Genomic DNA, 72089 nt, shown 5'->3' with positions numbered 1-72089 from the left:
AGGAAACAACTTTTGCGTTCAAAGCGCGAGTTCGTCCATAGTTGGGACCATAGATATCTCTTTTCTCAGATAGCTGGAACTCATGTGTGTTGAGCCTCTCAAGTATGTCAGATGGATCGAGAGTCTTGAAGTCAGGGCATTCTTGAATCATTAGGGCCAGGGTGTCAAATGAGTTGTCGAGCAATCTCAGAAGCATCTTGACGATTTCGTGCTTGGTGATCTCAGTGGCGATGAGTGCATGAAGCTCATTTGTGATATCAGTGAGGCGATCAAATGTGAGCTGGACATTCTCATTGTCATTTCTCTTGAAGTGGTTGAAGAGATTGCGAAGAACACTAATCCTTGAATCTCTCTGGGTTGAGACGCCTTTGTTGACCTTGGAGAGCCAGTCCCAGACTAGCTTCGCAGTTTCCAGAGCACTCACACGACCATACTGTCCTTTGGTCAGATGACCACATATGATGGTCTTGGCAGTCGAGTCCGGTTGAATGAACCTCTTGACATCAGCAGCAGTGACACCTTCACCGACCTTGGGAACATCGTTCTTGACGACATACCATAGGTCAACGTCAATGGCTTCAAGATGCATACGCATCTTATTCTTCCAGTAGCGGTAATCAGTGACATCGAAGACAGGGCACGCAGCGGAGACTTTGATTATCCCTGCAGTCGACATAGCTAAACTCCAGGTGGTTAAACCGAATCACACAGAACAAGGGAGCATCTTGCTCTAATACCAATTGAAAGTGCAAGTTATCGACTAGAGGGGGGTGAATAGGTGATTTTTATGAAAGTCTTCAAAACACAGGGGCTTTGAAGACAAACAGTAGCAATGAACCTATTGATATGCAGCGGAAGGTAGACTACACTAGGCAAGCCATAGTCAAGTAAGCAATGAAGTGAAAGCATGAAGACTATCAGCAGCTAGGTAGTAAGGATCATGATGGAAAATAGTATGAAGCCAAACAACAACAGTGTTCACACGGTGAAGACAATCAGATCATACAGGGAGGCAATGACTTCACAAAGACAAACAGTAAGTAAAGAGAGGTAAAGGATAGAACCAGTTGCTTGGAGGGGACAAGGATTTGTTGGACCAGTTCCAGTTGCTGTGACAACTGTATGTCTGGTTAGGGAGGCTGAGATTCAACTCAGAAGACCGTGTCTTCACCTTATTCCCCTTGAGCTAAGGACACTTAGTCCTCGCCCAATTACTCCGGTAAGTCTTTAAGGTAGACTTCCAAACCTTCACAGTCTTCGTTCACCGGCAATCCACAATGACTCTTGGATGCTCAGAATGCGACGCCTAACCGGCTGGAGGATTCACAGTCCTCAAGTGTAACAAGTCTTCAGATCACAGAAGACTTCAATGATGCCTAACACTCATTGGCTCTGGGTGCTTTGGGCTTTGTCCTCGCAAGGATTTCTCTCTCAAATGCTTCGGAAGTGGGTTGCTCTCAAACGACAAAAGTCGTGCACAAACTCTGAGCAGCCACCAATTTATGGTGTAGGGGGTGGGCTATTTATAGCCAGGCGGCAACCCAACCTGATTTGTCCAAAATGACCCTGGGTCACTAAGGAACTTACACGTGTCCAACAATCAGATTTCAAACACACACGGTAGCTTGACTTGGACTGCAAATAAAGCTGACTCATCCAACTCTGGATAAGATTTGCTCTCATTGTCTTCGCTCGAAGACATAGGATTTGGTTGAGCATCACATTAGTCACTCTGACTTTGTTCACTTGGACCCCACTTAACAGTACGGTGGTTCCTATGACTCAACAAAGAAGAAAAGGAAACTACGAAACAACTATGTCTTCGCACTCCATAGTCTTCACACGATGTCTTCTCATGTCATAGTCTTCAATGTGAATATCTTCACAGACCACCATTCTCTTCAATGTCTTCACACATTTTTAGGGGTCATCTCTGGTAGGTAAACTAAATCAATATGGGACTACTACCTGTGTTATCCTACAATTCTCACAAACACATTAGTCCCTCAACCAAGTTTGTTGTCAATACTCCAAAACCAACTAGGGGTGGCACTAGATGCACTTACACGCCGTATGCGCTATTCGTTGGCTGGTGTGTGCATGGAAGGTTCCCGCGCCCCACATGCAAGGGAGCTCTTTAGTTTCGTTGGCTATAGGCGGGTCGCAAGTTTTCTTGCTTCAACTTGCATAGACAGTTCCTGGATCCTCGCCATAAGTTCAGGAAAGACAAGAAGAACTTCATCAAAGGTAGAGTTGTCAAAAACTCTACACCACCTGCGTTGACAGGCCAAGAGACCCTGGATCAGTTAAACACTCTCGAACTAGATCCAGAGCGTCCAGGGTATTTTAAGGGGTATAATTTAGGACACGCCTGGACTCACAAGACATGCTTGTGGGATCTGCCTTACTTCAAAGACCTCCTTTGCCCACACAACATCTCTGTCATGCACACTGAAAAGAATATCACCGAGGCCCTTTTTGGTACACTGTTCGGCATAGAGGGGAAGTAAAAGGATAATACTAAGGCTAGAGTTGATCAGGAGGCATTATGTGATAGACCGTTACAAAACATGCAAGAACTTAAAGGAAAGCAAAACTGGACGAAGCCAAAGGCATGGTTCAATCTTGGAAGGCCAGCTATGAGGAAAATTATCTTGTGGGTGAAAATGCAGTTGATGTTCCCCGATGGGTATGTAGCGAATCTAAAGAGGGGAGCGAGTCTTGAAAAATTGAAAAAATTTGGTCTCAAGAGTGGTCTCAAGAGTCTTGATTGGCACATATGGATTGAGCGGGTAATGCCGGTGATGTTGCGTGGCTTTAGCCCTGAGGATGAATGGCTAGTACTGGCAGAGTTGAGCAATTTATGAACTTCTATTCTATGGTGAAAACCCACCGAACGTCGTAGTCTTCAAATGTTATTGGTTCCAACCGAAGGAGACTAGAAGGAGTCATGAACATATAGGGATAGTCGAAATCAAACAAAGCACCCATTTTAGATGTTCCCGATGTCTATATTACGGCTCAACAGGCAACCCAAGTTTTCTATCTACCGTGGGCCTGCCAAACTGATCCAAATCTGAATGGTTGGGATGTCATTTATGAAGTGCAGCCACGTGTTAGACCACCTCCACTCAATGAAGAGGATTATGAACCTCACATTAACACAGACACATATGAAGGTGAATTCTTCAAAGAAACACGTATTTCCAAAAAACGCTTCAAGAAACGCTCTACTTCACCCCAGAACATTGAAGTAGACGGCGACAGTGAATTCAACTTCACCCCTGAGCCGGAACAAGAAGAGGTTACTGTTGTGGATGACCTGTCAATGCTTGACCGATTACATAAAGGTGGCCTTCTACATGTTGATGTTGCTGAACCCGATGAGCACGTCATTCATGATAGTGATGAATGCATTTATTGATCTCAGAGCATATATAGACGATAAAGATTATTATTAGTTCATGTCAGGTATTCAATATTATTATATATATATATTGTTAGTTCATGTTAGGTATTCAATTTTTTATGTTGTACTTGATGAAGATACACTTAAGTTATATACATATTATTATTCATGTCGGTATTAAAAAAATATGTTGTACTAATTTCGTTTACTCTTTGTCATGGCACGTGGTGGGGTGGTACTTTCATTCCACCTGTACCTCTCCGGAGAGCGTTGTACGAGGGTACGGCTTCAACGGTGGGCGCTTCTTCATCGGCGTCATTGTCCACCGGGAGAGGAGGTCAAGGAGGGAGGAAGAAAGGAGATCGGGGAGGACGTGGCCGTGGGAGAGGTAGGCAGGCTCCTACGCCTTCCTCGCCGCCATCCCTAGCTAATTCACCCGAGCATAGGACTGCTAGGGTGGACACGTCTGAGGAGGAGGCTACGAGGACTCCGGTCCACAAGCCTTGGGTCGACGGGCCTTCGTCCCGCGAGACTCCAGACCAGGGTACGTCCCAGGAGAAGTCCGGATGGGGTACCTAGCCGGATCCGCCTGAGGGGCCGAGTGGCCATGCTGATGGTGGCGGGGATCCAGCTGATAGCGAGGATGAGGTGGTTGAGGGGGCCACCGTCTACCAGTGTGGTTGTACACGGCTCCCGCCCCTGCCAGTGACCCGTGAGCAGAGGTGGTTGATTTTCCCTAATGGGGAGAGGTAACTGCATTTACTCTTTTTGTACCTTTCGCCTTCATGTTTCTTCAAATATCTAATGTGTTGGCCTTGTCATACTGCAGGGGTTGGGACCATGCTCCGGAGGTCCGCAGGCCCAACACCGTCCTTGGTGTGATTTGCCGGCAAAACTTCTCGGGGTTTGTCACGTTGCCCAGTGAGTGTTAGCTTCCACAGCTAGGATTGAGCTGGGAGCACTACTTGGCTGCCCCGGCCCCACCGGAGGAGATGATCTACGGTGTCTTGTGCCACACGAGGGCGAACATGGTGATCAGAAAGTTCTGGGTAATTTCTCCTTTACACAATTAAAAATCTTCAAATAGCTAGTTGTTGTACTAATCAATGTTGTCTCGTTTGATTGCAGACCTTCTACAGGTGTGAGGAGGGATACGAGGAGGCCGCGGCAAAGATTATTGATACCGAGTGCAAGCGCCTACTACAAAACTTCTATCACGAGGCTTGGGTGCAGGCTGTTCGAGACTACTACACCTCGCGTGGTATTAAGAAGACCAAGTCGGAGTGCCACGAAAAGTTTCTGAAGAAGGAGCAGTACATGATGGATAATTACCTATTCTTAAGGCCTTGTACGTAGTTTCCTTGATTTGATTTGTAGGTGTAGCGCTCAAGTTTCTCTTTACTAACTTAGGTGCCCCCGATATGGTGTGCGGATCAGATGGATTGTTGGGAGGTGTTGGTGGATGAGTGGTGCTTAGACCAATGGCTAGCCCTCCACAACAATGCAAAGGACTGTCGTGCCCAAATGGAAGGTGTGCCACACCATCAAGGCAGCGCCAACTTATATCAGCACGGGCGGAACTGGGTATGTGTTTGCTTCATGATTCATGCAATTCATTCTTCATGCTAGCATGAGCCCTTTAATTACTAATTTACTTTGTTCCTCTCTTTCAGGCGCGACACAATAAGGTGGAGGTGCCAAAGGTGTACGACCTCTATGCCATGGCCCATACTGCCTCGTACAAGAAGGTCAAGGCATTCTCTGAGTCTGACCTTGATCATCCAGAGAACTTCACCAACATCTGTTCACACAACAAGCTCATGAAGTACAGAGATGAGGCGAAGGCGAGGAAAGGGGGGACTTTAACCCGAGCTAAGGTCCCATTGATCCAGAGCTGGTGATGATATCTGGTGGTGGGAGGTCCCATGGCTCGATAGCCATTGGAGATGGACTTATCAGTTGTCCTCGCACTCTCCCGGAGATCAAGGCGTGCCAATCGAGCTCCGCTCCTGAGATAAGGCCTCGTCAATGGCCTTATGAGCTTGCCTTCGAGGTTAGTTATACCGACTCAGCTTTTTTCCTCCACTACATTGTGTGTGCGACCATAAATGATTACAATGCTAATGAGGAGTGGTGTTGTAGGCTGCTCTTCAGAGAGAGAGAGAGAGAGAGAGAGAGAGAGAGAGAGATAGAGAGAGAACCCATGCGCTTCTGGCGGAGAGGGACCGACAGGCGGCGGAGAAGGAGCAGGAGTTGGAGGAGAGGACTGCTAGGATGTTGGAGGAGAGGAGAGGGCACGGAATGACATGCAGAACCGGGCCATCTACAAGCTCCTTGTGGTAAGTTTCTTCTGCATATTAGCCAAATCATGCACTTAATGTTTGTTTCATTACTAACTAGTATGACTAACTCGTCAAACCAAATGTGCAGTTCGTGTGCAAGAAGACCGATCAGACCCCTCCGTCGATGCCAGTCATTGCTCTGGGGACCACGATGAGTTTCATTTGAATGCTCATTAGTTACTAGTCTTAACATTTGAGTGTCATCATGCTAATGAGACATTGCAAATGATCTTTGGTGCAGCGTAACTCCAGACAAGCATCGCATGATCCTTCTCTAGGTGGTACCGGCACGAGCAACCCCGGGGCTTCACCTCCGTGATGAGGGTAAGTTTTCTCTAGTGTTTTGCTTAACAAATGCATAATGACCTAGACTTAGCTTTATTTCCTCCAATATGCTTACCATAATGACCTAGACTTAGCTTATTTTCCTCTAAAGTGACATAATAATTTTACTTAGCTCCAAAATGATCCATTTTACCTAAGTTAGCTCCAAAATGACCTAAGTTAGCTCTATGTTAGCTATAATATGCTAAGTTAGCTCTAATATGCTTAGTTACCTAGGTTAGCTCCATAATGACCTATACTTAGCTTACTTATGTCAAAAATGGCATAATATGCTTAGTTAACTCAAAAATGGCATAATTACCTAGGTTAGCTCAATAATGACCTATACTTAGTTTATTTAGTTCATTTATGATATAAGTAGCTTACTTAGCTCATAAATGGCATGATAACCTTGGTAAGCTCATAAATGTCATATAGTTAGCTTACTTACGTCAAAATGGCATGATTACCTAGGTTAGCTCCAAAATGATCCATTTTACCTAAGTTAGCTCCAAAATGATCCATTTTACCTAGGTTAGCTCCAAAATGATCAATTTTACCTTTTTTTAGCTCCAAAATGATCCATTTTACCTAAGTTACCTCCAAAATGATCCATTTTACCTAAGTTAGCTCATAAATGATCCATTTTACCTAAGTTAGCTCATAAATGATCCATTTTTACCTAAGTTAGCTCCAAAATGACCTAAGTTAGCTCTAATATGCTTAGTTACCTAGGTTAGCTCAATAATGGCCTATACTTACCTTACTTATATCAAAAATGGTATAATATGCTTAGTTAACTCAAAAATGGCATGATTACCTAGGTTAGCTCCAAAATGATCCATTTTACCTAGGTTAGCTCCAAAATGATCCATTTTACCTAGGTTAGCTCCACAATGATCCATTTTACCAAGGTTAGCTCATAAATGATCCATTTTACTAAGTTAGCTCATAAATGATCCATTTTACCTAAGTTAGCTCATAAATGATCCATTTTAACTAAGTTAGCTCATAAATGATCCATTTTACCTAAGTTAGCTCATAAGTGTCATTTTTACCTAAGTTAACTCATAAATGTCATATACTTCTTCTTCTTCTAGTCTTCTTCTTCTAACTTTCTTGTTTCCCATTTTGCATATTTCATTCACTTCACGGAAGCTTGCATTGATGGAGTGCTTGTTTTCCCTTTCTTTTTTTCTTTTGTATCAATGAACAATGTGGAACTTGCTATATAGATGAACAATGTGAAACTATTGTAATATGTATGGGTGGAACTATGTGTTGGATATGTATGTATGATGAAACTTATGTGTTGGATATGTCATATGTCTGTTGTGAAATTTCCCTGTGAATAATTGCCCTGTGAATATATATATAGACACACACACACACACACACACACATAAACACTATTCAGATCACGGGATCAGAATAATATTCTGATCACAACATTAATGCGTCTGACCTTCCTCGAGTACAAGTTTGAACTTCAGCTAAAAAGTGTCCAAATGGGGCTTGCGATATACCGTTGGAAAGCTATGGACACCAGTATCATGACCCAAGTTGAATTTTTGGCAAAATATAAGCGGTTTAAGAGCAGTTTTCAAAACCGTTTTCCTTCACACACAAAACGTGAATCGTATTTTCGATCGCATTTCTAAACCGTTTATTGGAATGATGCAAATAATATGGCGTTGGAAAGCTGTTGCAAAACCGTTCTTTCCACATGTTGAAAGTTTTCTCCAATTCCTTATGGTTAAAGAGTAATTTGGAAAATTGTAAAATTTCGCAAATCGAACAGCCTAGTTCGTATTTTCAATGGCATTTCTAAACGGCTAATCCAATTGAGGCAAATGATATGGCGTTGGAAAGCTTATGAAAATGCGCTACTTTTTCATGTTGAAAGTTTATTCTAATTTTGAACGGTTTAAAAGAAATTTAGAAAACAATACAAGTTCTAGCGAATTTGTAATTTCGAGCTAATTTTTTAACCGTATGCCTGAATGCAGCAAATAATATGGCGCTGGAAAGCTTGAGGAAATGTGAAACTTTTTTTATCTATTATTTCTCCCAATTCCTTATGGTTTTAAGTCAAATTTTAAAATGGCTAAAAACATAGTTTCGCCATAATTTCTACCAACTTTATCGGAATGGGGCAAATAATATACCGTTGAAAAGCTAAGGAAAATGCGAAACTTTTTCATGGTGATGGTTTCCTCTAATTCATAGCCGTTTTCAAGTAATTTCGAAAATGGCTGGATCATTCATTCTGCCTTTATCCTGAAACAGATTCTTCGAAAATGCACCGCGTGAAGAACCTGAACTTCTCGGCATGTCTACTTGAACTTCACTCTGTTTTTCACGTGTTTTTTTTTTGCCCGTAGCTCTCCATCCACTCATCGGAACACTCACCGGAATTGAGCAAGTGATATACTGGTGGAAAGCTGCTGTGAACACGCAACTTTCCCGTGTTGATCTTTTTTTCATACCAGCGACGATTTTAATAGTTTTTCATCTGAAATTCATCCACTGCATTAGTTGAACTTCCTACTGTTTTCAGTTGAACTTCTATGACGTATGTTCATTTGTAACTTTTCTCATCCATTCGTCAGTGTTACATAAACGATATTCCTTTTATACAAACCTCTCTCACAATAAATTTTTTAACTTTCTCTGACGAAGGACTTGAACTTATAACAACAAAACTTTTAGCCTTTGCCTTTTTTATTCTTTTTAATACAAAATGCACACCGTGTAGTACGTGAACTTCTAGCAGTTATAAATCTGAACTTCTTTCGATTACGTGAAAATATCTGAGTTTTTTATATAATATTAATTTGATTTTCTTAATCTTTTTTTATGAACTTCATGTTATATTATTTTTGAACTTCTTGTTTCCAAATCTTTAATAACGAGGAAACTCTGAGTTTTCTATAATCATCGAACTTCTCCATCTTTTTAATATGGACTTCCTGGTTTTTCTTCTTAATCTTTTTTATGAAATTTTGAAGCGCTCTATTTTTAAAAGTTGAACTTCTTATTATTGAATTTTTGAACTTCTTATTTGCATTCTTTAACAACGAGGAAAATCTGAGTTTTCTATAATCATCGAACTTCTCCATCTTTTTAAATTGGAATTCCTGGTTTTATTTTTTCTTAGTTTTTTTATGAAATTTTTGAAATGTTCTATTTTTAAAAAGTTGAACTTCTTGTTATTTTATTTTTGAACTTCTCGTCTCCATTCTTTAATAACGAGGAAAATCTGAGTTTTCTGTAATCATCGAACTTCTCCATCTTTTTAATATGGACTTCCTGGTTTTATTTTTGTCTTAATCTATTTTATGAAAATTTTGAAACGCTCTATTTTTAAGAAGTTGAACTTCTTGTTATTTTATTTTTGAACTTCTTATTTCCATTCTTTAATAACGAGGAAATTCTGAGCCGAAACTTCTTTCTGGATTGAGAGAATTATTTTAAAATGCAAAAAAATAATTCTTTTTTGTGTTTTCGAACATGGAAATACAAAGTGAACCTCTCTCACAAGAATTTCTAAACTACCCCGGACAGAGCACTTGAACTTCTTTCAACAAACCTTTTAAGCTTTTATTTTTCTACACTTTTATTCTCACCTGAAATGAATTCTTCGCAGTACTTGAACTTCTCATTGTTTTCACTATGAACTTTTGTCACATTTTTTTGTGTACATTGAATTATGCGTTATTGAAGCTCGGACGCCATTTTTTGCCATTTTAAAACATGTAATTGGAGGTCTGATGTCCCGCAATATAAATTCTGAACCGTGCACAGAGGTGCACGTGAACTTCTTGCAACAAATCTGAGCACATTTTCCGCATGTAAATTTTGCATACAAATATTTATTTTTGAACTTCTATTTTTTGTATGTAAGAACTTTTGATTTATTTCAAAAATAATGGAAAAGCATACCCATAGCACAAGCACACCGAACACACGCACACACGACCATCTTATAAAATCCTAGTCTTTAATAACATACAAAAAACATAAAAAATGGTTTTATTTATTTTAGTAACAGAAAAAATCATAGTCTTTTAATAACATCAAGCCGCTCAGTGTTTTAGATTTGAACTTCAAGGGGTTTTTAAAAGGGAGGAAGTCCCTTTTTTATAATTTTGTGTTGAAATGCTTCATTTTTTTAGTTTGGCCTTCTTTATTTTGTAATAAACATTGGACTTTTTCGCCTTTTAAATTTGAACCTCTAGGTTTTCTAGAAATGGGAAACTCCCTTTTTTTAATATAAATTTTGGAATGATCAACTTTTTAAATTTGAACTTCTAGATTTTTTAAGAAATAGGGAAAATTCTTTTTTAAAATATTTATTCGACTGCTCCGGCTTTTTATTTGAACTTCTCTTTTTTTTCTTTAGTACCTGAAAATACGAGTTTTTCTAGCAAATACCAAACCGCTTTGGTTATTCAATTCGAATTTCTAGGTTTTTTAGAAATGTTGAAAATCCTTTTTATATGAATTTGTCACTGCTTCGTTTTTATTTTGAACATCTAATTTTTTTTTCTTTAGTAGCGGTTACAAATCTGAGTTTTTAGTAATCATTGAACTGCTATGTTAATTTAATCTGAACTTTTCAAAAAAATTAGAAACGGGAAAATTCATTTCTGTTATAAATATTGAACTGGTCTGTTTTTTAAATTTGAACTTCTTGTTTTTTTGCTTTTGTATAGGAAAATAATTTGATTTTTTCATAAATTTTGAATTAATCCTTTCATTGGAAAAAAATCGTGACATGAATGCCCCTGAACTTTTTTTTATGGCAAACCACCCCATGTTTGGTTTTCGAACATTTTCATTTGTATTTTCTAAACTTCCTGATCTTTTAGTCTCTAAAATCCCAAACTTGCGTAAACTATTTTTTATAGTTTTTCAAAGCATACTTCTATTTATTTAGTGAGCGAGCTTCTAAATTTTGAAAAGTGAGTGTCTATTTTTTAAATGCACCGAGAGATGGACAAATATAAAAGTTGTAAGCTTTTTAGATAGGCAAACAACCTTTTTGTGAATATGTATTAAGACCACACACACACACTGGAGGACCTTTGCAACACACACACACACACACACACACACACACACACTGGAGGACACACGAATGCTCAACAAAATAAAAAAAACTGAGTGCACACATGTGAGCTCGCAATACACATGCAAACGCATGAGCACACACACAGGAGACATCACAGTCCGGACGCACGCACCAGACACACTAGTCTTATTAGTAATTATACTTCACAGTGCTCTTTCTTGATTTTGACTTTCATGGAACTCTTCTTTTGAACTTCTGATTCTGAATATCTTCATATAATCACGAGGGCAACAGGTTTGACTGTATAAACATTCAATTATCTGCACTCAACTCTGAAGTATACTGCTGTAGTTCTAGAGCAACCTCTGCCATTCAGTTATCTGAACTCTAGCTAAAGTTGTTCAACTTCGTGCCAAATTGCAGACGAGCACTTACGTGTAGCAGTAGTAGGGGGGCGAAGCTTCATGACATGGGCTAAGTGGGGATGACGACGGCAGGTCTTGCAGCCTGCAGCAGCCACAAAAAACGGAGCATGTACACAAACTCATGGATAGTAAAGGCTTCTGCATTTTTGCGCAAACTTTTTCTTGGTACACACCAATAAAATATTCCATGCTCAACGTCCAAGCGCATGAGCATTATGCACTTTACGAGATTATGGTTTAGTACTAACTAGCACAGCCAGGAGCAACTTTAATCCTTCAAGAAGAAAAGAGCAACTTTACGTAGTCAGCAACCTAGTTACCTGAACTTCTGAAGAACAAAAACAAGAACGATGTAGAGTTAGATTTTCAGAGTGGCAAGTTCCTCCAAATTGTCAAACAAGAATCACTTGTGAAGATAGATGGGTAGTCGCCTTAGTACAAACATGCAGAAGCGGTGGCATCTCAACAAGCAAGGCAACAGAGGGAGAGGAGCAACAGGGAACGCCACACAATTGTGATCGATGCTGCTGCGGCTGCACCATTTGCATTGCCTGAACTTCTCTGTGTGCACACTCGTATGCAAACGTATGAAGGTACTGCATTCTGCTTCTAGCTTGGCTTCTGTTAACACCGCATGTGGCTGTCATGTGCACGCGGGCACCACACACGCTCCGCCCGTGAACCGGACACAAGCACACATGCGCCGTTGGACTGCACAGGCTCACCGGCCGAACTTCACAGGCTGGATGGAGCTCGTTCTTCCTTCCAGCGGAGTCGCGCCCAGCGCGGCGAGCAAAACCATGCCTCAGGCCAGCTCTGTTGGTCACCAACCAGCAGGATGATACCACGGGCCAAATATGAACTATGTGTACGCGTTGCCGAACTGCAGCCTCCCCGGCTCGTGCGTGCCACTGAGCAACCTCGTTCATGGACCGAGGAGAAGCTACCGGAGCTACTGCCCCATTCTTTAAGATCCAAGGAGAACTGAGGAGGAGGAGTATAGAGGACGTGGAGGGATCTCATAGTTAACCTCACCGGCGGGCGCGGTAGGGACGGGGGTCGAGGATGGCTACGGGGTGGTGCGCGGTGGCCTCGGGCGGCAACGGGAGGCGCGTCCTGACTCGGGGAGGCGGCGGGAGGAGCATGGGGCCCAGGTGGGCCACGGCGGGAGGCGCGCCAGAGCCACGGGCGGGGCGCTGTGGCCTCGGGCGGCATCGACAGGCGCGTCAGCAGCAAGAAAGGGACTGCGTGGGGAGGCGGCCATGGACTGCGTGCCAGGTTGATGGTGCTCGAGGATCCCCGGCGGCGGCGGCGATTGGGACGCGGAGGAGCGTGCGGCCATGGCGGAAGTGCGGCAGCAGGTTCTCGGTGGCGTGGGCGGCGCCCAGCGACCCCTTGCTGGGGGGGTGGGGGGGCGGCGGCGCCTTGGGTAGGTCGGCCGGCGGGAGGGGGCGCAGCGAGGGTGGCGGCGCTCGGGGGAGGGGATCGAGGGAGGTCGGGGTGGGGACTGCGGCAGCGAGTGGGTGGGGTGGTTTTTTCTGTAATAGGTCCGGTGGGGTTATCGGGAGTTCGGGAACAACTCGTGGGACTGAGATCCGGTGACTTGCTGTGGGCGAGTCATCCGTGAACAGTACAGTGCCTTGCTCCCCTTTCTACACCGTCAGATCAAAAATCTATGGATAGATCTGTATGAACAGCAAAACAGCAGGCGAATTCCTGTAGCGCATGCACTGTAGCCGGATTCCTGTAGCATAATCCCTGTAGCATATCCTGTAGCTCATACACTGTACCTTTCAGCTGTTCACACGAATCTGTTCATAGATTTTTGATCAGACGGTGTGGAGAGGGGAGCAAGGCACCGTACTGTTCACCTGTGACTCGCTCACGGCAAGTCACCGGATCTCAGTCCCAACTCGTGGCTCCTATATATATATGGCGCGTCGTGATCCAAATAGGATTAGAATAGTGTCACCCTATATATATATTTGCTGCGAAAATGCTTGAATATAAGAAAAAAAAAGAAGAAAAAGGCAATGCAACCTTTTTGCCGTCTGCCACAGAAGGCAAAGAGGCCACGTGGTAGCAACCTGTGCAACCTGGGAGCTGATCCATTTGGTTACTTTGCCGTCTGTGGCGGACGGCAAAGGCTGGAGGGTTTCTGTCTGTGGCAAACGACAAAGGCTGGGGTACTTTGCCGTCTGTGGAAGACGGCAAAGGCTGGGGGGGTTTGCCATCTGTGGCAGATGGCAAAGGCTAGGGAGGGCATGACGCGTGGCTGGCCTCAGATAGCAGACAACAAAGGGGAGGGCATGTTTGCCGTTGGCTAGCAGACGGCAAAGCCTCCCATTAGCCACCTATTGTGGCTAATGTCAGTTGTTTCCTTCCACCTTCTTTGCCGTCTGCCACCGACGGCAAAGGGGTCTTTGCCGTCCGCTGGCAAATAGAGTCGGAAAATCAATTGTTTACCGTTACGTACTGTGCCAGGCATGTTTGTCGTCAGCTTTCCGGTCCTTTGTCGTTTGCCATGGCAGATTGCAAATCAGCTGATTCCTGTAGTGCATGTCCCTCAACTCATCCATCTCCGGTGCCACCAACCCCTTTGTCGGTCCGGATCCCGCTGACATTTGCAACATCAACATCCGTTAGCGTGTTCCCGTGATTCTCGACCCGAACGACTCCACGTACTATGCGTGGAAGGCCTACTTCTCGCTTCTCTTTCACGAGAACAATCTCGAGGATCATGTCGACGACTCTATCGACTCGCGCGCCATGAAGGATGACTCCGAGTGGACCGTGATCGACGCCACGCTCATTTGGTGGTTCTTCCTCACCGTCTCGAAGGACCTGTTTCACACGGGCGTGAGCGATGATCATGACGCACACGCCGTGTGGGTGAAACTCAACGGCCTCTTCACCGACAACCAGCTTCAGTGTGACGCTTTTCTGCAGCAAGAATTTTTTGGTTGCCATCAAGACGATCAATCAATTGATGATTACTGTTGTCGTCTCAAGACGTAGTCTGATGAACTCCGTGACATTGGCGCCAAGATTGATGATGATCTCCTCCTTAGCATGCTCACGGCCGGCCTCAATGAGGACTTTGGCAACGCCGCCGCCAATCTCACCTTAATGCCGGAGCCCTCCTTCTTCAAGTTCGTGGTATACTTGCGGTTGGAGGAGCGCCGGATGAAGCAGGTGAAGAAGCGCGTGCAGCACACCGCCCTCACCGTTGGCACCTCTCGTGGTGCCCCGCCGCCACCCGCTCCACCGGCACCGCGGAACCCGGTGCCGCCCTTGCCCCCGGGGTACTACCACCTCCCGCCCACGCCACTCGCCCCTCCTACACCTCCCCAGCAACAGGCAGGCGGCGACCGCCGCAACAACCGTCGCGGGGGCGATCGCCCGAAGCAGCAACAGCAGGCGCACGGGGGGCGCCTCGGCAGCAGCAGCCTACGCCACCCTAGACCTACGGCACCAACCAGTGGACTGACGTTGTCCACGCATACTCGATGCCGGTCCCACGGTCGCCCGCGCCTGGCATCCTTGGGCCTCGTCCAGCGGGCCATCAGGCCTATCTCGCCGCGCCCGGCGCCGCCGGCTATGCGACCCTGTCTGCACCACAGATGGATGGCAGCTATCCCGGCGCCCCGGCGCCACCCTATGGCGGGTCCTACCCGCCGCAGGTTCCGCCGCTGTAGGACCCATCCCTCCTGGCTGCTTTGCACTCGGCTCCGTCACCCAGTAACTACGGTGGCGGTGGAGATTGGTACATGGACTTGGGCGCCACCGCTCAAATGACATCTCATCTCGGTAACCTAACCTCTTCCACTCTAGTTCATACTCCCACTCGCATCACCGTTGATAACGGTTCTTCCTTACCCATTACACATGTTGGTCATAGGTCGTTTCCTTCTACATCTACCCCTATCACCATGTCTAATGTTCTTGTTTCTCCCGACCTAGTCATGAACTTTGTATATGTTCGTCGCCTTGCTCGTGAGAATCACATTACTGTTGAATTTGACGATGTTGGTTTTTCTGTGAAGGACGCCCGTACCCAGATGGTTCTCCATCGATGTGATAGCCCTGACGAGCTCTACCCAGTGCACTCCTCCGCCACCACCTCCACCCACCCAGTCGCCCTTGCCGCCAGTGTCGACCTTTGTCATGCTCGTCTCGGACAACCCAACTCCACCGTTTTGCGTCAAATTCTTCGGAGTTTTTCATTCTCATGTAATAAGGTTGACGACCATACTTGTGAGGCTTGTCATCTTGGCAAGCACGTTCGTCTCCCCTTTAGCACGTCTACAACTATTTCCACTTTTCCGTTTCAGTTACTTCATAGTGTGTTTGGACATCCCCGGTTGCAAGCAACACGGGCTAACCTATACTACTTGGTGATTTTAGATGATTTCTCTCATTATGTGTGGACATTTCCTCTTCGTCGCAGGTCTGATGCCCTTGCCACACTCACCGCCTTTTATTCCTACGTCACCGCACAGTTCGGTTCGTCCTATCCTTGCACTACAAACTGATAAGGGAAAAGAGTTTGACAACGTTGCTGTTGGTAATCTCCTAGCCTCCCACGACACTATCTTCCGCCTCACTTGTCCCTACACGTCCCAACAAAATGGTCACGCCAAGCATGTCCCACGCACTCTTAATGACTGTATGCATGTTGCTCTTTCACTCTAACGTGCCTTCCCGGTTTTGGTCGGACGCTCTCGCCACTGCCACCCTTCCCATCAACATCCGTTCGTGTCGCCCCCTCTGGAACTATGCCCTCACCAGCTTCTCTTTGGTGCGCCTCCATCTTATGATGGTCTTTGTATCTTCGGGTGTCTCTGTTATCCTAGCACCGCGTCCATCGCTCCTCACAAACTTGCTCCACGGTCAGTTCCTTGCATTTTTCTCGGCTACCCTCCTAATACCAAAGGTTATCGGTGTTATGATCAAGTGTCCCACCGCATATATACATCGCGACACGCGCACTTTGATGAGATGGTGTTCCATTTCCAGCAGGTACCACCCTCCGCCGAGCTACCCGCGGCTCCTCCCGCCGCGCCTCTGCCCTGGTGCAGCACTCGGTCGCGGCCTGCCCCTGCCACCACACCTGGCGGGCGTCCCCCTTCGTCGAGTCCCTCTCGGCCTCGCCCCGAGCCCGGCGCCTTCTGCCTCCACAGTCCCATCGGACACCACTGGCGCGACCGCCTCCTTTAGTGGTGATCCCTCGGGTGCGGCCTCCTCCAGTCGGGCCACCTCTGGCTCTGGCTCGGTCGCCTCAGACGCGGCCACCTCTCCGGCCGCCATGACGGCCTCGTTGGATGCCTCTAGCACGACCCCCTCCGACTCGGCCGCTGCGGGCTCTCCGTCGTTTCAACCTCGAGGTCCTATAAGACTGGCTCAACTTCATCATCGCATGTCTCCCCTCCGGCTCATCCGGTGGGTGCTGCACCCCCCTCTAGTGTGGTCACACGGGCTCGCACTTGGACGTTCCAGCCTAGCACGCACTACACCTTTGACGATGTTAGACTGTATATTGTATGACAAATGTATTTGTATCTGTATTGTACCTCTTGGTACCTTATATAAAGTGATAGGCCACACACCAGATGCGTGAGCCAGTTTCCACCAAACCACAGTTTAACATGGTATCAGACTAGGTTTTCTCAACCCTAGCCGCCGCTCCCTGTCCTTGGCCGCCGCCGCCGCCTCTTTGATCGCCGCGCCGCCGCCAAGATCTCTCTCACCATGAGCTCCTCCGGCGCTCCCTCGGCCTTTTCCGCTGCCCTGCCCGCCTCTACATCCTCACCTGCAGCGGCGCCCTTCATCCCGCCCCAGCTTGCGGCGCTCCTCGCCGCCAGCACCACGAGCTAGATGGCCGCATCCACCACCTCGCGCCCCCTGTACCTCGGCTCGTCGCAGTTCGCCCCAGGGTTCTTCCCTACGCCGCCGGCCTACGCATCGGCCCCCCTGGTGCCCTTTGGTGCGGCGCCACCCCCGGCTCCATCGGCGCCCTCGGCCTCGACCAACTCCACCGCGGCCGATGTCGTCGCCCCTGCTGGATCCACGGTCGCCGACGGCCCGGGCACTGACCCCTATCAGCTCAAGCACCTCATCACGGTGCGTCTCACGCAGGACAATTACCTGTATTGGCGGGCGCAGATCTTGCCACTCCTTCGCAGCCGTCACCTCGAAGGCTACGTCGACGGGAGCCTCCCGTGTCCGCCCAGCCTCGTCCCTGCGGTCACGGCCACCGGAGCCCGGGTCTCGGCCGAGAATCCGGCGTACCGCGCCTGGGTCACGCAGGACCAGGCTATTCTGTCCGCACTTTAGTCCTCCCTGACGGAAGGAGTTGCTGGCCTGGTGGTGTTCGCCGCCACGTCTGTTGACGTCTGGGCGACGATGGCGGACAGCTTCTCGGCTAACTCCTCCGCTCGCGCGTCGACTCTTCGTCAACAACTCCTTGAGTGCAAGAAGCTCGACTCCTCTGCGCACGTCTACTTCAACAAGATCAAGACGATCGTTGACACCCTGTCCGCTATCGGGGAGCCGCTTCGTGACACGGAGTTCACTGACTTCGTTCTTCGGGGCCTCGATCAGGACTACGACAATCTAGTTGAGGCGGTGCGGGGTCGTGAGACGCCCCTGTCCTCTCGGGACTTGTATGCACGCCTCCTCTCCACCGAGCAACGTGTTGACGCCCGCCATGCCGTGATGCAGCTGAACGATCCTCAGGCCCACGCCGCCTACCGTGGTGCTTCTACTGGTTGCCATCGTCCACCTCGCCCTTCGGCTGGCCCGTCCATGGGAGGTGGTGGCCGCCAGCCTCCTCCATCGCAGCCGTCACATGGTCCTCCTGTGACCACCGATCGCCGCGGCCGGCCCAACGTTGACTACCAGCTATGTGGCATCCATGGGCACTATGCCTCCCACTGCCACCGTCGCTTCAAGAGGGACTTCCTTGGCGTTGGTAACGACGGGCGTGGCAACGAGAAGCAGGCTGCCATCGCCGAACAGAGTTCCGCCGGCCCCCCGGCGGAGGCGGGTACACGCCGTCGTATCCGATCAACCCCGCGTGGTACTTTGACATGGGTGCCATGGAGCATATGACCAATGAGGCTGGTCATCTCCAGGCGCAGGACCCCTACCGCGGCCGTGACAAGGTCCGCACCGCTGATGGTTCAGGTATGCCCATTACTCATGTTGGTCAGGCCTCCCTTCTGTCTAGTTCCTCTCGTCGCCTTCGTCTTCGCAATGTCCTTCACGTCCCGCATGTCACTCGTCCAATACTATCTGTTTGTAAGTTTACTTATGATAATGATGTGTTCTGTGAATTTCACCCGTTTCATCTCTTCGTTAAGGATCGAGCCACACGGGAGGTTCTACTTAGATGTCGCATCCATCAGGGCCTGTATGCGTTGGAGGCGCCATCTCGTCCGGAGGCCTTCACCGCTGTTCGCACGTCGACATCTCATTGGCATGCCCGGCTTGGGCATCCTGCGTCTCCCATAGTTAGCCATGTTTTGCATCGACATGAACTTCCTACTTTGTCTAGTTCTAAAGATTTAGCAGTTTGTGATGCTTGTCAATAGGGAAAAAGTCATCAGTTACCGTTTGTGTCTTCATCTCGAGTTGTTACTACTCCATTAGAGCTTGTGTTTTCAGATGTATGGGGTCCTGCCCAAACATCTGTCAGTGGTCATAAATACTATGTCAGTTTCATTGATGCCTATAGTCGCTTTACGTGGCTTTATCTTCTCAAAAGCAAAGCTGATGTGTTTAATGTGTTCTTACAATTTCAATTGCATGTTGAGAGACTCCTACAGCATAAAATCATTCATGTTCCGTTCGATTGGGGGGGGGGTGAATACCGCAACCTCAATTCTTTCTTTAATAAGCTTGGGATATCTCATCGTGTTTCTTGCCCACATACACATCAGCAGAATGGTGCCGTTGAGCGCAAGCACAGTCACATAGTTGAAGTTGGCCCTACACTTCTTGCTCATGCCTCCGTGCCATTTTGGTTTTGGAGTGATGCTTTTACCACTGCTTGTTTTTTGATTAATCGAACTCCTACTCAAGTATTAAAAATGAAGACACTGCTTGAACTGTTGTTTAACGAACTTCCTGACTATACTTTCCTCAAGGTTTTTGGCTGTGCTTGTTGGTCGCACCTTCGGCCTTACAACAGTCGCAAGCTTGAGTTTTGCTCCAAAAAGTGTATCTTCCTTGGGTATAGTGCTCTTCACAAAGACTACAAATGTCTCCATGTTCCAACAAATAGAGTCTATATCTCCCGTGATGTCGTGTTCGACGAAAATCTGTTTCCTTTTTTGAATATGCCATCCTCCCCAACCGTTGTCTCTTCCTTTGTTCATAGGTTGTAGACGCAATCTTAACTTACTGAGTACCTCAAGCCACAATTAAGATTGAGGGAAGGTGTTTGTATCTGTATTGTATCTCTTGGTATCTTATATAAAGTGATAGGCCACGCACCAGATGCGTTGAGCCAGTTTCCACCAAACCACAGTTTAACAGACGAGTATGTGTGTGCTGCATCAACCTCGACACTGTCACCTCTACCTTCCTCCGCTCGTTGCGATCCGAACTGGCTTGTTGCGATGCGCGAGGAATTCGACGCCCTACAGCGCAAGTGATGGCTCCCAAATAGTAGAAGGAAACGACCCAAAGGAGACATCACACCATGACGACAACAAGTGGAGACAGCTCGCAGGGGCTTGTAGGTAATTTCACACGCGGTTATTACAGCAATCAAAGTGATACAAGGGTTTTATTAAATCGGCCTATGGCATGGCATGGCCCAGGTCAAGTTTAAATGCAGGGAACCAAAGAACCTCTAAAAAATCCAAAAGAAGCATCTTGCTGGATCAGTTCAACCTAAAAAAAGGCAAAAAAAATGGATCTTGCTGGATAAGTTCAAGCTCGCAAGAAAAACAAAAGATGCATCTTGATGGATTAGTTCAACCTCACGGACCTCATCATGCAAGCAACCTAACACACAACACAAGCCTGGACTACCGCAAGTAATAATCAACAAAATGAAACTTGAAAACGATAATTCTGGAACACTTCCAGAATATCAGTATATGCATCCAATGCAGAAACAGCTAGAAGATATCAACTCTGATGTAATGATCATTTCATTTGTACAAAAAGTTGACTGCCGATGCAGAATGTCAGTTCTTTGGGGCACGGTCGAACTCAGTATCTACAGATTCTGCAAACACATGACTAACATGCATTACAAAATGGAATCCAACTTGGTCCCCTCTTAAGATACAAACATCAAATAAATTTGTAGAATGACAATCATAGCTAGCTGGTTCCCTCTCATCCAAAAGTCAAATCGAACAAAACTGGGTGCAGATTGTTTGGCAGTGACGGCTGAAATCAGTAGCGGTACACTGCTGTGAAAACTGCGTTACCATGTTGTAAAATTCTTTTGGATCAAAACCTATGTTGGCAACTGAAAGGGGGGAGGACGACTATGGTCAATTAAATGAAGAGTCACCAACAGATTGTGTTGACAACAGATGGCTCACTGCTGTGAAAACTGCGTTACCATGTTGTAAAATTCTTTTGGATCAAAACCTATGTTGGCAACTGAAAGGGGGGAGGACGACTATGGTCAATTAAATGAAGAGTCGCCAACAGATTGTGTTGACCAGATGGCTCACCACATGACATCCTTTGTGAGGTATTTCACAACTGTGCCATCCTTGCATTTAAGCAGGCTTATGCTTACGGTCAGCCAGCCGATTCTTCACCTGAATATATTGGTAACAGAGAGACATGTTAGTTCAAATTCAAACAATGCTCGGGTAAAAAAAAGAAAAAAATTCAAACAATGGGGTCACCGCATGATTTTAAGTTCAGAGATATATTCATTACACTGTTTGTGTTTAGACCACCACTTCCTTTATTCTTCAGACATTTTAGATTCCACTTTATTTTAGACCAGGAGACATATTATTCAAAGAAAGTGGAATCTAAACATATTATTTAGATTCCACATGTCTTTGAATACAATTCCGCGTCGCTCCCGCAGGCGACCGGGAGGGCAAACCCTAGCCGCCGCCGGCCTAGGCCCCCCTCTCCTCCCTCTCTCCTCGCCGCCGCCTGGGTGCGCCGCCGGCCAAAGCCCGACCGGCGTGGGCGGCGGCGGGGCTTTCCCCCCCTCGCTCGTCACTGGAGCGTGCGGGATCTGGTGTAGGGCGGCGTCGGCATGCTGATGCGGGGCGCGGCGTGACGGCGGGCATCGACGGCGGGGTCATGGACGTCGAGATCCGGCGCGGGGGGCTGCGTGGGGTGGTCTTCCGTGGGGCGGCTCTGGTGCGGCCAGTGCGGGCGACAGGGGCGCCGTCAGCGAGCTGGTGGCTGCGAGTGCGAGGGGCTCGGCCTCTGCCCAGATCCGACCGGGTCTGCGGCCTGGGGGCCAGCCTGCGGCGCGGGGAGCGGCTAGAGTCCCGATTGGGCGGATGGTGGCGGCGGCGCAGGGGCTTCGGGTGGTTGCGTGCCCGGCTGGGTCTCACGGCTGGAATCTGGCGGGCGGCGCGGGTTGGGGCAATGGCCCGGCATGGTTGCTGCTCCGGCCATGGGTGGCCGCGGTGCTGTATGGTCCATGCGGCGGCCGTCTGGCGGCGCGGCGGCTACATGGTGGTTCGGCGGCTCTGCCCGCGGCGACGGCTGGCTCTACTCCGGCGTCGGCTCGTCTACGGTCGGACCATGTCGACCTTCGCTTCCTCTCCTCATCGTCTGGGCTCTACTTCTGTCAAAGGGCTGACCCTCTCCCAGTTGTGGTCCATCGGTCAACTCGCGCCCGGTGCAGCAGGACCGACCTCGTCTCGCGCACGGTGTCGTCGGACCGAGCTCGTCTCACACACGATGCAGCAGGACCGACCTCGTCTCACACATGGTGCAGCAGGACCAACCTCGTCCCGCGCCCGGTGCGGCAGGACGAGTAGATGGAGGCCCGTTTTGGCTGGCCTACTGGGTCTCGCCATTGGGGGATGTCCAGGGGTGGGAAAGTCGGGTCTTTCCGCTCGTCTCTTTGGTTGGGGTAGCGGCAGATCTCGGGTGAGATGGTGTCTAGGTCTTGGATGCCAGGGCAGCGGCCCTGGGGGTGGTGGTTGCGCGGTGCTCTTAGGCCGAGCCCGTGGCTTGGTGCTGCCCGGTGGCCATGGCCGTGTGGGCGGCGTGGTAGCCGGGGTGTGGCGATCGGTGGCGGTGAGTGTTGCCGGGGTGAAAACATGTTCTATCTTCGGACGGACTGGCGGCGGCGAAGCTCGTTCCCTTCTTGAAGGCGTCGTCGCGGCTCTCACCGCCCTTCGTGTGGCTCCAGGGGAAACTCTGATCCTTGGATCGGGCGGTGGCGGCGCTCTGGTGTCGTATCCTTCCTGAAGGCGCCGTCTTGGAGTCCACGGGTCGTCGTATGCGGCTTTGTCTCTTCACGATAGTGCTAGGGGTGGTTTTGCGGCGCTCAGCGCCTATGTTTCTTGCCTTGGGTGTGTGCGTGTGTTGTGGTGGCGTGCGTTTGTACCTGGTGATGTTGATCTGTGCTTTATATATAAAGCGGGGCGGAAGCTTTTTTGGGTAATACAAATTAATCTCCTGTTCTAAACAGAAAGAATTATCTTAGCTCCCTAAACCAAAGATAACATCTAGAGTAAATGACTAGAGGCTAGTAATATACATGACATTCTACTTTAGAGCAGAGTACCATGCTCTAAGGATGGTTCATCAAGAGAACCAGTGAGGCACAGATTTATAATGTAAATGAGGGGCGATCATCCGGGTTGACCCCACCAAGTGCAAACCGGTGATGCACAATATACGTCCGCAGTTCACTCATTTAGCACTTCTCTGAAACCGTAAAACCTTATTTCGAATACCCCTAATGTAGGCTGGTCGGTCCCAACGCTACTCTCAAATGGCAGGATCTGTTGGTTTTAAAGGATTTCCATAGGAATTCTGGAGGATTGTAATCCTTATGAACTTTTCCTTTGTGGGTTGTTTGATTTGTAGGATTATAATCCATAGCACTTCTTCCTGTGGGCTCATTTGAATTAATTTTCACAAGAAAACTTTCATTGACTCGTACCTCCTGGAAAAATTCCTATTGTTCTCCTATGATGCAATCAATCTTATTGGATTCAAAGCATACCACTGCAATCCTATGTAACTTTTCCTATTCCCACATTTTTGAAATCCTACAAAACAAAGAGGCTCACCCCTTTCCTGATTCAAGAAACTTCTTGTCCTTTCTAATGTGCATAGGCTTGTACCCGAAAACCGAAAAGAAACAGTTTTAGAATCCATAATAGAACTAAATAAAATGCACTGGTTTCTAGGGATGAAATTTTACCGCATTTACATACTTCAGCTGCTTTAAGACTTCATCTGTATCCAACTCCTGCAGAAAACGATAATATTTCAAGAAATTAGAAGGCATCACTTTGAAGTAACATGTGTATCTACTATCAACTCTACATTATTTCGGAACATATAATAGGTTAACCAAATTTTGTGTACTAGTAGATGACCAGATACCAGCAGGATTTCCTGAGTTATCGGCTATACATTGTATATTCGAAGCAGAAGCAGTTTCTAACGAGTATTCAAAACCTTACTCAGTTTATTACTGAAGTTTGGAGTGTAGAGTATGATGAAATAGACCTTAGTATTGCTATGGGCCAAACAGGCCAGATATAGACAAGGTACATGTGCACATATACCCCCTACAGAAGAGAATAACTACACCGTCCTCTACATGGCAGTACTACCCCCCCCCCCCCCCCCCTCTATCTCTCTCAAACTGAGGGTGGGTCTACAACACTGAGTTTGGAAAGAAAAAAGCTGTGGTGGGCTCGAGTTCGTTCTTCATGAAGAAATCTGCTAGTTGGAGCTCAGAGGGCACAAACTGGAGAACCACAATCCGGTCTTGCACCTGCGATCGCATGTAAGAAGCATCCACACCAATGTGCTTGGTGAGCTCATGCTTCACAGGATCACGAGCAATGCTGATCGTGCCGGTGCCGAAGAGAGGGGAGTCGGTGCAGTAGTAGAAACCCCAAAATCATCAAGAAGCCACCGCAACAAAGTGACCACAGCTGTCAATGCTGCCATAGCCCTCAACTCAGCCTCAGCACTCCAACAGGAAACCGCTGTCTGTTTCTTAGTCTTCCAGGCAATCAAAGATGAACCAAGAAAAACACAATAGGCTGAAAGGGATCAACGATCACCATGATCACTAGCCCACGTGGCGTCAGAATACGCCTGAAGCTCCAAGGAACTCGAACAAGGAAAGAACAGGTGGCGAGAGGAGGTGCCACGAAGATATCGTAGAACCCAAAGTAGGTGGAAGTAGTGAAGCTGAGTAGGAGCGGAAACAGACTGACTCAAAATGCAGACAACATGAGAGATGTGGACAAAAGAAGGGGGCCTGCTAGGCGCCATCCAGCTGTAAAACGCCAGTTAACAGCCGCCTCCCCAACCATCCGATCTGGACGTCCCAAGCAACCGGATGAAGCGACAACGAGCTTTCTCTTAGTACTCTCTATCACAGTCGCAACACGTGATGCACGTAGCAGGGCTGTTAGCTTTTTTCCTCCCTATCGCAAGCCAACATCCGTCATATCACCAGCATCACCGCGGCAACGTCGGACACATCGTCCTCGCCGAAAGGGCGACCTCCGGATGCTGCAATACAAACATCGCTGTGGCCGTCGCAGCATTACCTTCACGCTTTGCTGGCCGACCAGCATCGTAGTAGCACTTCTGTCCACTCCCCAACAGCATCGTCGCTCGGTTGCCGTCCATCGTACCATCGCTCAGCACGTCGCCGACCACCGTCGCAGTCGCCCCACAACATCGTCACACGAACATGACCGCCTTGGCGGTCGACGTCGCAGCATCCCGATGGTCATTGCAGTAGCAGCATCGCCACGGTCGTCAACGCCGTCGCAGCATGCCTCGTCGAAGTGGCCGTTGAAGCATGTCATGCAACATCTGGTACTCACCTCGCAGCACCGGCACTTCCTCCAGCAAGCTACCTCGCAGCATCCAATGCTTCCAGCGAGAGGCCTCGCAGCATACAGCTGTCTCTTCTTAGGACCGGCGCTCCCGCCAGCAAGCGTCCTTGCAGCATGAGATGTTTCTGGCGAGCGGCCTCGCAGCATCAGATGCTTCCGGCGAGCGGCCTCACAACATCTCAGGGAATCTCCCACCCAGCACGGGCGCTCCCCTCGCCGTACACCGCCGCTGACCTCACAACATCCTGCCGTCGTAACTTATTCGTCCACCGTCACAGCATCACCAGCTTGCAGCATCGACACCAGCCTACAGTGCTTGCTCGCAGCAGCCCGCCCCGCCGTTGCAGCACCGACGGCGTAGCTGCTTGCAACGTCGACGCCGAACTGTAGCACCCGCTCGCGGCAGCCATGGTGGCTCGGCACGCCGCCTTTGCAGCACCAACCAATCAAGTTCCCATAGGCCCCGAGAGTCACGTCGCCTAAGGACCAGTCCCCACCAGAAGCCCTGTGCATCGTGTTAAGCTTCATGCACTAGCCAATGCAACCAAAAGTCCGAACTGATGGAAAGGGCTAGTACAATCCACATATACTGTAACACCCCCTCTCACGTGTGACGGGGAAGACAAGTCAACACGTGCAACCGGAAGAGAGCGACGGCGCGCGAAACTCACGTATGACTCAAGAGGCCTCTACGTGGACACAAAGGGGGGCTATCAGCAATTTTTAAATAAATTGCGCAAACCAGGACTTGAACTCAAGACCTTAGCTCCGATACCATGTTAAGCCTCATGCACTAGCCAACACAACCAAAAGTCCGAACTCATGGAAAGGGCTAGTACAATCCACATATACTTTAACACATCGATCCTGAGCACAAGAGTCAGATTCAGGAATAATATGACAATCATGATCAACGATTTGACCGGCTGGCATAAGCTGCATAGTCAATTTGGGAACATGAGACACAGTGGGAACATTAAAGACTAAGTAGAAAGAGTAAGTGAGGTGCCATCGGCTGTGTGAACACGGAGACGTGCATCAGGAGGGCTGAGTCCAGTGAGACATGAAGAGTCCGGTGTCATGTGAAAGGAAGCACCAGTCGAGAAACCATGGAGATGATATACCAGGAGGTGGTGGTGGTGCGGAACCACAAGCACTAGAAGCAGAACCGTATGGCGAGGACGAGGCAGAGGCAACCAGTCGACGAAACAAAGCAATAATCTCCTGCTCAGTGGCAGAGATCTGCTGAGGGCCTGGCTGAGAAGAGTCGATAGGAGGGGTCCTGGATGGAGATCGAGAAGGGGAGGGGCAGGCCACGCCTAGGACAGCTTGACGCCGGCAGCCATACAGCAACCCAGGGGTGGCAGCTGGGAAACCCTATCCTGTCTGATATCATGTTAGAGTGTGATGAAATGGACCTTAGTATTGCTATGGGCCAAACAGGCCAGATATATACAAGGTACATATGTACATATACCCCACAGAAGGGAATAACTACACAGCCGTGTACACAGCACTATTACACTTGACATGGAGAACATACTACACCACTCTGCTAGTTCAAGCCAATATACGCAAAATGCAAACATGTGTTTTTTTCCAACAGAAATTCAAGACACTTCATCCAAAGTGTTTAGTAATAAGAGATAAATACAGAAAGTATGCAATATATGCATAAATACTTCAATTTGTATAGTAATAAGAAATTGTAATCGCAGCCACGAAAATAGTGGAAGTGGAAGCATGGGGGTATGCTTAAATATTGGCTTGTTTTGCTCTAGAATACCGAGGAAAAGAAGTATTGTACAGCATGTTTAAGAACAAGGCAGCCGCTAGAGTATCCTTGAAAAAGTAGAGTACCTTCTAACAATAAAACCATTACACAAAATACAATGGAACTACGGACCTATAATTTTCTGTGTAGAAGTAATTTGCACCGAGTTAAATAATAATTTACAATATCACAAACATAAAACAATTATAGAGACTATAGACTAAGAACTTAAAGTTGTTCTTCTCAAGATACTTTCAATCGTTCAAATATCCAGGGGTGGAGCCAGGATTTAGACATGCCGGGGGGGGGGGGGGGGGGGCAAAGCCGGCAATCCAAAAAAAAAAACATAATGTCACAAATATATTAGGTGATTTTGATAGTTAAACATGGATCTCATTGTTTTCTCAATGAATCAAAGACTGTTTTTCTCATCACGACTACACACACCCATGCACAGTTGATAACAAGTTAAATCTAAATGGTAGAATCATTGCATCATTCTAATTTGCGGTATCAAATTGCGAGGATAAAACAAGAAATTGCTGCAAGTGATTAATTTCATCTAAATCATAGAAATTGCAGCAATACTGATCCATCTATATCGATAAATCCTAGCGCCGACGAAGGAGCGACTGACCGTAAATTGTATCGCACAGAACAAATAAACGAATATTGACGACCCGGAACATATGAACGAACCTGAAATTGCAGCAATACTTATCCATCTATATCGATAAATCCTAGCGCCGACGAAGGAGCGACTGACCGCATAGAACAAATAAACGAATACTGACGACCCGGAACATATGAACGAACCTGGAGCGATTGATGCTTGGCCACTTATCCATCTAAATCTTATCGCACAAAACAAATAAATGAAGGAGCGATTGACCGCAAATTTTCTAGGGTGTCGCCGTGGTTGCCGGGTGCAGCCTAACACTTTGGCCATCGGTGTTGATCGGCTGCGAGGCGCCGCGCCGCCCCACCATTTGCCAACCGGCGAACTGCCCGCCGCTGCGAGATGTGCGTTGGGATCGAAATAAGCGATAATCTGTCATTAGTATCATGGACCAAGCGCCTGTTTGTCTTCGATAGTGGTGGTTGGACTACTATGGACTACAAAGGTTCAATACTGGGCTGGCTGGCTAGTATATGGGCTGAGTTGTTGGGTTGGGCTATGTTATTGCTTGCCTCGCTACAGCCCTTGAGCGCATGTATTAGGCGCGCGGGGTGGGGGTGGGGGGTGGGGTGGGGTGGATTATGCCTAAATGGGTAAATCTGCTCCTGTACGAGGCGAACATTGTGTGTGTGTGTGTGGGGGGGGGGGGGGGGGGGGGGGGGGCTGGCCCCTGCTCGTCCCCCCTTGGCTCTGCCACTGCAAATATCCGTTACATACAACAGGTTGATGATATTTTGGACCTTACATGCAAAATAATTACACCTTGAACTCTCGATAACACTATACAAGTCTAGAATTGGTGACCAATGACTTCTTAACTACAGAAATAAAGAATATTCGTTTGTACATATGTTTGTAATTTCTTATATATCCTAGGAACTAAGACAATATTGCGTAGTAACACCATAGAAATTACATTACTGTAGCTGCCACTAAGTACTAAGTTCGCTAAGATGCTATACATTACTTAAAAAAATCAAGAAATAATTACCTGTGGAACAGCACAATCAGCATGAGCTGGATCCCAGAGAAGACAACAAAAACAATCCCAATCATCTGACTGACCAACATATAGGGGTGCCCTACAGGAGATCCCAATGATAAAATTGTAAGAGATATCTACAAAGATACGTAAGATATGAACAAGGGAAAGCGAAACTTGTTAGATTTGTATCAAATATGTTTATGGGGTATAAGCGAGGAGTTAGGTGTTGTAGTCAAACAATTGTAACCTGGGCCAAATATATAAAGGCACCACAGGGTAACCAAAACAAGGGGGGCAGCCCGGTGCATGTAGCTCCCGCTTGCGCAGGGTCCGACCACTTTGGGTCTATAGTACGCAGCCTTTCCCGACATTTCTGTAAGAGGCTGTTTCCAGGACTTGAACCCGTGACCTCATGGTCACAAGGCAGCAGCTTTACCACTGCGCCAAGGCTCCCCTTCACAGGGTAACCAAAACAGAATAGACAAAATAGGTAGGTTTAAACAGAAGATCGCAAGAGGGACGGACAGGCCACGTATGGCAGGGGCAGCTAGACCAGCCGTGGCAGGTGGTCAGAACCTCGGCAAACTTCGTCTTTTCGTGTATCTTGATTTAATACAACAGGGAGGAACACCCCAGCAATGGCTCCTGAGATGTAGACTTCTGCCAAAACCTGTCATCAAACATAGCTCGCCATCGTCTACTTTCTGCAATGTTCTTGGAAGACCAAGCATTATGAGTCTAACAACTAATCTTGACTAGTCGCGCGACTAGTCTAGTAGTCTCAATCTGATTGTCGACTAGGTTCTTCGTGTGGACTAGCTCTGTGAGTCGGGAAGTGGAGCGACTAGTCGGCGTGTTTGAGTCGACCGACTGAATTTGACGGGATAAGTGAGCAGCCCACGGAAGGGAAAAATTGCAACCCTAGCCTTTCAGGCTCCTCCACAACGAGCCGCCTGCCCGCCTCACCTGGGACAGGGCCGCCGCCGCCACCCACTGACTCGCCATTGCCGGCGGTGGTGGCCAGGAGCATTCTGCTCCTCTTCCTCTGCTGGATCCGCCCCTACTGTTATGCTCCTCCCCTGGATCCGCCCCTCTGCTGCTGTGTTCCTCCTGGATGCGTCGGCGATGGCAAGCAAGCACTCCTCTGATGTTGTAGCAAGTAATTTCTCCCTTCACTCCTTCCCTTCTTGGGTTTGATTTCTCCCCTGTGGCCCTGGCCATTGGATATTACAATTGGCCCAGCCTTGGGTTCTTCATTCACTTCCCATGCATTCAATTTTTACTGTATGCTGTACGGTACTATACAATGTATGCTACATACTATGCATTAGTAGCTGAGTACTGTAAGTTGAGTACTACAGTACCATGTCGACTAGTCCGGCAGTAGTCTAGAGTAGTCACGATTAGTCTATGAGTCTCAACCTCGGCTCGACTCGTCAACTCGTAATTCTTGTGGAAGACCCAACGTCTATTTCTAATATAACTTATGTGGGGTTCAGATCTTAAGGTCTATTTCTAGCAAAAACGTATGTCGGGTCAAAATCATAAGTTTAAACATGTCTCTTTTTGTGCTACGTGCCTGCTTCAGACTAGAAATCAAGCAAGTGTGGCTAGTTTATAGTTCAGATGAGCGGCTATATATCTAGCAAACAGTTGAACCAATACAAACAACCTTGAGGTAGTATGGAAAAGGTAGTTCTAGGCTTGTAGCTTCTACACACTAAAGAATGTTTAGGGAATTTGTACAAAAGCGAATCATAAGTAACAAGCATGCAGTAACTCAGATGACAGAGGCTGACATGGCAATTTGAAATTTGATATTTCCAGTAATTGAGCTGTTATAAAATCAAAGTTAATAGAAATACCTATCAAATAAAAAACTGCAAAGTTCTTTACCTTCTCCACTTGCCACAGATTACTGGCTTGTTAGGATCTCCTGTGCTCAAGACCTCACGGCATTGTACCCAATTACCAGTTGAACTTGAAGATTTGTTGTGATTATTCTTTGAACAGAACTACGCAAGCAAGAAACCAGCTTAAGAAACTGTATGTGGGAAGTACTACTAACTCAAAAATACAAATCTTACATTCAGTTTCATGAGTTCAGCAGGATCAAATTCAGAGGGCGCTGTGAAATAACCATCGCTACTACACAAAACGAAGTAGAATAAATTGTTTAAAAAACGAAGCAGAATAAACATGAAACAAGAGCATTAAGAATGTAAGCAGAACTAAATAGGAACCACTCATACCACAAGATAACACATTATGAGTTTTTAATAAGGGCTCCTTCGATTCAAAGGAATTCCATGGGATTTTTAAAGGGTTAGAACCCTTAGGGTTTTTTCCTACATTGGTCGTTTGATTCATAGGATTGAATCCTATAGGAATTTTTCCTATGGAATCATGTGTACTAGATTTCATTGGAAATCAATCCCACCCCTTTTTCACTTCCTTTGATTTTCCTATGGCATCAAACACTCTGTGCTAATCCTATGGGATTCAAGTGGGCAATGCCACTTCAATCCTTTATTTTTCCTATTCCTGCGTTTTGAGAATCCTACGAATCAAAGAGGGCCTAAAATTTATTTGTTGGACTACACCAACGCTAAAAGCATTGAATAAATTAGATACTAGTTCGGAACTAGGGTATACGGTACCATAAGTTTGCAACAGAGAGGCCATCTGATTGCACTATATTCCCAACCAACCAGTTGTGAGTGCAGGCAACTTTGTTCTCAAACCTTTAGTTTTATTTTGGACTTCCAAAATTTACTATTTTCCTGACATGTATAGGCCTTCCATATCTTCTATGATATTTTAAGTTCCTATTACTTGACTGATCAATAACAATAAAAACATAAATATTACTGGTAAATATTTTGAAATTATCAGACTTTTCAATGAAAACAGAATCAGCGTTCAAGATTAAAAGCACAAAACACCTCTTGTCCAATGGCAAGTAGCAGCCTAGTACCACTACCAACAACAACAATAACCACAACAAAGCCTTTCAGTCCCAAACAAGTTGGGGTAGGCTAGAGTTGAAACCCATAAGATCTCAAAACCAAGTCATGGTTCTAGCTCGTGGATAGCTAACATCCACCCACCTATGTCTATCGCTAGTTCTTTGGTGATATTCAAGTCCTTCAGATCTCTCTTACGGACCCTCCCATGTCAAGTTTGGTCTACCCCGACCTCTCTTGACATTATTAGTGCGCTTCATCTGTTCGCTAAGCATTGGTGCTTCTGGATACCTGTGTTGTATATGCCCAAACCATCTCAGACGATATTGGACAAAATTCTCTTCAATCTGAGATACCCCAACTCTATCACGTATATCATCATTCTGGACCCAATCCTTTCTTGTGTGGCCACATATCCATCTCAGTGTGTGCATCTCTGCTACACTCAACTGTTGGACATGTCGCCATTTTAGTTGGCCAACATTCTGTGCCATGCAACATCATAGGTCGAATCGCCATCCTACCTAGCTTTTAGCTTTTGTGGCACTATCTTGTCACAAAGAACACAAGAAACTTGGCACCACTTCATCGATCAAGCTTTGATTCGATGGCTCACATCTTCAGCGATATCACCATCCTTCTGCACCATTGACCCCAAATATCGAAAGGTATCCTTCTGAGGTACCGCCTGCCCACCAAGGCTAACCTCCTTCTCCACGTGCCTAGTAATACTGAAACCGCACCTTGTGTACTCAGTTTTAGTTCTACTAAGCCTAAAATCTTTTGATTCCAAAGTTTGTCTCGACGGCTCTAATTTTCTATTAAACTAGGTCTGACTATCACCGACTAGCACCACATTTATCCGCAAAGAGCACACGCCATTGGATATCTCCTTGTATATCCCTTGTGACCTCATACATCACCAAAGCAGAAAAGACAAGGGCTCAAAGTTGACCCTTGCTGTGGTTAATATCGCCATCATTTGTTCGAACACTTGTCACGACATTATCATACATGTCTTTGATGAGGGTAATGTATTTTGTTGGGACTTTGTGTATCTCCAAGGCCCACCACATGACATTCCGCGGCATCTTATCGTAGGCCTTTTCCAAGTCAATGAACACCATGTGCAGGTCCTTCTTTTGCTCCATGTATCTCCCCATAAGTTGTTGTACCAAGAAAATGGCTCCCATGGCCGACCTCCCAAGCATGAAACCAAAATGATGTTTGGTCACGCGTGTCATTCTTCTTAAGCGGTGCTCAATGAGTCTCTCCCATAGCTTCATTGTATGGCTCATCAACTTAATTCCACGGTATTTGTACAACTTTGAACAACCCCATTGTTGTTGAAGATTGGTACGAATAATATACTCCGCCTTCATTCTTCGAACATCTTGTCTCACCAAAATGAGATTGAAAAGCTTAGTTAGCCATAATATCGATGTCTCCCACGCCTCTCCACACCTCAATGGGGATACAAATAGGGCCCATCGCCTTGTCTCCTTTCATCCTTTTTAAAGCCTCCCTGATCTCAAACTCCTGCATTCGTCGCACAAAACATATGTTGATATCAAGAACGGAGTTGTCAAGCTTAATGGTGAGCTCTCATTCTCTCCGTCGAATAGTTTGTCAAAGTACTCTCGCCATCTATGCTTGATCTCCTCGTCCTTCAATAGAAGCCGATCTGCTCCGTCCTCGATGCATTTGACTTGGTTGACACCCCTCGTCTTCCTATCTCGGATCTTGACCATCGTATAGATGTCCCTTTTGCCTTTCTTCGTGTTTAAATGTTGGTAGAGGTCCTCATACGCCCAATCCCTAGCTTCACTCACAACTCACTTCGTGGTCTTCTTTGCCACTCTCTATGTTGCCTGCACACATATCCAAGTGTCGGCATTTGAAACAACCTTTCTTTTCCTTAATAGCCTTCTGGACAGCATAGTTCCACCACCAGGTATTTAGCTTTGCTTCTACTTTCACTGGTCACCCCAAACTCCTCGTAAGCCACCTTCCAAACGCAAGTCGCTACCTTCGTCCACATATTGTTCGCATCACCTTCCTCCCAAGAGCCCTCCTGAGCTTCCACCACCTCTCTCTCTCTCTCTCCCTCCCTCCCTCCCTCCCTCTCTCTCTCTCTCCCTCCCTCTCCAAGTATCACCTTACAATCTAGGCAAGCACGCATGTCTTCTCTTCTCGAGAGGATGGAATCAATCTGGCTAGAGCGTTGATCACTACTAAAAATCACTAGATCGGATTCTCTCTTTCTGAATGTGTTAGCTACGATCATGTCATAGGCTAAAGCAAAGCTTAAGACATCCTCTCCTTGATTCTTGCTGCCATAACCAAAGCCATCATGCACCCTTCAAAACATGTGTTAACATACCGATGTGGCCAGTGAGGTCTCCTCTTATGAAGAGCTTGTCGCCAATAGGTACACTGCTAACCATGTCCAGGCCTTCCTAGAACTCCCTATCGATGCTCTCAATGTGGCCTATTTGCAGGGCATACACGCTGGTAGCACTGAGAACTAAGTCCCCAACGACCAGCTTGACTAGGATAGTCCAATCCCCTTGCCTCTTGATCAGTCCCTTGCCTCCTGCATCTACCACTCCATACTTAAGGCTCTTGTTGATAAAGATGCCTACTCCATTTCTATTTGTAGTTGTTCCCGTGTACAACAGCTTGTAGCCAGTGTCCTCCACCTCCTTCGCCTTATGTCCCTTTCATTTGGTTTCTTGGACGCATAGGATATCAACACGTCTCCTAACCGATGTATCAACTAACTCCCGTAACTTACCGGACCCTACATTCCAACTACCTAAGCGGATCCTACTTGGCTCGGCTAGCTTCCTTACCCTTCGCACTCAACGAGTCAAATGCGAAGACCCTTGCTCATTTTTCACTACACCCGGGCGTCGATATAGCGCCACTAAGGATCAATGACCTGATCCTTGCTCACTTATCACTTAACACCACACCCTGGTTCCGATATGGCACGTCCCTAAAAGGGTAACGCCCCAACGATGTTCTTCTGAGTTTAGAATTTAGAATACACTTGGGCACATGCACACTTTAAAAAGTTTGATTAGTATCTAAGATGATGATTTAGCTATGAATTTGATCCAAGGATTAGGAAGAGCATATCTTATAAAGATTATGGTGAATGCAAAAAAAAGGATAGTCATTTAATTAGCTATCTTCAGAAATTTATGTTTACTCCACCAAAATTACATGGTACTATTCCTATAACTAATGCAAATGTGTTTTCTCGGAGTTAACCAATGCAAATGTGTTTTCTCAGAGTTAACCAATTGAAATGTTAGAACTACAAGCAATTGTGTCAACACACCTGGAAATGGGACCAGACCATTCTGGCACTTCAGCTTGGAAATCTCCACCAAGTCGAACCCCAGTAACGTATGATTCAGCATCGTTGAACATGTACTCTGTATGACTCATGCCATGAGGCCTTTGGTCCATATTCCCGGAAGACTTGACCTTGCCCTCTAACAGTTGACCATAAAGACTCTTAGGTTTCTTCTTCAAGCATGGCTGACAATACCATTCACCAGCTGGTACCACCTTAATACAAGGGATGCAACAAGGCAAATGGAATGCTGCTTCACAAGAATCACATATAAGCATCTTTAGTGGAACATCCAAGCTTCCACAAGTATTGCATGTCACCAAGTGGTTGGCATTACAATCAGTGGATTCCTCTAAAATGATTCTAGTTTGTGACTCAGTTATGAGTCCATCTTTTCTCAGTATAGCAATGCATAGATCCCTTGCTGATGTGAGCTCCCTTATCGGTTCTGTAGGGCGTATATTTGATGAGGACCATACAGAAGCATCCTTTTTGTCTAGTATCACGGAAGATGGTGGCATACTTGACACTGAACATCTTTCGTTCACACCAGAATTTGGCTCCAATGAAACTCCAGCAGGCTCTTCAAGCTCTACGACAGGGTCTATCTTACCTGCCATCAAATTTGAAAATACTGGATATGAGGGATTCATAACAGGGAGCAGTAGTGAAGAGTGATCTTCAGAGGTAGTGCAACTTTGAATTGTCAGTTCTTTAACTTCTTCATCTGCTACAAGGGAATTTGAATCTTTATCCATCTTTCTCCTTTTATAAACATTGCCATCCTTATTTTCTGCAGATATTGAGCACATTCTGTTATAGCCAGTTAACTAACATAACTTGCGGACAAAAAGGGTGTTCTGTTAAGGATAGACTGCACTCACCATTTTCATGCAAAGATAGTTCTCTGTGACTATTTGAAGGGCACTCACTCCATTTTGGAGTCATCTGTTAACCAAATACAACCATATGCAGCAAAAATTTGGATGTCAAATATATCTACACTGGAATTAAGAAGAAAATTCATACTTAAGTAGCCATATATAAGAAGTCATGAGATTGTACCGGTCTACTGCAGGTATGCTTAAAAAGCCGACCCTCAAACCTAATGTAGTCCTATCCTCCAATTCCAGTGAATGGCCTGGATCATGAATTAATAAACATTCAAATAACTGTTAGGAACAGCAACTTGTATTATTAGGAGGCCAAAGCCAACATATATACACATACATGAGGATGCCAAAAGGCTACAGGAGGATGCCAAGAGACTAAATGCAAAAGGTCAAAAGACATCAGTAATATAACTCTAACACCCCCCCCCCCCCCACCCCCCTCAAACTAATGTTGGATCCACAACACTAAGTTTGGAAAGGTGAAATCCATGTTGCACTCTAGTCTGAGCCTGCGTGAAGAAGTCTGCTAGCTGTAACTCAGAAGGCACATACTGAAGAGCAACAACATGATCCTGCACAGCAGCGCGCACATAAGAAGTATCAACGCCAATATGCTTGGTAAGCCCATGCTTCACGGGATCCCGTGCAATACTGATAGCACCTGTACTGTCTGACAAAAGGGTGGTAGGTGTAGTAACATAAACACCAAAATCCTCCAGTAACCATCGTAACCAAGTCACCTCTGCCAGAAGAGACATAGCTCGCAACTCAGCCTCTGCACTCGAACGGGAAACTGCAGTCTGTTTCTTCGTCTTCCAGGCAATGAGAGAACCACCAAGACAAACACAGTAAGCAGAAAGTGAACGGCGATCCGTAGGATCACTAGCCCACTTAGCATCCGAATAGGCCTGGAGCTGTAACGAGCTGGAGCGGGAAAAAAAAGATGGTGAGAGATCATGCCACGAAGATATCGTAGAACACGAAGAAGGTGACTAGTAGTGCACCAAAGTGAGAGAAGAAACAAACTGACTCAAGATATGGACAGGATAGGAGATATCCGGACGAGTGACAGCGAGATAGATAAGACTCCCAACAAGATGACGATAACATGTCGAATCAGACAAGGGCTCACCATCAAAAGCGCAAAGGTGAACATTGAGCTACATAGGAGTCTCAACAGTGCGCTCATCACTAAGAGCCGCACGAGTAAGAAGATCCTGGATATACTTTTCTTGGGAAATAAAAAAGGCATCAGAGGTGGGAGGAAACCTCAATCCCAAGAAAGTAACGAAGAGGACCAAGATCGGACATAAGAAACCGCTCACGGAGATGGGCCTTGATAAAGGCAATGTACTCAGGGTCATCGCCAGTGATGATCATGTCATCAACATATAGAAGAAGAAGAGTCCGACCACGAGTTGCAAGGTGGACAAACAGCGCCGGATCATGAGCACTCGCTGAAAAACCAGCGGCGGTCACCACAGATGCAAAACGCTCAAACCAGGCACAAGGGGCTTGCTTAAGGCCATAAAGAGAGAGACAAAAACAACATACCATGCCATCAGGAACAGAATACCCTGGTGGTGGCTGCATATAAAACTCCTCACGCAACTCACCATTAAGAAAGGCATTCTAACATCAAGCTGAGAAACAGACCAATGGTGAATAGAGGCCACAGCGAAAAGTGTGCGGCTAGTGGTCATATGGGTCACAGGAGCAAATGTCCCATCGTAATCACGACCATGCTCCTGCTGAAAGCCACGAGCCACAAGACGAGCTTTGTAACGCTCAAGAGAACCATCGGAGCGAGTCTTAACTTTGTAGACCCACTTACAAGTGATGGGACGAACACCGGAAGGAAGAGAAACAAGATCCCACGTGTCGGTGCGCTCAAGAGCAGGAAGCTCCTCTGCCATCGCAAACTGCTATTCAGGATGAACAATAGCATCGCGATAAGAGGTAGGCTCAAGTACAGCCGAAAGACCATATCGACTAGGAGAATAGCAGTCAGGGGGAGGGCAAGGCCGAGCCTGAAGACCATAAGTCGGCTGAGATGAGGAGGAGGACGCACCAGAAGTAGATGGCTCGTCAATGGATTTATCCGCAACACATGGACGACGAGTATAATGGAAAGGAAAGGAGGGAAGAGGTGGAATCACTGGAGGTGGAGACGGCGAATGTATCGATGATGACGATGGAGAAGGGGAAGGTATCGGTGATGAAGGTGGAGAAGGGGAAGGTATCGATGATGAAGGTGGAGAGTCATGTGATGAGAAGAAACTGTAGGAGAAGACGGCATCGGATCTGTAACAGCAGGACGAGGAATAGGAATGCTGGGCACAGAGGTAGGTGAGTCCGGAAACGTAAGAAAAGAGATGTCCTGTGCTGAAAAAGCCGAGGAGAATGGAAGCGGGTAGAAGGGACGAGACTCCTCAAAAGTCACATCCCGGGAAATACGCATCCAGCGACCGATGAGATCCCAACATCGATAGCCCTTATGCTCATCACTATATCCGAGAAAGACACACTCAACAAACTGAGCGGTCAGTTTGGTGCGTTCACGAGGGGCAAGCAAAACATAGCAAACGCAACCAAACAAACAAAGCGCCGAATAATCAGGAGGATGACCAGAAAGATGCTCAAGAGGAATACCACCCTATAGAGCAGGAGAAGGTTGAATGTTGATGAGATAGGTGGAAGTGGTAACAACCTCAGCCCAAAAGTGAGGCGGAAGAGAGGCGGCGATCATCATCAAACGTGCCTCCTCAAGAAGGTGACGATGCTTGCGCTCAGCCACACCATTCTGAGCATGAGCACCAGGGCAAGAGAACTGAGTAAGAGTACCCTGCTCAGCAAGAAATCCTCGCAGTGCATGAGAGATATACTCACCAGTTGAATCTGCGCGAAAAACACGAATAGGAGTGGAAAACTAGGTGTGAACCATGGCAGCAAATTTTTTGTATATAGATCAGACCTCACTACGAGAAGACATGAAATAGATCCAAGTGTACCGAGAAAAATCATCTACAAAGATAATATAGTAGCGATGACCACCTTTCAAAGCGAAGGGAGCCGAACCCCAAACATCAGTGAACGAGATCAAAAGGACGCTCGGACACCGACTCACTGTGAGGGTAGGGCAGCTGAATCTGCTTACCGAGTCTACAACCCAGACAATCCAACGACGCATTACCGGAGACAGACCCCAGAACACCGTGATGAACCAAAGACGAGACGAGAACCACATAAATGGCCAAGATGATGATGCCACTGCTGAAAAGAGCTGGTAGATGCAGCTATAGGGGCTGCGAGACTGGCGGCGGTGGCAACGGAGGGAAGACGAAGCCAGTCAAGCTCCCAAGACCATCGGAGCGTTGAGGGCCAGCACCAAGCAGAGCACCTGTGCGACGATCCTGAACAGAACACGAATCAAAGTCAAGAATGACCATACAACTAGAGTCAACAATCTGACCACCGGATATCAGTTGCATGGTAAGCCGAGGAACATGAGTGACAGAGGGAACATGAAATGAAGAAGTGCTAAGGGTGCCTCGACTAGCTACAGGGAGGGGAGTGCCATCAGCCGTAAGAACACGAACAGGAGACTCGACAGGTCGAACGGAGGTCAAAGTGAAAGAATCATGAGTCATATGAAAAGAAGCTCCAGTATCAAGAATCCATGGGGATGTACCTGAATGAGTTGAAGGTGGTTTCTCAATGCCAGAAGAGTTAGTCACATAACCTGTAGAAACTGTCGGTGAAGAATCCCAAGCATCAAGCAGGCATCGCAGCTGTGCAATCTCACGCGTAGACAGGGACACGGTAGAAGCTTCGGTAGAAGAGGTCGACGTAGAAACATCTGACGACGATGAGCAGTCGCCTATGTTTTTAAGGCGTCGCCTAAGCGTCGCCTAGTCGTCGCCTAAGCGTCAAGGCGCCCCAGGATGGCAAGGCGTCTACCCCGCCTTAGACAGACATGAAGTGTACGGCTGTGGCTGCCCTAGTTCTGGCTGCTCCTGGGGCTTGGAGATGACGGCCCCGCTGTCTCCCGGCACCATGAAGAGGAGGGAGGACTGGGGGCTCCTGGGGCTTGCTGCTGTGAGGGAGAAGGGTGGGGCCATGAAGAGGAGGGAGGGAGGACCAGAAGGGTATGGCTTCGTGGCGGCTGTGGTGGGAAAGAAGGGAAGGAGATAGTGGAATTAGGTCACGGGGGTGTATATGGCCACTAGATGGGCTTTTGGGCCACTGGGAGGTGCATAAGTAGTGGCCCATCTCTCAGCCATTGCTCTTTTTCTAGTATTAATATGTGCAGACCTATTGATGACTCTTTTCCTGCAATGTTTAAGGCGTCGCCTTGCCTCGCCTTACCGCCTCGCCTTGGCGCTTAGGCGTCAGAGCGGCCCTCCTCCGCCTTATGACGCTTTACCGCCTTAAAAACATAGGCAGTCGCCACCACCCATGGAAGTCGCGTGGAGTCGACCGAGAGTAGCGAGTCGACATAGAGCCACATGGGGAGTCGACGTAGAGCGGTCACCACCGTGCTCGGAAGCCGCGAGAGGAGTCAGCATAAAGTGGTCACCGCCGCGCGCGGAGCGGTCATCGATGCGCGCGGAAACCGCGACATGAGTCGATGTAGAGCATGCACCACCATCATGGTCAAAAGCCGCGAGAAGAGTCGACGAATAACGACCATCACAGCCTGCTGAAGACGCCATAGAGGACAACGTCACAGACGGACGAGCACCAAGCACCGAGCGACGGCGCATGTGTGAGACGGGATCAATATACAGAACACCGTCAGGAGTCTTCATGCAGCGACGGGAATGCAGGCCTGGTGTAAACGCCATATCAATTTTTTTAGTACTCTTTTTTTTCTCTCTTTTTTTTAAAACACCAAGGAACAACCAACAGAATCAACCCAAAAGGCAGACGTGCACCCAGTGGGCTGAACGAAGAGCAACCAGCATTCACGCGCGAGGCAAGCAGCCAACGGCCGAAACCAGAAGAAGAAGCGGCGGCGAGGGCGCTCGATCCATAGGACGAGCACGAGCAAGAGTGCCCCGATCGAGGGCGGCCGAATTGGGAGACGGGCGTCCCGATCTGGATGTCGGATCGAAGTTCCCCTCGTCTTCTCTCCAACCAGAGGAAGGGATTGATGGCAGCGGCCGGTGGAGAAGTCGCTAGCCCTCGGCCGGGAAGAGGCGGCGGCCGGCGGAGAAGTCCGGGGCCGCGAGCCGGGAGGAGGCGGCGGCCGACAGACGTGCAACCAAGGCGGACTTGATCCAGAGGAGGAGATCAGCGGCAGCTCGAGCGGCTCCTTGGTGGCAGAGGAGATCCAACCAGCGGGCGGGTGCGGTGAAGCAGCAACGGAAAGCCACGGGGAAGGAGCAGTGGCTGCCGGCAGGGAAGAAGACAGCGACGGCCAGGAGTACCGGCGGACGTGAGAATGAGATGGATCGGAGGATGCACGAGTTGCACGTGCATAAAAAAAACTAATGATATAATACCATGTTAGGAACAGCAACTTGTATTATTAGGAGGCCAAAGCCAACATATATACACATACATGAGGATGTCAAAAGGCTACAGGAGGATGCCAAGAGACTAAATGCAAAAGGTCAAAAGACATCACTAATATAACTCTAACAATAACAACTGGTAAGGTCACAACTCTATGTAAATGAGGTCCAGAAAGTCAGAACTACATCTAATAAGATTGAACTTAACTAGCAAATCTGTGGGGCATGCAGATAGGTCCCTCCGGTCCATTTTTCTGGTCTCATCTCCAAATTTTGGTTAATTTCAATTTCTAAGCACACCACTATTAGTTCCCTCCTTGCCTGTGCAACCGTCCTCTCCTTTGGTCCTTGATGATTTGGTTTCTCACCAGCTGATGCTAAGTGCACATGCAGACATGCATGTATGGTTTCTCACTAATTAATGTGGAACTAAGGAAAAAAGAGGAATTTTAGGGGTAAAGATTCACATCTATTGGTCTAGGTTTTTTAAGAACCTCCACGCTGGAAGATATTATAGCATGGGGCTAATAAAATGAATGAGAGGGGGGATGATTTATGGTTGGGTAGATGCGGATTACCGCCGTCGTTGTTCCTCCTTCCAACAGAAAACCATGCAAGCATATACTGTTACATGCTACTGATTTTTTTTTCTGCAAAATACGCATGGTGTGTATCATTCCATTTATAGAGGGGTGAGAAATTACAGTGTGGGCAACCTCCTAGCCACATACACAGAGGTATGGAGGAAGTTGCACAGGAGCAAAAGACGAAGAGGGGTTGCTCAGCCCCGATAGCATACATGTCTACGTTACAGGGCTCAGATTATTCAGGCCCTTGGCACCTGCCTTCGCCCAGGTGAGCGCTTCGTCCTGGATAGTGTACCAGGTCTGGGAGGAACAGTTGTCGGTTATCAAAGGTGCATGCATTGCGATGTTTCCAGATAGAGCAAGTGCAGAGAGGGATGATCGAGGTTAGACCTTTGCAGAGGCCCGAAGGACATTATTTTGTCGCCGATGCCCACCAGTTAAGTAAGCACTTGGAGCCGTCTGGTGAAGTAGTGGTCAGGCCGCACCACGCCAGGATTTGATGCCTTGGCAGGAGATCACGCAACCCATGAGGAGGCGGTGCATGGTTTTGGGCTCTTGATCGCAGAGCATGCAGCATGAAGAGTGAGGGAGGCCTCAGCGAGCCAAGTCCTCGGCTGTCCAACATTTGTCCTGTCCGACAAGCCATAAGAAGAATTTGACACTCGTCGTGCCCAGCTTTTCCAAGTTAGCCACCAATGTGGATCAGGGATGGAGCCATTGAACAGCGGAAGGTAGCATGATCTGGCAGTGTAGAGTCCATTGTCAGTCCAGCGCCAATGAATGGTATCCGGCATAGATGAAAGAGTGACATTCTGCAGGCGCCGCTACACATCGACGTACTCGACGGAAGCAGCAGGCCCCAGGACGCCTCGGATGTCGTGGATCCAGGTCCAAAGGGGAATTCCCTTGCGCACCAGGCGGCGTTTGAAGCATCAACGAGGAACTGGGGTGATGAGGGTTGGAGCAATGTCGGCAATTGACTGATCATTGAGCCAATGGTCTGTCTAGAATCGGCAGGTCCGCCCATTACCAATCGTCCACGTGATAGAAGCCCGAAAGATGTCGCGGACCTCCGGCTCGCATGGCAGTGGGAGGAGGTGCCATGGTCGGGAGGGATCAGTGGCCTTGAGCCAAAGCCACCTAACACTAAGGGCGATCCCAGTGCATAGAAGATCACGGACGTCAAGGCCTCCAAGAGCGAGAGGAAGGTACACACTAGGCCAAGTGACGAAGCAAATGCCGACGCTAGCCTCCTTACGGTCATGCCAAAGGAAGTCCCTAATAATGTGAGTGACCTTCTTGAGGCTCGCCAGACGGCTCCAAGGGTGGGGGACCTTGAAGAGGAGTTGGATGGGCTCAGCGCCGGCCAGACGGCTCTAGGGGTGGAGGATGAGGCGGAAACATGGCGAGCGAACGTTGTCGGCCGCAACCATGGTGAGCAGCGCACGCGGGAGGGAGACCTCAGCCGCCTCAATCTCCGAAAAGCGTGGAATGAAGCATAACACTCTCGAAAGGCGAAGACAAGGGTGGCCGGACATGGTTGTGATCGTGCGACGGGACGAGAGTGCCCTGGAGGTGGACACAAACAAAAGAGGCAAGATGGAAGATCCTGACTACGGCGGTCCAAGGAGTGAGGGAGGCGCGGACTCAGACCCAGGGGGTGGGGCTGCTGGGTCCTACCCCAAATGTTGTGGCGCGGGCGGGTCCGCACTACACGCAGATGACCCGGATGAACGCGAGCACGGGCGCTTGGCCCGCAGGGAAGCGCTAGGAGGAGGTGCGTGGGAGCATGCAGGCCCGGGCGATATGAACATAGAAGCAGCAGCGCTTGCAACGCACATCATGCCTGCACTCAGCCCGAGGATGGCAGGGAAGGGGCGGCAGAGCGCTACGCTCCAGGCTAGCAATGAGGCAGCACTCACAGGTCGTCGTGGCAGGCGGTTGCGCACCATCTCCCAAAGGGCAGGTGCGGGCTCCTCATGCGGCGGAAACCAATGGATCTCGAAGCGAAGGCCACGGTGAGGGGCCACGGTGTGAGAGTCCGGCTCGGGAGACGTGAGATCCTCTCAGCATAGGACCTCGCAAACGACAGACCACGGAGGCCGCCGGAGCCAGCAAAGGGATGGACTCCATCCAGCTGGCCTCGCGGGGTCGACCTCCACCGGAAGCGGTTGGGGAGGCTAGGATTTTTCATGTCCGGTATCATCGTTTACGCCCGCTCCAGATGTAATGGTTGACCAACTATTATTACTGTTTCTAGGATGGTAAGTCAATATTATCTGCAATTGGTAAGAAGTAACACACACAAATTTGGCATGGATGCTACTCAACATCAGGCAATAGAGTGTCAGTCTAGCAACGGTAGCAAGCGATAAGAGGGAAGTCAAGCTAAAGTGGGGCTCTTGCGTTTGCTTTATTTATAAAGCGAGCCGAAAGCCTTTTTGGGTAAGTGGGGCTCTTGCACAGGTGGATTAGGTCAACTAATTGAGTTCAACTACTAACCTTATGGGCTCGGGAATGGTGAAATATGACATCCTGATGTATTTTGGACTCATTTCACCCTTCAATTCTAGCCATGCATCTCTGAGAGTAATGGCATAAAGTAGCTATGTAACCCAGCAACCAAGCACACACAAGAGGGAGGCACAAGTAAAGCAAAACCTATATTTTTGCCCCAATTCTTATCTATATTTCTACCTCCGATCATCAAACTCCCATCAGAAACACTGTGGTTGCCACTCATCAGAGATGTAGCAGTAGGTCCATCACACAAGAGGGAGGCACAAGTAAAGCAAAACCTATATTTTTGCCCCAATTCTTATCTATATTTCTACCTCCGATCATCAAACTCCCATCAGAAACACTGTGGTTGCCACTCATCAGAGATGTAGCAGTAGGTCCATCACAAAATGCTCCAGGTATGGTGCAAAGACAACATCATTATTTGAAAAATTGGGACAACAAATAATCCCAGATGTAGCAACAAACTATATGTCTAAAGCAGATCTCAGATCTCACACCGTTAATAAAGTATTTACCTGGAATAAATCCCTAGTCTGACATTGGAATAAATTAAAGTGCAACATGAAGGTAGGGCAAGAAACTCCGCCTATGTCTTCTAGGCATAGCCGGTCCCAAGCCCGGGTAAAGGAGGAGGGTTGTGATAGGCTTGGCGAGCCAACGTAAAAATTAGCCAGTCCCATGGTTTGAAACCCATTTGAGCGAGAGTAGTACTAGGATGGGTGACCTCCTGGGAAGTCCTCGTGAAAGGGTTTCATATCTAAGGGTTGTGATAGGCTTGGCGAGCCAACGTAAAAACTAGCCAGTCTTTTGGATATGAAACCCATTTGAGCGAGAGTAGTACTAGGATGGGTGACCTCCTGGGAAGTCCTTGTGAAAGGGTTTCATATCTAACCTACCCCAACTTGTTTGGGATAAAAGGCTTTGTAAGTAAGTAAGTAAGAAAGTAGGGCAAGAACAACATGTTTGGATAAAACATGGTAGGGATAGGCCAGAGGGTAAAGAGGGATACTACGACTCTAGGAGGGCAAAGGATTTTGAGAGAAGTCGCTTACTCCAGAAACATAAAATGTGTTAGACTAGCCATAGTGAAGACTAAACATAAAATATGTTACTACCTCTATAGTGGGGAGTAACATATGTGTGGTGTCATGCAACACTTCATTTATTATGTTGTAGACTCATCTTGTCTATGTGTGATGTTACTCATAGTATGAGGCTGGTCATAGTGGGAGTAACATAGGTAGTAACATAGATGCCACATAAGCAAAAATGGTGATGTGGCAAGTAGTTAATGAGGAGAGAGGCAAATAGAGTAACATAATATGTTACCATCACATAGCGGTTTCCAATGCATAATGAGTCTACAAAGTAATAAATGAAGGCAACTATGTTACCACACCTATGACACTACCCACTATGAAGGTAGTAACATAGACTAGTAACATATGTATGTTATTAGTCTAAGTTACTCCCCACTATGACCAGCCTGAGTAACTAGCTATGTTACTCAATTTGTCTCTCTCCCCATTAATTAGCTGCCACATCATCTATTTTACATAGATATGTGTGATATTACCACTCATGTTACTCCTGTTGTGGGTAGTATTAATGCTAACCATGATTTCATCTTTTGTAGCCTACCACGAACTTATATCATACCTGATATGGCATTAAAACTCACAAAGCTGTCCATACATGATTAAAATAAAATCACCAGGGTACGTCTAGAAGATTGGGCTGAATAAATCTGAAAAGGAACAGTAACGGCTGCAATAGATTGCGCCCTTCAATCATTGCAAAAATGAAACAATAACAAACTTGAAATAACATTTATGATTGTGCTTTTCTGGTCCACAGTTTCTTGGGCTAGAAGTTCCATGAATATAAAAGAACATGTCCAATTAGTTTTGATATAAACTTGACACAATTATTATCCTAGAGAGTGACATGTTATATTGTCCAATTTTCTTCTGTTTGGCAACTATAATTAAGATACCGCTTATGACTGCACGTGACTGAAGTAATCAGGGCGAAATAACGAGTCACCTGCCATACGCACAGTTATATTTAACTTCTAAATTATTCAATTTAATTTTCTAAGTACGAGATGTCATTTTTTCTTCACATTCTCGCAGAAGACACTGCTACTAGAAAGTTATCAATACTCCCACATGCCAGGTATTACCCTCAATTAGGGTTATACTAGCCTGAATTGTTGTCCTAGTATTTTTTCTAATTTAGTGTCCCATATGAAAATCCAAAGATGGTACGACGCTAAACAAGTTCTCTTTGTTAACATACCCGCATTAGATGTAACCCATAAATTCTTGCCAAAACAGCCTACACTTAGATAGTTAAAAGGGACCTGCAAGTGGATGCTACCACCTGTAATTACTGCTGAGGCCTATTACGAGTGCACGCCCTTTCTCCCATGAACCACCTGATGAGGGTAGCTGCCTTTGAAAACATACTTGGGGAATCTGATGCGGCGGATGAGCCCGCTCGTGCCCCTCCCTCCCCGCTCCTCCTAGCCCTCCCGCCCACCAGCCCCGCCGCCGGCGAATCCCCGCCATCAGCCCACCCAACCCCTCGCCTAGCCATGGCGGCCCCAAGTGCTGACCCTATAGAGCCCCGAGCGACCCTCTCCGACGACCGCGTGTCCTCCGGCGACCGCTGGTACGATTCAGAGAGCGAGTCCTCGGCCCGCTCGTACAGCGATGTCGCACGCACACCACCGGCTGTCTCCGCGCCGCTCGCTCTCCTCGCCCCTGCACGTGCCGTCGACCCGCCTCGACAACCCGTTGCGAGCCGCCTCGGCCCCCGGTCCGAGGTGCACCGCGCCCCTGGCGACGTCCAGGTTGACGCTGACAGCTTCCAGCAACCGCGGCGCCGGAACCGTCGCCGCCTTCCCCGCCAAGACGACGAGCCCAGTTCGCCTCCACGCCAACGGCGCAGCCCATCCCCGGAAGAGGTCGCTGGACTTTGCTTCCGCTGCCTCGACCCCGGTCATCATGTTCGGGACTGCACCAACGACATCCGGTGCCGCCGCTGCCTGGAATCCGGGCACGACTCACGCTCCTGCGACCCCCGGCGCCGGAGAGTTGCCCGGGCCGACCCCGAACGCGCTCGCCCTGCTGCTCGGGCGCGGGCGCCCCGGGCCGCGCAGCCCTCCGCCCCCTCCCGCCGCCCCGATGGCCGTTGTGCCCTTGGCACGCGCGCCGGAGCCAGTGAGGATAATCATGTCGCATTCAGTCGAGATGGAGGCTGAAAAGGTCCTGTCCCGAGCAATGGTGGCCTCCATCACCGGCAACAGGCCGACCGTGTCAGCCGCCGAGGTTGCTGATGTGCTCCTGACCTCCCTCGAGCTCGAAGACGGCGACTTCACAGTTCACGCTCACCACCCTGAGGATTTCTTGATCCTGTTCAGCTCGCGCACGATTATGTGTCGCCTCAATGGGGACCACTTCATCAGCTCCCCACGGTTCACCCTCTCTGTTCGCCCGTGGAGCAAGCTGGCCCATGCGGGCTCTGACCAATTCGAGTATCGCGTCGAGCTTGAGCTTTGGGGCATCTCCGCTCAGGCCTGGCACCTCTCGACTGCCGAGCACATCCTTGGGGAGAGCTGCTGGATCGAGCGGCTTCACCCCAACACGCGCTCCAGAGAGGACATGGCCACATTCCGGCTGGCAGGGCGCGCGCATGATCCGGCCAACATCCGCCGCGCCGCTGTTCTGGAGATTGTGGAGCAGATTCCCGCAAGGGTGCATTCAGAAGCCCCAACCATCAGGACCCTCACCTACCCAATCTCCATTGCTCTTGCTCGGGCGGAGATGATCGGAGCCCCTGCCCCTAGCGATCAGGGGAACAATGGACCTGGAGCTGGTGATGGAGGCGGTGACGGAGGCGGCGCCGGAGACGTCCACGACCATGCTCGAGGCAATGGCCCTAGTCGGGCACGTCGCCGCGGCCGCAAGCGCCGCCTGCTGGACATGCGGACGGCATGGCTGTCGACACCCTGGGTTGGCGCGCTGGCGGACGCTCCGCATGCGCTAATGGCGTGTTCGTCGCGCATGCATGGCCCGCGCCGCCATCCGTACGCGCTGGGAGATGCTCCATGGCCCCGTGGCCAGGTCAGCACGGCCGGTTGGATCAGCAAGGCCCCACCAACCCGCGTCACTGCGCCAGAGAAGGAAAGGGCAAAGGAAGGCAAAGGCGGGCTTTGGCCGCGGACCAGACTGGCTTTGCTGCAGCTGCTGTTGGAGATACCAAGACCGAGCAGGAGGGGCCAGCGGGTGGCCCCCAGATCGCTACGTCTGCGCATCCCATCAACGCATAACCCCGCCCTGGGCCAAGCGGCACTCCCATTGGCGGCAAACGCCAAAGAAGGATCCGGAGATTCAAACACTACTCCAACCCCCGAGGACGATGGCGTGGACCCCGCATCTGGCTCGCATGATCCAAGGAGTTGTCGGGACCTGCCCGAACTGAGCGAGGTGCCAGACTCGCAGCCCGTGACGGCTAGCTTGTCGGGGCAAAGCGGCTGCTCGCCAGCATCCCCACCTGACGTGGGCTTGTCTGCCCCTACGGACCGGTCTTGCGGGACCCACGAGCGCACCACTGGGAATGCGGATGCGTGCCCCGCCACGAGCGCGGTCCCTCCTGCAGAAGCCACCAGTTCACCACCCCCGGTGACAATCCTGCAAAGGCCCCAGGCCCAGCAAGCCCTGGCAAGCCCAGCACGGAAGCTGAAGCCCGCACGCATGCCACCAATCGCCAGGGCCCAAGCCCACCTACTAAGGGGCATTTCGCTTCCCCGCCGATCACCATGAGACGATCACGGGCCCGCGCCCCCGTGTCGCAATCCTTGACGTTCGGCGAATTCCTGGCCGCTGCAGCCAAGCACATCGCCGCGGCCTTGCCGACGCCCGGGAAGAGGCCGCGCAGGCCCCTGAACTTCGCCCCCCACTGCGGCCGCTCTACGACCACCTCATCCCCGACGGCGGCACCCCCCACAGCCGAAAGACGCGCGCACGTCCAGATCTTGCGCACCCTGGGGATGATAGGGACGAACCAGAAGATCTCATCCGCCGAGATGCAAACCTACGAGGGCATGTTTGCAACGCCCATCCCACTCGCGGTGCTCAAGGCCATTGCCACCCTGGTCGATCGAGAGATCCCGGAGGGCCTGACCAGCCTACCGACCACATCGGCATGTGTTGAGGTTGCATGTGAAGCCTAGGAGAGGCACACTATCTCGCTCGTCGATCCAGTGTCCATGGATCACGGCTTTAGGATAGTCGTGTGGAATGTGCGTGGCCTTAACGCACGCGCCCGGCGCTTTGCCGCTCGCTCGCTGTTGGACACCACTGCTGCCTCCGTCTGTTGTGCTCGACACCCTTGGCTCAGAATTTGACGATTACACATCTCCCGGCGAATGGCATGCGAGGCGGCATTCTTCTGGCTTGGAAAAGCAGGGTTGTATCTATCACACACCCTCTGTTCACCACGAACGCCCTCACTGCCACGGTGACCATGCCCACGGGCGTACCCTGGTGGCTATCGGTTGTGTATGGACCCCAGGATGACATGAACAAAATTGCGTTCCTGCAAGAGCTCCGGGAGATCCGTACGGCCTGCTCAGGGCCATGGATGTTGTGCGGCGACTTCAACCTCATCCTACACGACGAGGTCAAGAGCAATGGCAACTTGAACAGGCGAATGATGGGCAGGTTTCACCGCCTTGTCAACGATCTCGCCCTGAAGGAAATTTACCTCAACGGGCGCCGCTTTACATGGTCCAACGAGCAGTCCCCGCCTACCCTGGTGCATCTGGACCGCGTGCTCTGCACCTCGGACTGGGAAGACGCGCACGGCGAGTGCCATCTCCGCTGCCTAGCGTCCGTCGTCTCGGATCATTGCCCACTGTTGTTGGACTGCGCACCCATGCCCAGGGCGTACAGGCGCTTCCACTTTGAGGATTTCTGGCTCAGGCTCGATGGATTTCATGACACGGTGGCCGCGGCCTGGGGCTCGGCTTACGACCCGGACCCCTTTCACCGCCTGATGCTGCGCCTTCAGGCCACAGCCCGTAGACTCACCAGCTGGAGTGCCAAGTCTACCGGCAACATTCGGGACCGAATGGCCATTTCCCGCGAGCTCATATCACGCTTCGACAAGGCCCAGGAGGACCGCGCTCTATCGCCGCCCGAAGACCGGCTGAGGAAGCACCTCAAGATCACATACCTTGGCCTTGCGTCCCTGGAGCGCACTACTGCCAGGCAGCGCGCGCGCATCGCCACGCTCAAGGAGGGCGACACCAATACTGGTTTCTTCCATCGGCAATGCTCCTTCCGCCGACAGAAGAATCGAATATACAGCCTTGCCGTGGATGGGCACATACTCACCGACCAGAACATGATGGCGCGGGCTGCATTCGAGCACTTTGACAGGATCCTGGGCTCGGCTGCCAACCGGGAGCTCACGCTTGAGTTGGACCAGCTCATGGAGCCATGCGACCTCTCCAGTCTGGATGCACCATTCACCGTGGAGGAGGTCTGGGACGCGATCAAACGCCTCCCCGCCCGCAAGGCGCCGGGACCTGATGGGTTCACTGCTGAATTCTTGCGGGCATGCTGGACCACTGTTCGACAAGACTTCATGGACGTCCTCCAGCAGCTGTTCGAGATGAGGGGCCGCGGCTTCCACAAGCTGAACCAAGCCCTGATGACCCTGCTTCCCAAGCAAGCCGATGCCCAGCAGCTAAGCGACTACCGACGATTTGCTTGATACATCTTGTGGCCAAGATCTTCGCCAAGGTCCTCTCGTTACGCCTCGCTCCCAGGCTGGATGCTCTGGTCAGTCAGAATCAAAACGCATTCATCCAGGGCCGGAGCCTCCACGACAACTTCATCCTCGTCAAGCAATCTCTACGGATGCTACATCAGCTCGAGGCTCCACGGGTCATGCTGAAGCTTGACTTAACGCGTGCCTTCAACACCATATCCTGGCCATTTCTCTTTGAGGTCTTGCGACAATATGGGTTCGGAGACAGATTCCTGGAGTGGCTCGCGATCCTGCTTTCGACATCGAGCACCCGCGTCCTGCTGAATGGAGAACCAGGCCCCCCATATGGCACTGTGGTGGCCTGCGACAGGGCGACCCCGTGTCCCCTCAGCACTTCATGCTCGCCGTGGACATGCTTGGCAGGCTGATGCGCCGGGCTATGGACGCGGCATCCTGCGGCAGCTCCATCCCAGGCGCCCCATCCTGGCGATCTCTCTCTATGCAGATGATGTTATGCTATTCTGCCATGCCACGCCGGAGGATGTTGCCGCCGTCAAAGGAATCCTAACCCTATTCGGCAAGGCGAGCGGGCTACTGGTGAACTACGCCAAGAGCTCGGCCACTACCCTACATAGTGAACCGATGGCCGACGAGGCGACCTCTCAGCTCGGGTGCCCGGTAGCGCAGCTCCCCATAACTTACCTCGGCATTCCACTGACGACACGCCAACCCACTGCCAACCAGCTGCAACCCCTCGTCGACTCGGTGGCTGCCAGACTCCCAACTTGGAAGACATGGCTCATGAACAAGGCTGGGCGGCTCGCCCTGGTCAAGTCCGTCCTGTCCGCGATCCCCGTAAACCAGTTGCTCGCGTTCGCCCCGCCTAAGAAAACGTTGAAGCAGCTGGAGAAGATCCTAAGAGGTTTCCTTTGGGCCGGCCGTGCCATCGCCAATGGCGGACACTGCCACGTCAACTGGCGCCATGTGTGCAGACCTATCGAGTACGGCGGCCTAGGGGTCCGCGACATTGAGCGCGCTGGGCTGGCGCTGCGTATACGATGGATGTGGCTCGCCCGCGTGGACCCTGACAGCGCCTGGCAAGGTCTCGACATGCAATTCACACATGAGGAGCAAGCAATGTTCTTTGCCTCCACCACCATGAGCATCGGCAATGGTATGACTGCGTTGTTCTGGGAGGATCGCTGGATCAACGGGCAATCAGTCCTTGACCTCGCCCCACTGCTCTACCCATGCATTCTCAAGCAGCGATGCAAAGCGCGGACGGTTGCCGAAGGGCTCGCCAACAACACTTGGGCGCGCGATATCCAGGGGACACTGGGGCTGCACGAGATAGGCCAATACTTGCTCCTTTGGCAAGCTGTGAGCCACATCACCCTCTCGAACGAGCCAGACCGCTTGCTCTGGAGGTGGACGGCCAACGGCCGCTACTCGGCGCAATCATGCTATGCGGCAAGTTTCTAGGGTTCTACACGATGCCCCTCATGGAAGCTGGTATGGAAAAGCTGGGCACCACCAAGGGTGAAGTTCTGTGACAGTGACAGGAAAGCATCCACGCTCTGACAACCAAAAGTTATCAACATACAAATTGTGAATCTCTTGCCGCAGGCCTATCTAACCACTACAGCGCTGCGAGAATGTTCCTTGTTCTCTTCTCCACTTAATTTCTAAGAAGGAAGAACAACGATTCAACTGCCATGAAATGGCTCATAGCTGCAATCAGGGGCGGACGCACGTTCAGATGAGTGGGGGCCCAGGACCCCACTCGAGTTCCAGTCGTCCCGGTATAAACGTCTCATGCCAGCCAGCAGGCCCCCGGTCAGGCTAGAGCTGGTGCCCCTACTCCCTTTGGCCGTTCTCCAAAAGCCCATAGAAAAAGCAAACCAAGTGCATGTTTGTCCTCCAACACAGCGATAAACGTGAGGAGAAGCTGGCTGCTGCTTGCCTCTTCGATCTCTGGGAGATTTAATAGCAACAAAATTGATTAAACCAAGAAGCGAACCGTCAGCCACCGCCCAACACCTGCTTCGAGTATGGGTTGATCGTGGCTGCTCACTCGCTTGTCGGTCGATGCCCGCCCCGCCGCCTGGTCGCCGGCCGCCGGCAGCCGCGGCGCGACCGCTAGTCTACGTAGGTCCGATGTGCAGCAGCAGCAACCTCTGCTCAAGTGCCCATCCCCAAGCTTTATTCATCTCAATCCCATCCCAACTCCTAAACTGCCGTAGGTAAACAGAAACTCAGGTACTTCTCGATTTGGTTTGCCTGGACCTCTCCGGTCCTTATTTTTCAGTTGATTTCTTTGCGTTTTCTGTCAAATCAAGTGAAAATATGCAATCCCATCCGTACTAGTACTCTATCAGACTGCAGACATGTACTGTTGGTTCTAACAATAAATTATAGGATTAGTGTGGCACACTAATAGTGGCTTAATTTGTAGGGTTTGGGAATTCTCTATGCAATTCAATCCGGCAAACCATTCTATTAGAAGTACTTGTGTGCTGGCCTGATAGTACTTGTGATAGCATGCTTTCTCTGTGAATTTTCACAGTTAGTACTTCAATTATTTGACAGGGAGGAAGAAAGAAAATGGATAAGTATTTGATAAAGAAAGAAAGAGATGACAACACCACCACCAATAGGTCTGCTTTGAGCCCAAGTGGTTTACTTTGTTATTTTGACAAGGAGAAGTTGTTGAAATTAGCTAAGCTTTATCCTGATGATTTTAATCACAAAAATATGGTGACTCTTGAGCGTGAACTTGATCTCTACATAGATAATATACTCCTTGATACATGGTTTTCTTGCTCTGGACAAAATGGGTTATTTTGCTAAACCGGCGGTGGATACAAGGAAGCATATCCCCTATCATTAGTATATAGCCTAATTTGCTTCGTGGAAAGGGACTGCTGGACGAAATTACTGATAAAGTGATTGTTGATCGTTTCCATAAGATGAAAGATCCCTGTGGGAGAAATAAAATGTAATGATCCAATACCTTACACCTCTTGTGTGTTTACCATTTCCATTAGTATTTTAATTGCTAACAATAATATGGGTTTTTTCTTCACAGAAAATGGCATTTATGTTAGGGATAAATATTATCTTTTTTGCAAAATATGAACTATTTGGATTTAAAGTCTTTTTATAACGTATGTTCAATTTAGTGATGACTTGCTGTGTTACTGTAGGATAAAATATCTCTTTTTAGGACTTGAATAAAATTATCTTATAACTTGCAAGAAAATGTCTATATATAGCATATTTAGACGTTTATAAGCCAGTGTAAAAAAATTGAGAGTTTTCTATAGCTGGGTTTTTATCCTGGGTCCGCTCCTGGCTGCAATCCATACCAGATACCAATACTAATAAACTAACTAATAGAGAGATAGAGGAAGCCATGCATTGGTATCATTGCTCGCAGCAAAGTAAAGGTTCTCTAAAGCCTAACAATCCATCCAAGCAAGTTAGGGTTCCAGGTTCCTTATAACAGCAAAAGAAACGAACCCCGAGTCTTGATGGATCTCCGCTCCACGCCAGTCCAATACCAGTAGAGGGGAGCAGGAGAACCACGACGAAGACGATCAAAGAATTCCTTCGAAGTGGAAGGAGGCTGGAGGCGTGTTCGGCGGCGCGTGTGCGGGCGAAGAGAGCGACGGTTGTGCTTTCGCAGACAAAAGCGAAAGCGATGGTGTGCGCTAGGCTTCCGCGCCAGGAACGCGGGGGGGGGGGGGGGGGGGGGGGGGCGGAGGAGGAGGACGAGATGACCTGCGCGTTTGGGCGGAGGAAGGCGGGGAAGAACGGGCGGCTTCGCCGCGGCGGCGGGCGGATGATGCGGGGATCGCTTTTCAGCAGTTCGAGCAGACGTGCGCTCGGGTTGGGCGTCCGACCGTCGGACAAGAATGTGCATGAAAAAAATGCAAAATAAAAAAATCATGTGGTAATTTTTTTCTAATAATAGAGTTCACGGCTCATAAATGGATGCTATCCCTAAAAATATTATCTTTATCTTTCTCTATATCTTGGGGCATCGGACAAATGTCCGTGGAACGGTCCACGCATTGATACGGGAGCTCATCGTTCAAAGCTATCCGCAAATGTCTGGCTACATTTTGAATGGAATTTAACCAAAAATAAATAAATTTAAACAAACTGGACAACTTTCATTCAAATTTAGATAACTTCTAAACCGGAGCATATTCAATACATTTTTATATATTTCAACATAACTATAACGAACTAGGCTATCCTAAACTAGTCTAAATGGTCCCCGGCCGCCTGTTTCCTACGACATGTCTTCCCCATGTCCGGCAACAAGCTCACTGGCCGGCCATGAACCCCAAAAACTGAAGGTTCGGCGGGATGGGAAGAATAGTGGTCTCCGTCTCCATGAAGCGGGCGAGCTCACCGGTTGTGAGTCCCGGCAAGAGGGTAGTGGCGGCCTTCCTGGGACCCAAATGTCAGCGGCCTCCTATGTTCTATCAGCGGCGGTCGTGGATGTGCTAGCCTTGTCGTCATAGCGGCGGGGTGCAGACATCGGTGGCGGCACGGCCGACGCGGAGCCGGCGACGTCGTCAAATTCCTCCATTGTCGAGTCGATGTCCACGAACTGAGCGTATTTCTCCGCCCGCAAGATGTGCATCCGCCATTGCTTGTGGCGGATGTCACAGATGGCGCGAAGCATCGCCTTCTGCTCATCCACGTCCATCACCATGCCTGTGACGGCTTTATCGTTCGCCTGGTCGCGGGCGATTTGCTCCTTTGCGTGTCGGTGCTCGACGAGGAGCCAGAGGTTGTACCTCTGGTCGGCCTGCGTTTGCCAGAACACCTCCTCCCGCTCTTCCACCACCATGTTTGTGAAGTGTGGGCCTTGCTAGTGTGGCGAGGTTGGCGCTACAAGATCTCTGCATCAAACTATGGCATGCGGAAGCACCTTCGACCAGCTTCTTCGGCCTCCTGGCTAGGCTACGGGTGGCCGACCCGCAAGTGGATTGTTGGAAGCGATCTGCATGCCTGGAGGGAGCACGGCGAGCGTAAGCTTGCGTGAGGACACATTTTCGGAAGGTGTGCACGGCGAACTGTGGGGGCCCCCGAAGGGAAGGTGCGTATCGCGAAGCAGTTCTTCGCCGAAGTGGAAGAGTGCGCCCGGGCTACCGAGGCCATGTGTCCAAAAGACACTTTGTATTTCTAGTTGACACTTCGGAATGTTGAAGTACGTGGTGTGTATAAAAACTATCTTTTGTTTTAATGAGTATGGCTTTAAAATTCCCTCATATGATTGTGTTGCTTGATATTTAATATCCCTCCTGATTGACTGTTTTGACCTGAAAGTGGCCTGTCGTCGGCTTCTACCCCAATGTAGAGTATACAGATGGCGTTCCTTGAGGCAGCTTCGATTCTTAGCTAATGTCTCGGTACTTGGAGGCGCTATGTGCTCATAGGAACTAGGCAATCGAACTATAACGAAACGGCTTTATATATTTCACTTAGTCATAGGAGTTTGACAGTGGGGGCTGATGACGAGTCCCCCGGTGTGTGAAGTGGTGAGCTTAGATAGCCGAGGTCTACGCCATCGTCCACTTCGGCTCATGCTATGAAGAAACCCTTCATTTAACACGAGTGATCTCTAACGACACGTCGCTTAACGCGGTCTTTGGATTGCCGCCAGTTTTGGCTTACCTAGATAGTCAGTTTTCGGCTTTCTCCATTGAGGCACTCTGCCAATTAAACTGGCGGCACTATCGCAGTGGTTCTCCCGTTACACCCTTAGCCTAATTTGCCAGGAACGTAAGGGGTACACATAGGAACCTGGCAAACCAACTATTGAACAAAATCTAGATTAAAAATGATGCATATACTGCAACATCCAAGACGATGAGTACTTCAGACTTGTATTTCAAGGTAGGGAAACAAAGCCCCTTTAGCCGTTGTATCTAAAAGACGTTATTATAGCTTACAGGCAATGCTTCTACAAAAATGCATTAAGAACCTTAAAAGGTATGATTTCTTTATTTTATAGAGGTCAAGCTTTACATGTCAAGCTGTAACGAGAGGAACTAAAAAAAGATAAAATGCTATTAAAGGTAGTGAAGGAGTAAAAAACAGGGCAGATCTTGTCATCGGGTTTATGAGCCCGGGCCGCTCCCTGCCACATATCTGCATCTCCATGTTGTTGACCAACTCGTCTTTGTTGATGGCGAAGATTAATACAGACTGTATGCAACCTCGACCCTGCATGTGCTTGAAGTGTTCGCTGGCCGAGTCCTTTGAAGAGGTCTGTAGATGTCCACTGTATGGTTGAAGCCACGTGGATATGCTTTTGTTGGCTAGTTTTTTGACAGAACCTAGCAGATGGGAAAGCTCGAGGCTTCGTCTGTGACACCCGGATAATCAAACTACAGTAAACCTTTGCTAATGATGCCACGTCACCTGGATTACTGTTACTAATCTCATGTTAGGTTGAAACCGATTATAATTCAAAATTTAAAATCAAGCAAACAATAAAAGTTTTCAAATATTAAAACTAAAATGTTCAATAAATAGTAGATAAATCAGAGGCTATGATAAAATTGTAAACAACATTATTGAAATTTGATAAGTGCCTTAAACAACCTCGAACAGTGGCTGAAAACATTATTTAATGACATTTTTATTAATACAAAAGAAATATGAAATGATATTTACCCCAAACTAGTTTTTGGTGGTAGGATATATTGTGCTGTGATTTGAGGGCCAGCTCTTATATTTTACTAAAACTAAAATGGGATGAAACAAGAAATAAAAGCAATAGAAGAAATAAGAAAACGAAAATAATAATATAATAAAAACAACAACAAAAGCCCCTCCCCCATTGGGCCTCTTGGCCCATTCGGCTCAACCAACTGGGCAAGAGCCCAGCCGGCCACCCCTGCACTCCCCATAACCCCCCGAAACCCTAGCCCGTTCCCCACGTCACCCCACTCGCCCCCACTCTCTCCACGCCTCTCCTCTCTTTCCCCCGACCCAGATCGGATCGGGGCTTGGGGGCTCGACCCCGCCGGTTGCCGCCGCGGCCACCTCGCCGGACTACCTCACCGCCTGCTTCCTCCACCCCGCCGGTCTGCCTGCTCCGACGCGTCGTCTTCACATCCTCCCCGGGCCCATTTTCCTCGGACCCTACGGCCCCCTGTGAGCCGCCACCCCCTCCTTCCTCTCCCTGCTCGCTGTATGGCGCTGCCCCCGGCCGCGTCGGCTGCGCCCGCGCCTCGCGCGTGGCCATGCCCGTGCTGTTCCCGCTCCCCGCCTCCCCACACTGGCCGCGCCCCAGGCGCGCCCTCGACCCCGGCCCTCCCTCTCTTTTCGTCTCGCGCGCACTCGTGCTGTCCGCCGTAGACACGCCCGTGTCGGCCTCGTCCTGCCCCGGACGGCGACGCCCTACGCCCGGGCCGTCGCCCTGCCTTGCCTCGCCGTGCCCCCCCCCTATTCCTCGCTGCATCTGCTGCTGCTGGACCTCGCCCCCTCGTCACTGCTCGTCGGAGGCCACCCGCCGCGCCGTGCATCTCACCATCGGCGCGGTACCGCCCTGCTGCTCCCTGCTGCAGCCACCTCCGCCGTCGCGGCCATCCCCCCTCTGTCGTCTCCCTGGCTCTGGCCGCCGCCGGCGCCGGCATGCGTCGTGCGTGCTCAGTGCCCCTCGGGCACCCGCACCACCGCCCGTTAGCACCGTGCCCGTTAAGGCCCACTGGCCCTATGACATGTGGGTCCTAGCCCCCAGAACGATTTTATATAAAAAATTATTTAAAAAATATATATATATATAATAAATAAAATATTAATTAATTAATTAAGTATTTGATTAACTTAATTAATCTTGATTAGATTAACCTAATCACTTATGTTAGTTAATTAATCTGTTAGGTTAATTAACACCCAATGACAACTCGGACCCACATGTTAGATTGACCCAGTCAACACCCTGTTGACTGCTGACATCAAGCTGACGTCATGATGATGTCAGCAGGCACTATTCTGGATAATGTTGAATTAAATTAACTAAATAAATTCTAAAAATGATTTAAAACTTTAAAAATTAATAGAAAATAAATCGTAGCTCAGATGAAAATACTTTGTACATGAAAGTTGCTCAGAACGACGAGACGAATCCGGATACGCAGCCCGTTCGTCCGCCACACATCCCTAGCATAGCAAACACGCAACTTTCGCCCTCCAGTTCATCTGTCCGAAAACGCGAAACACCGGGGATACTTTCCCGGATGTTTCCCCTTTCGCCGGTACCACCTACTGCCGCGTTAGGGCACACCTAGCACTGCGTATTGCCATGTTACGCTTTGTGATGCTTTGATTGCTCCATTATTTATTATGTTCCCCCTCCGTTACTTCTTTCCGGTAGACCCCAAGACTGCCGACGACCCCAGTTCGACTACGGAGCTGACGACCCCTCCTTGCCAGAGCAACCAGGCAAGCCCCCCCTTTGATCACCAGATATCGCCTATTCTTCTCTCTACTGCTTGCATTAGAGTAGTGTAGTATGTTACTGTTCGGTTACTCCTATTCTGTTGCATAGCCTGTCATTGTTGCTACAGTCATTGATACCTTACCCGCAATCCTAAATGCCTAGTATAGGATGCTAGTTTATCATCATTGGCCCTACATTCTTGTCAGTCTGCCTTGCTATACTATCGGGCCGTGATCACTCGGGAGGTGATCATGGGTATATACTATACATACATATACTATACAGATGGTGACTAAAGTCGGGTCAGCTCGCTGAGTACCCGCAAGTGGTTCCGATGTGGGGGCTGAAAGGACAGGTGGCTCCATCCCGGTAGAGGTGGGCCTGGGTTCCCGACGGCCCCCGACTATTACTCTGTGGCGGAGCGACAGGGCAGGTTGAGACCACCTAGGCAAGAGGTGGGCCTAACCCTGGTCGGCGTTCGCGGTTGCTTCATAATAACACGCTTAACGAGATCTTGGTATTTGATCTGAGTCTGGCCACTGGCCTATACGCACTAACCAACTACGCGAGAACAATTATGGGCACTCGACATCGTGGTATCAGCCGAAGCCTTCTTGACGTCAGCGACTGAGCGGCGCGCGCCGGGTTGGACTGCGTTAACGCAACTTCCTTTGTAATGGAGGTTGCTAGGTCTGCCCACCGGCCGCGTATGCAACGTGCAGGTGTGCAATGGGCGATGGGCCCAGACCCCTGCGTGCATAGGATTTAGACCGGCGTGCTGACCTCTCTGTTGTGCCTAGGTGGGGCTGCGACGTGTTGATCTTCCGAGGCCGGGCATGACCCAGGAAAGTGTGTGCGGCCAAATGGGATCGAGCATGTTAGGTTATGTGGTGCACCTTTGCAGGGAAGTTTATCTATTCGAATAGCCGTGTCCCTCGGTAAAAGGACGACCCGGAATTGTACCTTGACCTTATGATAACTAGAACCGAATACTTAATAAAACATACCCTTCCAAGTGCCAGATACAACCTGGTGATCGCTCTCTAACAGGGCGACGAGGAGAGGATCGCCGGGTAGGATTATGCTATGCGATGCTACTTGGAGGACTACAATCTACTCTCTTCTACATGCTGCAAGACGGAGGCTGCCAGAAGCGTAGTCTTTGATAGGACTAGCTATCCCCCTCTTATTCTGGCATTCTGCAGTTCAGTCCACCGATATTGCCTCTTTACACATATACCCATGCATATGTAGTGTAGCTCCTTGCTTGCGAGTACTTTGGATGAGTACTCACAGTTGCTTTTCTCCCTCTTTCCCCGTTTTCCTCTTCTTCCCGGATGCCGCAACCAGACTTGGAGCCCAGGACCCAGACGCCACCGTCGACGATGACTCCTACTGCACTGGAGGTGCCTACTACTACGTGCAGGCCCTGACGACGACCAGGAGTAGTTAGGAGGATCCCAGGCAGGAGGCCTGCGCCTCTTTCGATCTGTATCCCAGTTTGTGCTAGCCTTCTTAAGGCAAACTTGTTTAACTTATGTCTGTACTCAGATATTGTTGCTTCCGCTGACTCGTTTATGATCGAGCACTTGTATTCGAGCCCTCGAGGCCCCTGGCTTGTAATATGTTGCTTGTATGACTTATTTATGTTTTTAGAGTTGTGTTGTGATATCTTCCCGTGAGTCCCTGATCTTGATTGTACACGTTTGCGTGCATGATTGGTGTACGATTGAATCGGGGGCGTCACAAGTTGGTATCAGAGCCGACTGCCTGTAGGAATCCCCCTTTCCAACTCCTTGGCCGAAGTTGAGTCTAGTCGATGAAAATTGTTTTACTAACTTGGCTGTGCGGCCCATGGGCCCACGTCGCCAATTGGGTGGTATTAGGATCTTTTATTCCTCGACCTATACTCTGGGACTCTAATCTCTCCTCTATTCGGGTTAAATAATTTTACTAAATCTGACTCTAGGTTCTCGTAACTACTTTCTCCCGGAGAGCCCTTAATCACAGATGATCGCCTACTGCGTTAGAAGATTTCAAAGATACTCTAGGATGTTCTCCCGAGACACATGTGCCCACCGCCTTTGCAAATTCCCTACCACTGTTATATCCTTATGGATAACTGCATGCACCTGCCATTCTTACATTCGATCCCATTGAGCTTGTTATTACAAGGTGCAACAAACTGCTCTTCATTGTTCCGAGAATCCTTTAAGCTTACTGCCTTACGTCTCTTTGCCACAAGAATACCCATATGGATAATTCCTTGCACTTATCGAGTATCCGCTCCTTCTTAGTTGTTCAGGTGTTTCACATAAGCCTTCGAAATACTATTTGATCTTTCAAAAATCCTCAACAGCCTGTTGTTCTTGAAATTCTTGCTTGCTTGCATTATGGTTAATCCCATAAGCATAATAATCTTATTGGCATCCTTTGTCACTATCATTTTTGAGTCTAGTGATTCAATAAGTTGTGAATGTTCACAATCATCAGTCGAATCCTAGGATTATCCTTCCGGCTCAGATGACATTTGGATATGAGCTGGTTCTTGACCAATCAATGCCTTGATCGGTTGTGCTTCTAAGTCTATCGAACTTATTCATTTTCGATCAGAACGATTGCTTCTGATCCCTTAATTTGGAAATCATAAAATTCTTTGCATTAAGCTTTGAATTAGTCAGTTGTTTCTACAATCTGATGCCTTGGCATTCCTTCTTCCTCTGATTGAGTACCGATACTCACATCAGCCCCGTTGTGGACCGCCATACCCATTACCGGGCTATTATTCGACAGTGTCCTTCACAACCAAAATTCTTATGAGTTCCTTACTCGATACATATTACCTTTGGTAAATTGTATCCTCTACTTTTGTCAACCATGCTCTATTTTTGAGCTTGTGTTTTTTACTCTTGAAGTTCATGGTATATGTTCTAAGAAGCCCCGATGGGTTGAACCTATGCCTTCCTTAATCTGTGAACTCGAAAGTTTTCACGGGTCATACTCCTCTGGTAATTCACCAGGTAGGTTTTGACACTGAAATCATTTTTATCTACAGCAGTGAATGAAAGGTTATGCATTGAAGAAGTGGGAGTCGACCTTGAACTTTGTGTTCATGCCCATGGACACGATGTAGATCCTATCATGGAAGCTACTCTTAAATTAATTATTCCCTTAGTATAAGTTCATCTTATATATGGGATCTAGTCTTTTGCAATCTTGGTTCCGGTCATATTGATATTCTTTGATTCCTTTTCTCGGACAAGTTGAAGTACTTGTCTTCTGCAGATCATTACACCTATCCAACCTCTATTCTGCTCTACCTTTGAGTATACTCTCTGGTATCTCGAGAATATCACGAAACTACATAACTTCTTATGAGTTCTTCGTCAACTATTATTCTCGCCAATTCCAATTTCCCTCGGGTTCTAAGTTATTAGTCACTCGAGAACACTATTAAGTGAATCGATTCCGCACTCAGATTCAATAACTGTAAGTAATTTTCGTTGCTTATGATTTAATAACGCTCCAAGACATTCCTAGCCTGATCGGCTATATCATTATCGTGCAACTTTTTAACTGTGCTATCTGGTCCTTCTTTCCGAAGCACAATTTTCAACGATGAGCTAAGCTTACGTCGACTTTCCTCGTCATATCATTTCGCCTTGAACAACAAGCTTGATTCCGAATTTGTGTCGTATCCGTGGTTTCAATAACTTTTTGCTCCATCCTTCCTTTTGCTTGATGTCGTCGATGAGTGATTATATCTTCATGAAACCTCTCGACAAATGTGTCCTGATCATCATCAACATTCCGAGCTCCTCAAGGATATCAATTGAATTCATGATGAGAAATACCATCCTTGCCCTTGATGATTTGTGTTATCATCGACCACTCGATTGCCTTCCGTTCAACGCAACTTGTTCATGTTTTGTGTTATACCTTGAGATCCTTGATATCCAACATTTGTTCTTCTTTACCTTGGAGTATTACCATCTTTTATGTCAAGAATGTCGTGAGAATTTCACCACCTCTTAAGAATTCTTGATGTAGGTGATACCTTTTGTCATATTCGTTCATTCCTTGGTCCCCATGTTATTCTAACCGGAAAACCGACAATCGAACTATGATGTGCGAATTCAAAACTTCTAGCAACCCTATTGCTTTGAAGTGAATGGCTGATAGTTTCATTCTAAGTCTTTTGGTTATCAAATCACCATTCTAACATTGATCGTGCTACTCAGTCCTTACTTCTAGGTGCACTTTCGATCAATGTTTAATTGTGGATGTTTTTCCTTGAGCATATATCATTATATCATTGATCTGACATATGTTATCTCATTGTTCATGAAATTATTGAAATCCATCTTTTCGGAAATCTCGATGAATTGTCGCTGAGTCCATCTGACTTTTCCTCACCCTCTCCTTGGTTTAGAGATGAACCCTTGTTTTGGAAATTCGCTTACATAGTTCATTTCCCGAGAATCTTACAATGCTATCTTGTCAATTTGTGTTGCACCTTTTCTTCTCAGGCATCCAGAGTCTGAGGTATCCTAACGCCAATCAGAACTGAATCTCGGTCAGATATGATGGTTGGAATATATTTCCAAGAGTTATAACATTGGTATTTTATTTGACCCGGTAAGATGATGTCATGCCTAGCACACCTGGCCGTAGGACCTATTCTTCCATGAGGAAATCGTAAGACTTATTCTATAAGTTGTTCCTGATGGGTCATTTGTGTATCCTAAATCTGACCCTTACATGATGGCCATGTCAATGCTATCTCGAAGCATGTATGTGGTACTCCAATTTTTTTTAATGAGAACATTTGCAGCACAATGCTAAATTTTCTTTATCAAAATTTATCCAAACACCGTTATATGGGTAATGTCATGAAATTTCTCTCCTCTTACCTAAAGGGTTTTCTATGTTATATCCTGTCATGGATATCCTGCTCTGTTTGACCTTGGAAAGGTTATACCCTTGGAATATGTGTTTAAACACATTTTCCTTTCCATCATTCTGTTTAATCTGATAATCATATTTTCCTTTCCATTGGTCGGTTTAACGTTGCTTGTGATCTACATGATCTAAGCAGTAATATTCTCCTGCTTATGTAAACACCCCAAGTGTACAATTCTGTCAGCAAGACCCTGTTGCATTTGTCGATAACATTCCGGTAGCCACCGATGGACGAGAACTTCGCCTATTGGTCCGCCTCGTTTCAAACGAGCAGGAAAATGGTTCTCTTCGACCCTCGCCCTTGGTACCGATGTTGTTGCTGACATATAACTGACAGGCTACCCTCTGACATGCCTTGCAATCATGACCGTGCAAGATGTCACCACCCTTCCTACTTTCAACCCACATGGTGGGCCCATAACCCACGGGTCCACTGGATCGAAACCTGACTCTTCTTTACAACCCGGATTCTAATGTATCCTTTGCACCTGGCTTCGTATGTGATTCACGAGCTAAACGTTATACCATTAATCATCCTGGAATCAAACACCATGTTAATCTCGTTGTTCAAACCCTCATTCCAGCTTTTGTCTAGTCATCGAATGATTACCTACCCGTTTAAAACTTTGGTACCATCGTATATTGCACTCAGCGAATTCACTGAAATACAACTCGTGGGGTACCTTGTGTAATTCCCATTGAGTTCACCATTAGATGCCCAGCTTTGTGGAGATGCATTCTTCCGGAGTTTTTCCCCTTGTTCGCGTTCGTAGGGTGATGGAGATCCCGAAGAAAGGATGACGCTTTGATCATGGTGACTTGAAGCAGATAAATGAAGACATCAACGAAAGGGATCAACCTCTTCGAAAAGGGCAGCCAAGACCGAGAAGACTCGTTAGGTTTTCGCTACCAGCACCTCCCCCCCTTACTCCACCGCTGAAATCTCGGGACGAGATTTCTTGTAGTGGAGGAGAATTGTGACGCCCGGATAATCAAGCTACAGTAAACCTTTGCTAATGATGCCATGTCACCTCGATTACTGTTGCTAATCTCATGTTAGTTTGAAACCGATTATAATTCAAAATTCAAAATCAAGCAAACAATAAAAGTTTTCAAATATTAAAACTAAAATGTTCAATAAATAGTAGATAAATCAGAGGCTATGATAAAATTGTAAACAACATTATTGAAATTTGATAAGTGCCTTAAACAACCTCGAACAGTGGCTGAAAACATTATTTAATGACCTTTTTATTAATACAAAAGAAATATGAAATGATATTTACCCCAAACTAGTTTTTGGTGGTAGGATATATTGTGCTGTGATTTGAGGGCCAGCTCTTATATTTTACTAAAACTAAAATGGGATGAAACAAGAAATAAAAGCAATAAAAGAAAAATAAGAAAAGGAAAATAATAATATAATAAAAACAACAACAAAGGCCCCTCCCCCCACTGAGCCTCTTGGCCCATTCGGCTCAACCAACTGGGCAAGAGCCCAGCCAGCCACCCCCGCACTCTCTCCACGCCTCTCCTCTCTTTCCCCCGATCCAGATCGGATTGGGGCTTGGGGGCTCGACCCCACCGGCTGCCGCCGCGGCCACCTCGCCGCCCGAGGACCTCGCGCGGACTACCTCACCGGCCTGCTTCCTCCACCCCGCCGGTCTGCCTGCTCCGATGCGTCGTCTTCACCTCCTCCTCGGGCCCATTTGCCTTGGACCCTACGGCCCCCTGTGAGCCGCCACCCCCTCCTTCCTCTCCCTGCTCGCTGTATGGCGCCGCCCCTAGCCGCGTCGGCTGCGCCAGCACCTCGCGCGTGGCCATGCCCATGCTGTTCCCGCTCCCCACCTCCCCACACTGGCCGCGCCCCAGGCGCGCCCTCGAACCCGGCCCTCCCTCTCTCTGTCTCGCTCACACTCGTTCCGCCGTAGACACGCCCGTGCCGGCCTCGTCCTGCCCCGGACGGTGATGCCCTACGCCCGGGCCGTCGCCCTGCCTTGCGTCGCCGTGCCCCCCTGTTCCTTGCTGCATCTGCTGCTGCTGGACCTCGCCCCCTCGTCACTACTCGCCGGAGGCCACCCGCCGCGCCTTGCATCTCGCCATCAGTGCGGTACCGCCCTGTTGCTCCTTGCCGCAGCCACCTCCGCCGCCGCGACCATCCCCCCTCTGTCGTCTCCCTGGCCCTGGCCGGCGCCGGCGCCGGTGTGCGTCGTGCGTGCTCAGTGCCCCTCGGGCACCCGCGCCACCGCCCGTTAGCACCGTGCCCGTTAAGGCCCGCTGGCCCTATGACATGTGGGGCCTAGCCCCCAGAACGATTTTATAAAAAAATTAATTAAAAATACATATATAATAAATAAAATATTAATTAATTAATTAATTAATTAACTTAATTAATCTTGATTAGATTAACCTAATCACTTATGTTAGTTAATTAATCTGTTAGGTTAATTAACACTCAATGACAGCTGGGACCCACACGTGAGATTGACCTAGTCAACACCCTGTTGACTGCTGATGTCATGCTGACATCATGATGACATCAGCATGCACTATTCTGGATAATGTTGAATTAAATTAACTAAATAAATTCTAAAATGATTTAAAACTTTAAAAATTAATAGAAAATAAATCGTAGCTCGGATGAATACACTTTGTACATGAAAGTTGCTCAGAACGACGAGACGAATCCGGATACGTAGCCCGTTCGTCCGCCACACATCCCTAGCATAGCAAACATGCAACTTTCCCCCTCCGGTTCATCTGTCCGAAAACGCGAAACACAGGGGATACTTTCCCGGATGTTCCCCCTTTCGCCGGTACCACCTACTGCCGCGTTAGGGCACACCTAGCACCGCGTGTTGCCATGTTACGCATTGTGATGCTTTGATTGCTCCATTATTTATTGTCTTCCCCCTCCGTTACTTCTTTCCGGTAGACCCCAAGACTGCCGGCGACCCCAGTTTGACTACGGAGTTGACGACCCCTCCTTGCTAGAGCAACCAGGCAAGCCCCCCCCTTTGATCACCAGATATCGCCTATTCTTCTCTCTACTGCTTGCATTAGAGTAGTGTAGTATGTTACTGTTCGGTTACTCCTATTCTGTTGCATAGCCTGTCATTGTTGCTACAGTCATTGATACCTTACCCGCAATCCTAAATGCCTAGTATAGGATGCTAGTTTATCATCATTGGCCCTACATTCTTGTCAGTCTGCCTTGCTATACTATCGGGTCGTGATCACTCGGGAGGTGATCACGGGTATATACTATACATACATATACTATATAGATGGTGACTAAAGTCGGGTCAGCTCATTGAGTACTCGCAAGTGGTTCCGATGTGGGGGCTGAAAGGACAGGTGGCTCCATCCCGGTAGAGGTGGGCCTGGGTTCCCGACGGCCCCCGACTGTTACTCTGTGGCAGAGCGATAGGGCAGGTTGAGACCACCTAGGCGAGAGGTGGGCCTGGCCCTGGTCGGCGTTCGCGGTTGCTTCATAATAACACGCTTAATAAGATCTTAGTATTTTATCTGAGTCTGGCCACTGGCCTATACGCACTAACCAACTATGCGGGAACAATTATGGGCACTCGACATCGTGGTATCAGCCGAAGCCTTCTTGACGTCAGCGACTGAGCGGTGCGCGCCGGGTTGGACTGCGTTAACGCAACTTCCTTTGTAATGGAGGTTGCTAGGTCTGCTCACTGGCCGCGTACGCAACGTGCAGGTGTGCAATGGGCGATGGGCCCAGACCCCTGCGTGCATAGGATTTAGACCGGCGTGCTGACCTCTCTGTTGTGCCTAGGTGGGGCTGCGACGTGTTGATCTTCCAAGGCCGGGCATGACCCAGGAAAGTGTGTGCGGCCAAATGGGATCGAGCGTGTTGGGTTATGTGGTGCACCTTTGCAGGGAAGTTTATCTATTTGAATAGCCGTGTCCCTTGGTAAAAGGACGACCCGGAATTGTACCTTGACCTTATGATAACTAGAACCGAATACTTAATAAAACATACCCTTCCAAGTGCCAGATACAACCCGGTGATCGCTCTCTAACAGGGCGACAAGGAGAGGATCGCCGGGTAGGATTATGCTATGCGATGCTACTTGGAGGACTACAATCTACTCTCTTCTACATGCTGCAAGACGGAGGCTGCCAGAAGCGTAGTCTTTGATAGGACTAGCTATCCCCCTCTTATTCTGGCATTCTGCAGTTCAGTCCACCGATATTGCCTTTTTACACATATACCATGCATATGTAGTGTAGCTCCTTGCTTGAGAGTACTTTGGATGAGTACTCACAGTTGCTTTTCTCCCTCCTTTCCCCGTTTTCCTCTTCTTCCCGGATGCCGCAACCAGACTTTGGAGCCCAGGACCCAGACGCCATCGTCGACGATGACTCCTACTGCACTGGAGGTGCCTACTACTACGTGCAGGCCCCTGACGATGACCAGGAGTAGTTAGGAGGATCCCAGGCAGGAGGCCTGCGCCTCTTTCGATCTGTATCCCAGTTTGTGCTAGCCTTCTTAAGGCAAACTTGTTTAACTTATGTCTGTACTCAGATATTGTTGCTTCCGCTGACTCGTCTATGATCGAGCACTTGTATTCGAGCCCTCGAGGCCCCTGGCTTGTAATATGTTGCTTGTATGACTTATTTATGTTTTTAGAGTTGTGTTGTGATATCTTCCCGTGAGTCCCTGATCTTGATCGTACACGTTTGCGTGCATGATTAGTGTACGATTGAATCGGGGACGTCACACCGTCGCTCCTCGGTCTAGCCGTTCTGATGTTTCCATAGTTTTGGCTCCTTGATGGCCTGAGATTTTTTAGTGTGAAATTGTGCACCCTGGGGACGTAGTGCCCCTTCCAGGGGGACCGCGCAAGGAGCCCGTACCCCTATTTAGGGTGTGGTGGTACGTGTCTGAGATCGACTGGTGTGGCCCGCGTACGCTTCGAAGAGCTGGGGTTTGTTTACCGCAATGGGCTGCCTTTTTGGATGCTTGCACTTCGGCTGTGAAGGCCACGATCTAGTCCTCCGTCCGGAGGAAGCGTTCTATGTTAACATTAACTATGATAACACCGTTAGGCCCCTCGCATTTTAAGCTTGAGGTAAGCATAATGCGGAACTGCATTGAAGCGAGCAAATGATGTGTGCCCTAGGAGCGCATGGTATCTGCTTCAGAAGGGGACGATGTCGAAGATTAACTCCTCGCTCCTGAAGTTCTCGGGTGACCTGAAAACTACCTCCAGTGTCAGAGTTCCGGTACAGCGGGCCTCACACCTGGTATGACACCTTTAAAGGTGGTGCTAACTTGGCTTGATCCGAGATGAGTCGATGCCCATCTTCCTAACCGTGTCCTCGTAAATTAAGTTGAGGCTGCTTCCTCCATCCATAAGGACGCGTGTCAGATGGAAACAATCGACGATTGGGTCTAGGACGAGTGCGGTCGATCCGCCATGCTTGATGCTGGTCGGATGGTCATGTTTATCGAATGTGATCAGGTAAGCCGACCACGAGTTAAACTTTGGGGCGACTGGCTCTAGCGCATAGATGTCCCGAAGTACACACTTCCTCTCCCTTTTGGGGATGTGGGTAATGTAATTCATGTTTACTTCTGTTACCTTGTTAGGAAACTTCTTTTGTCCTCCATTGTTGGGTCACTGAGGTTCATCCTCGTCTTCACTGCGATTTTGGGTTTTACCATGACCCTTCGTCGCCACCTTGCCAGCTTGTTTCAAGACCTAGCAGTTCTTGTAAGTGTGGGTTGCTCGTTTGTCCAGAGTGACATGGATTTGGCATGGTCGATCCAGTATCTTGTCTAGCTGGCTAGGTCCATCCTTGTTCCCTTTAGAGGGTTTTCTTTTCTGTCTGGATCTAGGTCCTGCATTGATTGCGGCGTCCTCTATGTCGCTTCTGCCATTTTTATGCATGGGCTTGTTTTTATTACGTTGAGGCTTTCCATTGGCGTTGCGCGTCTTCGAGGTGCCTGCCTCACCGTTATGGGTGCTACAGGCAAGCCAGGTGTCCTTTCACGCGTAAAAGCGGGTCATTAGCAAGGTAAGAGCTACCATGGTCCTCGGCTTATGCTGGCCGAGCTGGCGGGAAAGCCATTCATCTTGGATGTTATTCTTAAATGCGGCAACAACTTCGACATTGGAACAGTCTATGATCTAGTTCTTTTTAGTGAGGAACCGGTTCCAAATTTTCCAAGATGATTTGCCGGGCTGCTGAGTGACATGGCTGAGGTCATCGACATCTGGAGGTCGAGCGTAAATCCCCTGGAAATTTTCCTGGAAGGCATCCTCGAGGGCTTCCCAACTATTGATAGAATGAGGACGCAGGCTATTGAGCCAATTCCTCGCCGACCCCTTTAATTTGAGCGGCAAGTATTTGTTGGCATGGAGGTCATCTTCATTAGCCATGTGTATATGAAGAAGAAAGTCTTCGATCCATACGACTGGGTCCAGTGTGCCATCATATGATTCTATATTGATGGGCTTAAACCCTTATGGGAAATGGTGTTCCATAATACCATAACCCTATTGATAAAATAGATCGAGTGGGCTGGACCTTGGAACCGAGGTGTGTCACGTCGGAGGTCGGGGAAGAGCTGTGTGTAGGCTTGATCTCGGGTGCGGCCGTTCCTGTCTAACCAGGGATCGCAACCCTCAAGCCCGGCGTGCGCGCGTCCTCTTGATCCACAAATGGACCGAGGAGGAGCTCGGTTTGCCTTAATGTGACGTCGAATGTCATGAGGGTCTAGGTAGTTGACAAGGTCTTTGCCATGATGGCTTGGTGCCATTTGAGTGCAGAAGTCTTCCTGTGTTGGCCTATCCCACCCTCTAAGGGGTCGGTCAGGTTGATCTGGACGTCCGCGTGATAAAAGCATGCCGTCCATCAGTTCTTCATCAAACTCGGGAACAAACATCTGTGCGGGTAGGACTTAGGCGCACTAC

The 72089-nt window shown here is 48.6% G+C and overlaps 1 protein-coding gene across 8 annotated transcripts; it reads right to left on the bottom strand.

Annotated features, from left to right (window-relative positions):
* Nucleotides 1-20709: 20709 nt before the first annotated feature.
* Nucleotides 20710-55656, bottom strand: LOC123091817 (uncharacterized). Of its 8 annotated transcripts, none has more exons than XM_044513430.1 (10): nt 55491-55640; nt 36468-36543; nt 36287-36350; nt 36100-36195; nt 35385-36015; nt 31157-31217; nt 30966-31084; nt 29076-29166; nt 23966-24013; nt 20710-21368 (listed from the first exon to the last, which is right to left on the bottom strand). In XM_044513430.1, exons 3-10 carry the CDS (start codon nt 36348-36350, stop codon nt 21327-21329), a joined length of 1152 nt encoding a protein of 383 aa, XP_044369365.1. In that variant the 5' UTR covers nt 36468-36543; nt 55491-55640; the 3' UTR covers nt 20710-21326. The 8 variants fall into 8 exon arrangements, with proteins under 8 accessions (XP_044369365.1, XP_044369361.1, XP_044369362.1 ...); XM_044513426.1 differs by lacking the exon at nt 55491-55640 and adding an exon at nt 55230-55455 and having other exon boundaries at nt 20710-21204; nt 21279-21368; nt 35385-36195; XM_044513427.1 differs by lacking the exon at nt 55491-55640 and adding an exon at nt 55230-55455 and having other exon boundaries at nt 20710-21067; nt 21279-21368; nt 35385-36195.
* Nucleotides 55657-72089: the final 16433 nt, after the last annotated feature.

This window comes from Triticum aestivum, chromosome 4B, assembly GCF_018294505.1.
Source record: "Triticum aestivum cultivar Chinese Spring chromosome 4B, IWGSC CS RefSeq v2.1, whole genome shotgun sequence".
In the NCBI taxonomy this organism is placed as follows: Eukaryota; Viridiplantae; Streptophyta; class Magnoliopsida; order Poales; family Poaceae; genus Triticum; species Triticum aestivum.
Note: the sequence above shows the minus strand (reverse complement) of the source record. Positions and strands in the feature narration are given on the sequence as shown.

Bases quoted from the DNA above. Each gene is read 5' to 3' on its own strand.
- LOC123091817 (XM_044513424.1), bottom strand. From the start codon at position 36,350: ATGACTCCAAAATGGAGTGAGTGCCCTTCAAATAGTCACAGAGAACTA. The intron at 36,196-36,286 runs GTGAGTGCAGTC...CAATATCTGCAG, and splicing joins ACTATCTTTGCATGAAAATG to AAAATAAGGATGGCAATGTT. The intron at 31,218-35,384 runs GTGTGTTGACAC...CGTTTTGTGTAG, and splicing joins TGGTCTGGTCCCATTTCCAG to TAGCGATGGTTATTTCACAG.